A 72,089-nucleotide genomic window follows, 5' to 3' on the forward strand; every position below is an offset into this window, starting at 1 on the left:
CACTTCAAGGGTAATTTACCTTTGTACTTTCCTTTTCCTCTTGGCAACCTTCTTGCTATTAGTGCTTCAAGCTCATCTTTTTCATGTTCTTCTGATAACAATTTGTCATGTTCATGAGCATGATTGGTTCTTGTAGTAGAACTACTTCTTGTTTATTTTATTATCATTGTTGGTGCAAATGTCATGGAAGATTTGAAGGTAGCATCAATATTTGGCATACTGTTATCATAGTTTCTCGATTAAAAGGCAGTCAACTTACCGATCAGGGAGTCAAGTGTAACATTAACTATTCCCAAAGATTTGAGTTCTTGAATTGTAGAAACCCTAATAGAATATTGTGGTAGCAAGGTTCTCATGATTTTGTTGACCACATCATCTTCCTCAAGTTTTCCTCTAGCATTTATGATGAAATTTACCACATCCTTTATTCTTTTGTTGTATTGTTCTATATTCTCTCCTTCTTGCATCCTCATCTCATCAAATTTGTCTCTCCAACTATCGACCTTAGCCATTTATACATGAGGATCTCCTCCATAAATAGTCTTCAGGATATTCCACATCTCATAAGTTGTTTTCAGATCTTGAATCTCAGCATACTCGTTATCAGATAGAGTACTATCAATCACCTCCATAGTTGTGATGTTATCTTTCTTCTCTTTAATCTGATCTATAGTGAGAACCCCTGTAGATTCATTGTACTCTATGATTACATGATTCTAGTATTGATCTCCTTGGGTTCTTAGGTAGAGATTCATTCTACCACACCATAATATGTAGTTCTCCTTAGAGAACTTGGGGCCTTCCTTTCGTATCATCTTGGATATTTCCTTAAGTTGTTAAGCTCATCTGAATCTAATGACCAGGGCTCTGATACCAATTGTTAGTCCTAACCGGTGCTGAGAGGGGAGGGGTGAATCAACACTATACCAGTTTTACCAGATTTAACCTTAATCAAAAAAATTCTTCAAACTTAACACTTATTAGTATAAGAAGCATCAATAAGAAACATGCACACATAAAATCAAACACATACATGACTACCAAGATTTATCACGTGGAAACCCAAATGGGAGAAAACCACGGTGTGAGTAGAAACTCACAAAATCTACACTCTTATGGAGTACGTCTGATGAGGAGCCATCCTTGTTAGGAGATTACTAAGACACTGTTAGGTGCCACCCAATTAAGGGATTTTCTTTAAGGCCTGTTAAAGGTAGCCTTGTTAAAGGACTTAGGATCATCAATTAAGATGTCACCCGGTTAAGGGATTTTACAGTTGTAGTTATTAGAAAACAATAGAGAGAATGATCTGTTGTAATATCTACTCTTAGCTTAATCAAATCCAAATGAAGCTCTTCAGTTTGACCAACGGTTACACTTGATCTACACTCTACTAGTTCTTTGCACTCTACTAGCTCTTTACATTCTTTCTCTACTCTTCACACTATCCCAGCTCTGCACACTCTCTTCACCACTCTGCTATTCATTTAGTAGTTTTGTCCTCTTCTCACCTTGCTGGATCGCCTCTTTTCAAAATTGCACTTTGCAATTTTTACAATCAAACTTTTTTGTTTTCGCCAAAAACCTTTATACAATATTTTGCCAACACATACCGCTAATTCCTTAATGAGTTTACACCTAACACTAGGTAGATTTAAAATTCAAATCTTCCCAAATCTTCCTGCACTTTCTCTATGCTCTCTCCATCAATCTCGCCAGCAACTCATCCTTATCTGCCTCCGCAACTCATAATTTCACCAACCTCTGGGTCGTGCTCTATCTTTTTAATGCAAACTGAAAAATCCACACAAATCTCACCTTAACTGGTTGTTAACTATTGTATACTTCACTAGAAATTTATTTTGATGATATCTCACCATGACCGACTCACCTTTGGTCATAGCATCCAGCTTACCGGTCACTGCTCTGATATTCTCGGTGGATAGTATTCTTCAACCTGTATCACCGGTTCACCGGTGTAACTCTTCATCTTTTGCCGCTGGTCATTAATCATGAAGCAGACTGATCACCTGTCTATCTAGAGTGTTCTGGTCATATATAAGACTACTAAACTTCAATCTATGTCACCTCCTGTGACCGCATCATCATTTCAACTGCCAATTTTAAGAAATTGATCTCAACACTGTAGAGCCCCTCCCCGATCAAGCTCCAGTTAACTCAGTTGACCAGGGTTGACCTTACTAATAAATGCTATAATTCAATAGGATGAGCTATGTTAGACAAATAGATTGGTGAGAAAAGTAATTGAACTAGGTTACAGAACCATTTCACCTCGCGGTGTACATTTTCGATGTGTTATGGATGCTTTATTTTTATGCATTATGGATTTGGAACTTATATGATTTCATGATTTGGATAACATTGATATATATTAATGCTTCATTTCTATGCATTATAGATATAGAACTCTATATGATTCTAGAATAGGATTACTTTGCAATAATGTATGTCATTATTGGAATTGCAGGACTTTACTATGATGATAGAAATAGGATGCATGTTTATGTATGGATCAAAATTATGAGGATTATGATAATTGCTTAGGTGGATTTATTTTGATACAAGATATATTGATTTTGTATAAGATCAATTGTATGCAGAGTGTTTGACGTGTATTCTTATTCATGTGTTTAAATATTATATGAGGTTATTTGGAAGTACTAATGTGTAATTGAAATGCACAGGAAAATTATCCATGTGACCATGGAAATATTATGGAGAACCAAACCTAGACCTGTGTACATTCGTAAAGCAAAGGGTTGTCTATTTGGAGAGACAACACCCCATATGTATCGTATTTTATTTGTAATAGTGAATGATGCATGTGTGTTAAATTTTATTATTGATTTATTTAAATCCAACAAGAGACAATTTCCATGTGTAATTTTGAAATGTATTTTATTGTGTCACTTGACACATGTGTTGATTTATGTCTTGAATTTTGACTGTCTCTTGAATTTTGATTTATCTCAGATTTCAGCAACTTGGAATTTAAAACAAAAAAAAAATAAGACCTTGGTTTAAATCTGAGGGTTTTTATTAATCTGTCCTATTTTGTTTGAAAGAAAAAAATAATATAATATACATTTGCTTAAAAGAAAATTTAGCCCAAAATCTAATGAGTATCCTATATATATATATATATATATATATATATATATATATATATATATATATATATATATATATATATATATATATATATATATATATATTTTGTTTATTAAAAAAAAAAAAAATTACAAATAAATTTAAAAACAATATATATCAAAAAAAAAACCTTGGAAAGGGAGCTCGGCCCCTGCGGACTTTCCCGCAGGGCGGTCCCTCCCTCTGCAGTGGGCGGCGAAACCCCAGCGGCGGCCGCAACCGCCTCTATGGGCCGCCACCCACAGTGGGAGGCTTCGGCCCCCACTGTGGATGGCACCCCACAGCGACGGCGCTGCCAGGTTGCGGGCTGTGTCCCACAGCAGGGGCCTAGGCCGCCTCTATGGGCCTCGACCCGCAGGCTCGACAGTGGCCGCCCTGCGAGGAGCCCCCCCCATGGCCTCCCTCGTTCCTTCACATGCCTTCGCCTTATGCCATTCGGCCCTGCGTGAAACTTCGCCTTGCACAAAAGATAGAAATTAAACCCTAACCCGGAGATTTTAAAATGTAGGGCATTTTTAATAATATTTATATTTTTAGTTAGGGTTTGCATGGATAATTTATAACAATGTGGAAACATATATATATATATATATATATATATATATAGAGAGAGAGAGAGAGAGAGAGAGAGAGAGAGAGAGAGAGAGAGAGAGAGAGAGAGAGAGAGAGTTTAAAAATATGAAGGGATAGGGCAAGTTTTAGATTAAATATTTTATTAAGTGTTTTTAATCTATATATGTTTATAATAAACATATGGGTAAATTTATATAAGATGATTAAAATACTTATGAAGTTTAATCTTTAGAAATTTTATATATGTTTTTTTATAAGCATGTAGGAATTTAAATACTTGATTTTGATGTTTTAAATTTTAACTTCTTTTGGGAGTTTAACTTTTTAGAGATTATAATAATTTCTTTTGTAAGATATTCAGCCATAAGGGATTATTTTTAGTCCACCCATATTTAGGCAAGTCCAGATTTAATTTTCTAGAGCAATTTCCACTATGGGTTTATTTGGCCTTTAGTCGAGATTGATAGACACATTTTTATTATTGTTAAATTGAATAATAGGTTTTAATAATCTTTGTGCCAGGACTAATTAATTTAGTTCCTAAGTAATTAAAAGGTTATTGGAAATTATTGATTAAATGAATTAATTTATTTATTTAATGGTGGGATTATAATAAATTCCTCGGAAGAGAATATCGTGGTGGAATTACATTTTTTCAAAAATAAGTCCAAGACCTAGATCTTGCGAACTCTTTTAGCCCAGATGGAATCTTATACTAAATAAAGCAATTAACATTTTATTGTTTGACACTTCAATTATCAATTGCTTGATAACTTAATATTATTACGTTAAAATCATATTAATAACTAATTTATAGACGCAAGATTTAATCAAGTATAAAGGAGGGATGTATTATCATGGACGGAGGAAACTTTTTAGGAAATAAATGATTAATTTTGAATCAAGTAATTATATTAATGCATATTTAGTAGAAACAGATCTAATTAAGAATTATAAATTGCAAACGGTAATAAAAGGGACATTCGATATGAATTTATTATTGTCCCTATAAAATCATATTGTTCTGTTTGATTATAGGAGTCATCTAAATTTGTTATGATAGGAATATCCTAACTTTGTCATCTAGGGGTTTCATAGAAACCTAAGGCTTCTAGATAAATTTGTTATATTCATCGCTCACGTTAGAAGGGTGTTTTATTATAACTTAAGGCTCTGCATAGAGAAACCTGTTAAGTTGTCACATCTAATTAAGCATAGGTTGCATGAAATTAAGTGTTCAAAAAAAAAATTTGTTGTGTGTGTTTTTGCCCAAAAGTTTGGGCATGACATTTTGGTATCAGAGCCCTAGGTTCATACACTGGTGAACATGGGCTACATTCATAACTTAGTCGAACTAAACTATGGCTTTGAAGTATAATACCTAGGTGGAAACTTGTGAAATAATAGAGTGCAACATAAGTGGAAACTCATCTAAATCAATAGATCAACATACATCAATTCAAGGGGTTCCTAGGGCACTAAAAGCCCTGAGATTTGAAACTAATTAGTCATAATGTTTATGGCATAATAAGACCCCAAAGGCTACAAAATTTTTATAATTATAAATGTTCTCAACATTTAATAAATGAAATTTAGATCTTTAGTACTTATAAGGTTACCATTCAATTGGAACCCAAATGCAATTATTGCCCTAATCAAATCAAGTATGAGGAGTTAATTCTACAATAAAATACCTCTAATGGTAACTAAGATAATACCATCCATCGAGGTATGTTCTTGACTTGGCAAGTCAAGCAAGCTAGTTAGACATAAGATGAAGGCGTAATAAACAAGATAATTGAGATAGCGACAACTCAAGTTAATTTTTTTTTTTTTGCTATGTGAAAATTTTGGAGGTTCAAGGACCACGACCGCCATTTGGGACAACAATGAAGAAGAGTTAAGAGGTACTCTTGCGAGTAATAGAAAGAAGCATTAACCTATCCTAATGAATAGGTGCCTTAAGCGTGTGATCAGGCTACGTTGCTTATTAAGAGCATTCGTTAGACAATCCTTGTAGCAATGCAGAGAAGCTAGAGTTGGATAACCCTGAAGATAAGGACTAAAATGATGAATGACAATCTCCTTGGTAAGTGGACCCTAGCAATATTATAGATAAATTAACTAAGGAGAAAGGTTACATGAACTTCTTGGGTTAAAACACGTAATTGCAATAAACCCTAAGTTCATCCGTAGTTATATATTGGGGAAACAAGCAAAGTAAAGCCACAACTAGTTCCCTTATGGGAAGACAATCTTGGAGAAATTAGTGGCAAGGAGAGTAGAGATGATTTGGTAATCATATAAAAATCCCTATCGAAGTGCAATGGGTGTAAAAGTATTAGGATCTTACACTCTAGGAATGAGTAACTAATATTCGTTCTGAACCTAAGGAGAAAAATGCAACCCAATCATGGCTAGTCGCTAGTTACAAGACAATATGAAACACAATTTAACTACTTGACACAACCGAAGTAGGTTTGTAAATTTATGGCACTCAAGTGTGAAGGTATGCGAAAACATTAAGTATGGATGAAACAACATGCAGATGGAAATGGCTTAAGGAATGATAGTATAGCAGTATTATAATACAAAGGTTTTAATGATGATTAGTTGTCAGTATAAGATATTTTATGAGAACATGGATAAGGAGCCGAATTATGTGGTTATCAAGGGAGAACTTGGAAATTATGGGAGTCTTAAGACATTGGTAATTATTGGACACCCTTATGTTATACCGTACTTTGGGTAATAGGATGTTATAATGATAAGGTGGTGTACGTGACTTGAAGGAAATTGTAAGTTGTGATATGCCAAAAATGGGGTAGTAAGTAAATATAAATAAGTAATATGGAAAAAGATAACTTCTTTTTACCAAATTTTAATTAATAGGGTGAGTGTTGGTCACTTCTCGAGTGCACACCCCCTTGATACCATAAGTTGCATAAGGGAAGTAGGAGGGAATAAGTCAACTCTCCGCATTGTTTGAAATATGTCATGAAATGTGTGGGAAGGAATTAGTTGTCAAGCGTTATTGATTTTACTTGACAATTAGTCCACCCCAAATGGTTCTTAACCATAAGTGTTAGTAATTTGGCAACATGCCCCTTATTGCCGAAGACGAAAGGATGATTAGAGGTGAAAGTTCAAGGAGCTAGCAAAGGTGCTAAGAAAATAAATGATGTCCCTGGTAGAATTATATGATTACATTTCTTTTTCAAATCCTAAGTGTTTCTAAGTACACAAGTGACAATTTTGTGCCAAACTATCCACCGCATGTGAGTAAGACATGAAAGTGTCGATGCATGAGTTACCACGTAATATTGAACCAAGGTTTAGCATATCAAGAAAATTAATGAAAGTCCTAGAAGAATGGACAGGGGATGGTAGAGTTAGTGCAACCACATGTTAGATATAATTATGGATGTTAATAACCCTAAATAGATAACGGAGTATGTTGGAAAGTGTGGCTTGCGCTAGCAATCACGTGAAGGTTAAAATGGAACATGATCTATAAAATGATTGCAATGTCATGTGTATAAGATATTTCATAAATAATAAAGGAATATAGATAATCTAAGAATCTCAAGAGTCTAATAATCACTTCCTGACACACTCAAGATGTGTGATCTTGGGTGATGTGTTGTGGTTACTCCCTATAGCATGGCTAGTATGGTCATCTTGTTTCGAGTTTTGATTCGACAGTATTTTTTTTTTTTTGACTTTCTTTGAATAGTATTTTGCGATCTAGGGGCTAGTATTTTCTTTTTATTTATTTATTTTTATGATGAAAGGACCACTAAATTTATGTTTCTTTTTATTGGAGCTATGACACTTGCCATGTTGCTAATTTTGATATCTTTCAATTGCCAGCACTTTTTCTTCTTTGTTTGGACTTGGTGAAAGTAACTTTTATTTTGATCTTTTAAAGTGTCAAGTGGTCATTTTGATGTTATTATAGCTAGCCCTAGTGATGTGATTTGTGTAATGTCTATCATGTTTGTTGAACCACTGATAGTGTATCAAGGGAGAATACCGCAAGGAGTGAAATTAGGCACACAAAATAAACAAAGAATGTTATTACGAATATAGGGTAAAGAAAGGAATATTCTCCTACAATAAAATTATTTGCGAGTAATCTAAGAAAGGAAAATTATAACGAAAAAAATAAAATAAAAATAAATATGTGTGTGTGTGTGTGTGTGTGTGTGTGTGTGATCTAGACCTAATGAATTGCGAAAGTGATGATAATTGCAGACTGGTAAAATTTGGCATGTATATGGACATGATTGCGTGGATGAGATCAAAAAGAAATAATAATTATTAATTTTCATCGCTCCCTTAGAATGGGATGGTTATGTACCTTAATGTTTAGGTTTTGTGAATAATGTACCTATGAAACTAAAACCTTGGTGCCTAGAAATACCAAGCATTATGGACCCTAGGAGTAGAAAATTTCCCTACTTATGGGTAGATTCAAAGAACTTAAACTTGAGTATTCCTTGTTGCCTAAGGATGTTGGAAGAAATCATGCACCTAGGGTGAGTTACCAAATATGTAATTAACCCCCTTATGAGGCACCTTGATGTAAAATAAGTAGATTCATTATGGATAAATTGTGATGTCAATTCTCTTTAGTGGTGAGCATGGATGACAATTGCAGTGGGATAAACATGTTTTACACGAACCTTTAATAAGTATGACTCCTAGAAATTAATAAGTAAACTATCATATGTAACCTTGATGATGGGAGTCAATGTGTATTATTGATATAATTTAGATGGTGCATTAACGTGAGTTGTTTGAAAGATAGAATTTTGTAAACACCTACCTGAGATTGAAGGGAAATGTAAGAATTTAACCTTAGGAAGATAGTAAGCTAATTACAATAATAAGTTGGTTTTGGTAATGCATCTTTCTAGTAAGCAAGATAAGATTTAGAGTAACCTATTGAAATTGTGGGAAATGTTATGTCCCTATCTCGTAGTCTGCTCATGTGACTTCCAAGAGTAAGTTGATCTCTAGGGGAGGAGGATGTAGAGCCTCTCCCCGATGAAACTCTGGTTAACTCAGTTGACCAAGGTTGACCTTACTAATAAATGCTATAATTCAATAGGATGGGCTATGTTACACGGATAGATTGGTGAGAAAATTAATTGAACCAGGTTACGGAATCATTTCACCTCGCGGTGTACATTTTGGATGTGTTATGGATGCTTTATTTTTATGCATTATGGATTTGGAACTTATATGATTTCATTATTTGGATAACATTGATATATATTGATGCTTTATTTCTATGCATTATAGATATAGAACTCTATATGATTATAGAATAGGATTACTTTGCAATAATGTATGTCATTATTGGAATTGCAGGACTTTACTATGATGATAGAAATAGGATGCATGTTTATGTATGGATCAAAATTATGAGGATTATGATAATTGCTTAGGTGGATTTATTTTGATACAAGATATATTGATTTTGTATAAGATCAATTGTATGCAGAGTGTTTGACGTGTATTCTTATTCATGTGTTTAAATATTATATGAGGTTATTTGGAAGTACTAATGTGTAATTGAGATGCGCAGGAAAATTATCCATGTGACCATGGAAATATTATGGAGAACTAAACCTAGACCTATGTACGTTCGTAAAGCCAAGGGTTGTCTATTTGGAGAGACAACACCCCATATGTATCGTATTTTATTTGTAATAGTGAATGATGCATGTGTGTTAAATTTTATTATTGATTTATTTAAATCCAACAAGAGACAATTTCCATGTGTAATTTTGAAATGTATTTTATTGTGTCATTTGACACATGTGCTGATTTATGTCTTGAATTTTGACTTGTCTCTTGAAGGGAGTTGTTTAACTATAGCTTTTTCAAACATTTGATTTTGGTTCTAAATTTTCCTTGGGTAGAGAATCTTTGGGGTGGTCAACTTAGGTTTGACCCGAAAGTTAACTTCAGATGGGTTTAAAAGGGGTCAAATGGACTCCTAGGGGTAGTTTAAAGGTGTTTCCTAAAGCCCATAAGGTATACCTAAGGGTTAGGAGTAATTTTAGGCATGTGACAACTCGCCTGTGACCATTTAGACACCTTAAAAAGTGGGTTTTCTAAGATGTGCGAAAATTCAAAATTAGAAGGTGCCATCGAGATTAGATAACCTTCCCTTTTGCTGAGAAATCCTTTTTGATCTTTTTCTTACTTTTTCCTTTTTGAATTTTAGAAACCTGTGAGAACTCTCACTGAGGTCTTCTTAGGCAAGAATGAGAGATTCTGTGGGTAATCACCCACTCTCCATTTTTGGAGACAATGGAATTTTGAAAAGAAAAGATTTGGTATAGGAATTTGGCTAAGTGTAGAGAAACAAGGATTGTGGAATTGGGCTGCTCATCCTCAACTAGACTAGCATACCTTTGAGCAGTTTGAAGGTTGGTTTAACTTCTCTTGTATATTTTTCATGTTGCATGTTATGTTGAAAAGATTTGCTTGTAAGAAAAAGCTAGTTCTTGCATTTTTCTTTCGTGATAATAATTACGCGTTATGTCTTTTATTCTTGTATGCATTCTGTGTTTTGGGAGTAACCAATACCTCCTACTCTTGGGAGAGAGGATGGTCTTGTGGGTGGTAGAAGTTTGACAGCCCTCGAGTGAGAGGCTCTTGTTATGAGAGTGATCTCAAGGGATATTTGTGTGACCCTTGCTGCATGGCTTGTTTATGCACTTGGGGGTCATAAGGAGGGAAATAAGGCATGAATGCCTTGGGGGGGCATAAGGATGTGGGGTTATTATACTTGTGATATATCTTTGTTTACCATGAGGTGGCTTTGTGTTTTACCATACTTGCAGTCTCCTTAGGGTATTTGGTCCACTACCACCCGTGTAAAATCATCACATTGTGTGGTGCAGTGTAGCCTTGGTTGGGAATATGTTGTTGTGTTTTTTTTCTCCTGCTTGTTGTGTTTACATGTGTGTAACTTGTCTAGGGCTTGGTTCTCCAAGCTCGGGGGTGGCTTCTAGTAAGCCTAGGCTGGGAGGTGAACACTCCATGGTCATAGCCCTTTTGATTTATTTACAGGTTGTTGAAAGAAAAGAAAAAGACAAGTAGAAGATTGTTGGATTTATTATTTGTAGAAAAGATTTAGGAATGAAACATTTTATATTTTAAAGTGCAGCAATGTGAAAGGGATTGTAGTTACTTTGAAAAGAAAATGTATCTATTTTAATAGAAGTCCTCATTTAATAGAAATGAGGGACTAGTTTGGGTATTTTCTCCCTCTTGTAATAATGTCTATATTGTATTCTAAAAATGCCTTAAATAAATGCATTGTCTCTGTTAATTTATTATTGCATAAATGAAATGATTCTGTTGGGTTTTAGCTTGTATTGTTCTTAAAAAGTTTAATGAATGCATGCATGTTACTTTGAAAATAAATATTTATTTTATTTCCTATTTGCATATCTCTAAGGATAGATTCAAATGATTCTAGATAAATAAAGTTGCAGAAATTAAAATCACATATGTATTTGCAGAAATTAAAATCTAGAATTAAATGGTCTATCTAATTTAAATAATCACATATTTATATAGTTGTTGTTCATATTCATTTAATTCTATTAATTACTCATTTGCAGAAATAAAATCTAAAGTTAAATAGCCTATCTAATTTAATTAATATCCTTTTTATTTATTTTTTTATATTGAATTCTATCATTGGTTTAAAATAAATCTAAGGTTAAATAATTTATCTCAGATTTCATCAACTTGGAATTTAAAACAAAAAAAAAAAATAACACCTTGGTTTAAATCTGAGGGTTTTTAATAATCTATCCTATGTTGTTTGAAAGAAAAAAATAATATAATATACATTTGCTTAAAAGAAAATTTAGCCCTAAATATAATGAGTATCCAATATATATATATATATATATATATATATATATATATATAAAATTATATTTTGTTTTATAAAAAAAATAAAATTTACAAATAAATTTTTAAAAAAATATGAAAAAAAATCTTGGAAAGGGAGCTCGGCCTCTGTGGACTTTCCCGCAGGGCGGTCCCTCCCTCCGCAGTGGGCGGCGAACCCCCAGCGGTGGCCGCAGCCGCCTCTATGGGCCGCCACCCACAATGGGAGGCTTCGGCCCCCACTGTGGATGGCGCCCCACAACGATGACGCTGTCGGGCTGCGGGCCGCGTCCCACAATGTCGGCCTAGGCCGCCTCTGTGGGCCGCAACCCGCAGGCTCGGCAGTGGCCGCCCATGCGGGGAGCCCCCCCCATGGCCTCCGTGTTAGGCCCAATATGGAAAGCTAATGTACTGAGAGGGGAGGGGTGAATTAGTACTCCAAAACTTTTCTTTAATAATAACCTTACCGTTATGCATAAACAGAATAGTGCGGTAACATAAAATAAAGTTAAAATAAACAGATAACAATCATACATGATTCACTCCATAACACATATATTTTGGTTACGCAAAAACTCTTGGTTAGAGAGAAAAACTGCGGTAGGGATGGCACCCACAACTTCACTACTGCAATAATAAAGATTGCTCGGTTAGAGCTGCATTTAGCTATTTCTGATAGCTTACCCTGTTAGGAGTAACAAGATCTGTTAGATCTACCTTGCTAAAGGATTTTACAACATTAATCTGAATGTTGCACCTGGTTAGAGGATTTACAATTTATAGACTTGGTTAGAGTCTTTTACCCTGTTAGAGATTTCTCTTCCAACTTCACAATATTACAATAAAATCATTACAAATATCTGCAACTTTACATCTGAAATGTTATAGCAGATTCTATGTGCTCAGAATAAGATTACCTTGCTTATAGCATACCTCGGTAACCCATATTGTAACTCGGTAAACCCTTCTGTTTACTCTATTCTTCGACTATTCTCTGATAACCTTCTTGGTGACCTCTCTGTGTCTCTATAATAGTCTTCCTTTATACATACATGCACACACCTTGTTCTTAATCCATGCTATATAAATAGATCTCTTAAAATGGTGATCTAATTCATTGCTTCAATCTTACAAACAAGATTCCTCGAATGAATAACTAAACAAAATATTTCATTGGTTAGATTGACCTTGCAATCATACACAATCTTCTAGTGCAATTTCCAATGTAATAACAGTTAGATGTGCCTCGATCTTGTAATACGTTTTCATGTGCATGTCCAGGTTCAATGTATCTGGTAATACGTTTTCATGTGCATGTCCAGGTTCAATGTATCTGGTAACACATTTCACTCGGTGAATATCAACTCGGTGTGTTAACTTTACTGCTCGGTAGCCATAAAAGGATACTCGGTAAACAACTTGGTGAATACTGCGTTCTATGACTGCTTTCTTCTGTAACCGACTAGATTGTTCATACCGACTTCTTTGTGTGTACCGACTGCATGATTTGGTAATGCTAACCGACTAGAATATATAGTATGACTTTGAATATACAAACTAATGGCAATTTGATAAGTAGTAACACTCTGCCATTCCTTCACATGCCTCCGCCTTATGCCATTCGGCCCTACGCGAAACTTCGCCCTGCACAAAAGATAGAAATTAAACCCTAACCCAGGTAGGGTTAGGGTAGTATAAAAGAAAGAGGAGATTTTAAAATGTAGGGCATTTTTAATAATATATATATATTTTTAGTTAGGGTTTGCATGAATAATTTATAACAATGTGGAAACATATATATATATGTATGTATGTATGTATGTATAGAGTTTTAAAATATGAAGGGATAGGGCAAGTTTTAGATTAAATATTTTATTAAGTGTTTTTTATCTATATATGTTTATAATAAACATATGGGTAAATTTATATAAGATGATTAAAATACTTATGAAGTTTAATCTTTAGAAATTTTATATATGTTTTTTTATAAGCATATAGGAATTTAAATACTTGATTTTGATGTTTTAAATTTTAAATTCTTTTGGGAGTTTAACTTTTTAGAGATTATAATAATTTCTTTTGTAAGATATTCAGCCATAAGGGATTATTTTTAGTCCACCCATATTTAGGCAAGTCCAGATTTAATTTTCTAGAGCAATTTCCACTATGGGTTTATTTGGCCTTTAGTCGAGATTGATAGACACATTTTTATTATTGTTAAATTGAATAATAGGTTTTAATAATCTTCATGCCAGGACTAATTAATTTAGTTCCTAAGTAATTAAAAGGTTATTGGAAATTATTGATTAAATGAATTAATTTATTTATTTAATGGTGGGATTATAATAAATTCCTCGGAAGAGAATATCGTGGTGGAATTACATTTTTTTCGAAAATAAGTCCAAGACCTGGATCTTGTGAACTCTTTTAGCCCAGATGGAATCTTATACTAAATAAAGCAATTAACATTTTATTGTTTGACACTTCAATTTTCAATTGTTCAATAACTTAATATTATTACGTTAAAATCATATTAATAATTTATTTATAGACACAAGATTTAATCGAGTATAAAGGAGGGATGTATTATCATGGATGGATGAAACTTTTTAGGAGATAAATGATTAATTTTGAATCAAGTAATTATATTAATGCCTATTTAGTAGAAACAGATCTAATGAAGAATTATAAATTGCAAACGGTAATAAAAGGGACATTTGATATGAATTTATTATTGTCCCTATAAAATCATATTGTTCCGTTTGATTATAGGAGTCATCTAAATTTGTTATGATAGGAATATCCTAACTTTGTTGTTTAGGGGTTTCATAGAAACCTAAGGCTTCTAGATAAATTTGTTATATTCATCGCTCACGTTAGAAGGACATTTTATTATAACTTAAGGCTTCGCATGGAGCAGCCTGTTAAGTTGTCACATCTAATTAAGCATAGGTTGCATGAAATTAAGTGTTCAAAAAAAAAAAAATTTGTGTGTGTTTTTGCCCAAAAGTTTGGGCATCACAAACACCTATCAGGTGCTTGACTGACCGGTCATCTACTCTATTTATCCTTCAACCGATTAGTCTTCTACCAATATACTGCTTACTGCATATTAGGGAAGCACTGAATCGTCCATACTAGTTGCAGTCATGAGTAAACCATTGGTGTTTACCACACCTCCTTGCCTATGAGCTTGGCCTTATACAGTGGTAAGTTTTAGTCAACAATGACAATACAAATTGATGAATTGGTTGTGCCAACATAAAACACATGGCACACAGTCGTCAACCCTTTTCCTGAAAGACTACCCATTACAAAATCTTGCAACTTAGCGACAAGCCCTTACGATTTTATCTCCAGGTCACAAGCTCAAATTGCTAAGCCTTCATAACCTCGAGAGCAAGTGGATGAGGGCAAATGAACCACCACTCACCAATTCTCGACATCAAAATGTTAATTCCTCATCACCGCAGTGACTTGGAGATAGTGGTAACTTTAATCCTTGTTGCATACTCACCAACATAAAATTATTTATCTCTTAACCGCTAGCACTTCACTCGCAAGCTCGCAGATTGATCACATCTTCAGACATTTAACCTTGCGAGCTGGCGATAACCATAAAACTTAACCACTAACTATCTAGTCGTTAGATCGCAACCTAAAAATGATAACATTAAAAAAACATGAGAGCTAGTGACAACTGTATGAAATGAATTACTCGCCAACTCTCATGACAATAATGCATGACATCAGACCAACTCAAGACCTCGCGACCAAAGCAATTTCATTAATAATCTCCAGCTCTCTAACACCCAAAAAGCTATAGACCTCACGATGTAAACCCAAAACAACTTGTCACCAGCTCGCGACTTGATCACTTCTTCAAACATTTAACCTCACGAGTTGGCGATAACCACAAACTGTCTAGTCACTAGCTCATGACCTAAATATGCTAACATTAAACAAACATGAGAGCTAGCGACAACTGTACGAAATGAATTACTCACTAACTCTTGCAGCTATAATGCATGACATCAGACCAACTCAAGACCTCATGACCAAAGAAATTTCATTAACAATATCTAGCTCGCTAACATAAAACACTAACACCGAAAAAGCTAGAGACCTTGAGATTTAAACCCAAACCAACTTGTCGCTAGCTCATGACTTGATCACGTCTCCAGACACTTAACCTCATGAGATGACGATAGCCATAAAACTTAACCATAAACTATCTAGTCGCTAGCTCGTGACCTAAAAATGCTAACATTAAACAAACATGAAAGCTAGCAACAATTGTATGAAATGACTTACTCACTAACTCTCATGGCTATAATGCATGACATCAGACCAACTCGAAACCTCACAACCAAAGGAATTTTATTAACAATCTCCAGCTCGCTAACATAAAATGCTAAACCCAAAAAGCTAGAGATCTCATGATGTAAATCCAAACCAACTTGTCGCCAGCTCGTGGCTTGATCACCTCTTCAAACATTTAACCTCGCGAGCTGGCGATAACCATAAAACTTAACCACAAATTGTCTAGTCGCTAGCTCGCAACCTAAAAAAGCTAACATTAAACAAACATGAGAGCTAGCAACAACTGTATGAAATGAATTACTTGCTAACTCTTGCAGCTAATGCAAGACATCAGACCAACTCGAGACCTTGTGACCAAAGCAATTTTATTAATAATATTCAGCTCACTAACATAAAATGCTAACACCCAAAAAGCTAGAGACCTCATGATTCAAACCCAATCTAATACTCGCTAACTCACCACCTAAAATGTTAAACATGAAATTGGTCCATGAGTTAGAGATGAAACATAAAACATGTCTGACTGACCATTTGACCACCCTTGAAATTGACATGGACAAATAAAGAGAGGACAACTCAGATTTTCAATGCACGACAAGTAGCCAACAGATGCAAAAAAACAAACACAAAAACCTAATCACCATGAACATGACCAGAACTCGGGAAAAGACACTTCCATAAAACCAGAGGATAAACCCACGACATGAATCAAAGTTGGACATGACTTAGCCAAAAAAATTGCATTCCTAACAGGTGTGACCCTTGAAGTCAGACAAACTTTGTCTGGTCTTCCCGATATGAGCGGTATTGGGGATTTTTGAATTCGGACAATTTGAAGAAGGGAATATATCATATTTTAAGACAAATATTATGATCACAGAGGACATTTTGAGCCTTGGAGTTGGCATTTTGGAAAAATGGAAAAAATGTTGTTCTAACATCATGTTAAGCATTTAATGTAGAAAGGTTCTAACAGTTATGCAATATAAATAATTTTATAGATCTTGTGACACAAATTGTTGCATTTCATGTTAAGAATAATGTGGAACCAATTTACCAAAGATAATATATATTCAAGAATCATACTTCATACAGAACTAAATATATTCTGCTAGCTCTGAGTCAAGACTCTAAATTTCTAAAAATAGAACTAAAATATAGAGTAAGAGTCAACATGTACTTACAAATGGCTATCAGAAACTAAATTCTAATTGTTTACTAATAATTCAAATTCACAATTAAAAATATGAAATAAGTATCCGTTCTGATTGACAATTTCAAGGAATACAATATAAAAAATCATTAACAACTATAGTTTTGTTACTTGTAAATTGTAATAACTAATATGACTCAAGAAGTGGAGTATAAATACCTACAAACTGACTGCTAATTCACTTCAGTGACTCAATCTGGACTCTGACGCTTCTACAACCCAAATGGACTCAAGATCCTAAACCTGACTAGTACTAACAGGTCCATCTTCATTCTGAGTCAAGTATTCAAAAATTTCTTCATCTTCAATTTCATGTTGACTCTAAGATCCATCATTTGTCTCAGCACTAGCAGTAGCACCACCAGCTTTTGAAGTGTTCTACAATCCTTGTCTTTCACGCATGGAATTCCAGATTGCCAGTGCCTTATCACAAGGAAAATCTCTAACATTATACTGAGTTACAAACAACCTCAAGCAAGTTTCCAAATTTTTGTCTAGTTTGTTTCTGATCTTTGATTTCAAAAGCCCTAATGCACAAAAAACTCTCTCATCTTCCACCGACCCCAATATCATTGTTTGACATAAATCAACAAGTTTGAAATATTCTGGTATTTAAGTATGCAATACTCCACTCTGATCTATCCTTTTCCAAAGCCTTTTTATTGATCCAGGTTCAAATGGATTCTTGAAGTTTTCCAACTATTGTTTCATACACAATGCAAAGTGTTTACATTGTTTTTTAAGATGCTCCAAATTTAAAATTCCTTCTATTGGTTGTCAATTGCAATATGCATCTTTTGAAATTTCAATATCAATTCCTCTAGTTTTTTATGAAACACCTTTGTGGCATTTGGATTATCTCCAAATGAATGTCGAAATTGAGGATACACACAACCCATGGATTCAAGTATTTCTTCTCAAGGGAATCTTTCATGAATCTCAGTTGAAATTCCGTATGCAATAGACTTCAAATTATCACTAATAAATTTAACAATACTGTCAAAATCTTCCTTTTTAACTGGTAGTGCTCTACCTCGCTTGCCCATCTTAGATTGGTGCATTGGTATGTGAAATCCTTTTACAAAGACACATATTTAAATGTAAAAAAAAATCAGCATGATTCAAATCTGTAATTATCTACCACCTAAAAAAATTTGGGCTTCGCCCTATTAGATCTGAATATAGACCATCCAAGGCCAAGCATGTCATTTTACATAGAGTGCTATACTCATTGATATACATAGTTTTGTCTTGGGATTTCTTAACAAGATTGTTCATTGAATATAGCATTGGGAGAAGACTAGCTAAAGTTAACAGAGTCTCTATATCACTTAACTTATGTAAGAGATCAGGAGCTTTGTCTACTGTGAGGCTTTGTTCATACATTAGTCCGATTATGGATTGATATTCTGTAAGAACTTGTTCCGCTAGTCCATGCAAGGAGATCCATCTGGTCTCAACATCCTTGAGAAGCTTGTTTCATGTTGTTACCCCCTTAGCAAAAATCTAAAATTCTGCAAAATGTTTAGGACTTCAGAAGAAGTATGAGTGGAGGTCGTGGACCAGATCTTCAACTTTTGACACCGTAGGAAAAATTCTTACAATTATATATGCTAAATTCATTCGATGGACCATGTAGTGAATTCCAAGCATGTATGGTGCAATACTAGTTTGTAATCTTGCACAAAGACCACTCCTTTGACCTTGCATTACTGCAGTTCCAACCCACACCAAATTCTTGACAATTGTCAAGTCATCAATACCAACAATTTTATTCAAATCTTTCTTAACTTCCAAATATAATTTTTATTTGTTGAATTGCCCCTCATTTTACGAACACAGAGTAGATGAGCTGGGTGGACATTTTCTTTTATGGTATATTCATTCATATAGACCCAAGCAATGTTATCTACCGCAGTAACTTCATCTATGGTTAATGAAATGAATTCGGACTCTTTTACACTCTCTGTAAATTTTTCTTTTCCACCTCAACGAGACAGTTTGCCATTTCCCATCCAGCGTTTATTGACCAATGTGACATAGGATAGCGAGGAACATTCAAAAAAGATAATAAGTTACTATATTCTAGGAAAGCTTTCATAGGATGCCCTCTTGATAGAATATAAACAATAGCACTCATGTGAATAGTCTTTGCCAAGTTTGCATCTTTCATTGCATGTTCAAGCCCAACCTTGATTGTATTTCCACTATTACCAATCAATGTCATTTTTGTGGTTATTCTCTTCATATTATGTGGCATACTTAACATGAAGACATTCTTCCTTTGATTATTATCTTACTACTGGTGTTTCCTTTCCATCTATGATTTATTTTTCATAAACCTTACCAAAATGATTTTCTATGGTGTCAAGCTTTAGCTGCAACTTCTTCTCTCTTTTAGTTTTTCAACTACAAATCTTACACCTGCATTCTGTTAGTTGTTCATCATTATTTGGGACAGGCTCAATGAATGGGTACTTTTCTACCCAATCAAGCTTAAAGATCCTTGTCATTTCCCACTCCCTCCCCATTTTTACTTTTCTTTTTCTTTTCTTCCTACCAACATCATCTTCAGTGCCAGAATTTTCAACCAAGTGAATTATCTCATTGTGGGTATCCCTTACAACATCTTCTCCCATGGTGGTATTGTCATCCTTATTTGATGCATTTAACTCAATGAAAATCCCACCTTATGGTGGTGGTGAGCTACTGTGAATGGCTTATGCAACTACAGAAGTTGATGGACCAAAAAATTTGCCAATTCCAAAGTAAGACTTTATGGTAGTATCTCTAAATTTTGGGTGTTTTGATGGCCTCCCAATCCCTTTTGTTGGCATTACAGTAGGAAAGATTGTTGGCATTTCAATATCAGGAGATTGTTGATATTCAGTAAGGATATTGATAAGGTTTTTGAAGATTATTGCTATAACTGAAGAAGGATAATAACTATCTTTATAACATTATTTTGTCATTGATGTCAAGGAATTGATTATCAGATTTAGTATCATGTTGCCATATCTTGAGAAGATTGATTAGAACAGAATTAAGATATCGATAAAAGACACAGAAAGAATGTGATGAATAAAGGGAGGAATAAGTTATTCAATGGGAAACTATTACCAAGTTAGACAATGATGAGATCATGATGTTTAGATTGTTTTGATATCCTACATATGATGATTGATTGTAAGGTTAATACTATACTATGTCACCGAGCAAAGAACCCAGTTGCTAAACCCTAAGGAACCTAGTCGGTAAACCCTAAGGTTATCGATATCAGTTAATGAAGGTGGAATGTCTACCGAGTAAAGTTTAGTATTTACCGAGTTGCAAACCAAGTTATGATAGTGTGCATGGGATGGATAAAAGCATTATTTAATGAAGGACAATGATTAGCTGGAGATGTATAAATGATTGGAATGTCGTGCAGGAAGTTTGTTAAAGATCTATGGCAAAGGAAAATCGGCAGGAAGATCTACAGCGCAGATTGAACCGCAATAACCTTGTGCAAGTTTCAAGAAAGGACTGCAAGTCCCGAGGCAAGGTAAAACATTTTCAGATCAAAAGGATACATTGAACCTGGTCAAGTTTGAAGATCTGATGGCTAAGATTGATCATGGGAAATGTGATCAAGGAGATTAAGCGGTTAGCAATTGTTTATAAATAAGGAATTGTTGATAAACAATGTATGCGGGCAAGTGTATGCACATGGATGCTACATATTAATTACTGAGCACAGAAGCTTGAAGACCTATTCGAATAATAGAGTAGAGAGCCCAGTAGAGGGACAAGATAAGTCCTATGACTATATTTTTTTGAGCAAATAAGAATCTGCTTTAGCATTTTACATGTGAAGTTGCAGATAGATTTTTATTACTGTTATTTTGTAAGTGACAGAAATTCTCTTAACCGAGTGGACTTAACAATCTTATATGTAAACCCTCTAGCAAGGTAACATTCTAAATGAGTGTTTGAAATCCTTTGACAAGGTCACTTCTAACAAAGTGAAGATCCTAACAAATCTGAGGGAAATCCCTTAACCGGGTCACATCTAGCAATGTGTTTGTAATCTTTAACAGGATTTGCTTTTAACCAAGCATACTCTAGAAGAGTATATTTCTTAGTGGGTCCGAAATCCCACAGTGGTTTTTCCCTATTTGGGTTTCCATGTTAAATCTGGTGTTATGAGTGTTATGATGATTATGTGTTTATGAGTTTGCATGTTTAGCAGTTTTGGTTAAGTTGCTGAAGTATATGTTACCGAGGTTGAATCTGTTGTTTTTATGGAAGATTAAGTTTGTATGATTCACCCCCCCCCCCTCTCTCATCTTGTTAGCTATTGGCATCTATACTTACATTAAGTATCAGAACTATCACCTTCACCATCCTGAGGAGTCTTACCCTTGTCTGGCCTCCCAATCCTTTCACCACCCTAAGGAGTCTTACCCTTGTCTGGCCTCCCAATCCCTTCACCACCCTGAGAAGTATCACCCTTGTCTGACATCTCAATCCCTTCACCACCCTGAGGAGTCTCACCCTTGTCTGACATCTTGACCTCTCACTATGAATTAAAACTAATACTATTAAGTATGAAGAAATTATTACTCACCTTTACACTTTCTCAATTCTCTGAATCAGGAATCAAGACTGTCTGGGCCTGTCTTGCAGGATTGCAACTCTGGCCCTCCACTCTACAATCAACTTCAAGGTTCCAACTCAAATTGCGCAATGTGAATCGAGAGCTCCCAAATTTACTAATCAAACATGAATAAATTATAAGGAAGATTGTTTCAAACATTCAATTGTATTTATATCAATCCATGATTCCATTTTTGGTGAATTCCGTGGGCTTTTCAAAATGCATCTTAATGGCCCTCTGATTTGTATGTAGGTGTCATACTCTATATGCATTGGTAAAATGGGTCCTTGAATGCTTCTAATGTTTTAATTGTTATTGGTAAATTGGGTCTCATTATGCTTAATGTAAAATTTAACAATTGGCGAAATGGGTCGGCGTGTGCAATGAAGATTTAATTAACCATTGGCGAAATAGGTCCTAGGTATAGTGTTGTGTTACTATTTCTGGCGAATAAGGGATGTGATTTAATACCCACGTCCAAGTGATTCTAGGCAAATAAAATGGGCATCCACGTGAAATGGTACGTGGTCAATGGTGATTCTGAAATACATGGGACCATTAATGCTAAAATTCTGGGCGATTTGGCCACTGTGTTGTCAGATACTATTCACCAATTCTGAAAAAATAGAATCGTAGAATTCGCCAAAAGGCAAAGATTTGCCACTAAAAAACACTCTAAGGGGGAGTCCTATGACTAAATCTCATTCATTGGCCAAATCCAAACTTGAGCCTAAAAAAAAAAAGTAACTAATCCTTTAGGGTTTTGGGAATTTAGTGATTTGGGAACAAACAAATTATGCTATGAAAAAAACATGATATTGAAGCCCTTTTTTCCTTTCTTTAAAATTTTACTATTTATGAAATGCCTTTGATAAGCTATTTTGACTAGATTGGACAAAATTGACTAACTCTTTTGGGGACTTCTGCTAATGTTTTGCCTGCTAAAACTTAAAGACAAGTGCCTTGCATATCCATTAGGCATAGAAGTAATGAGCGATATGAAGAAAACTCAAAATTAGACTTTTAACATGTTGTTCACACCTCAAAATGCTAACAAACTAACTGAAAACTACTACTAAAACTGACTTAAAATAGTAAAGACAATGTGCTTCAGTGCTGGGGAAAATAAAACTCAACTTTGTGCAACAACACTAATCTAAAAGAAAACTTTACTTGTTGGCTTAAATCTTGACAAGATGTCTGATAGGACATCTCCTTGAAAAGACAAGCTCAAAACTCTTCTTGTTAGTATCTTGTTTACAAACTACTTCTTCAACTACAATTGCATGCTTGGAAAGAGTTATTTCATGTGCTTTAAATGGTTCAAACATGATTGCCTTCTTTACTTCACCAAGCTATTCACATATTTTTTATTTAGGAGATATTGACTTATCATTAAGTTTTGAGAAAAAATTATCTATTATACTGGAGAACATTTCTTCTTTCAATTCATCATTAGCTTCCTCATGTATAGCATGTCCCACCTCCACTTCATGACTAGTTTCTTCAAGATTTAAAAAATAGTTTAGGTCCATACCTTGGAAAATAGGCTCTTGCTTATCACTTTTCTCAATTTGGCCAATATTCTTATCCATATTATCCTTCTCATCCTTCAAAATCAAGTTGTCTTCATTTATGTTTTGATGAACCAACACCCTATCAACATTATTTGCATCCTCTCATTTCTCAAATCTTATTGATGGTTTTAGTATGACCTTATTTTCTTCATTTTCATTAATAAAAATAGGGAGCTCATTAAACAAATCAATCATTATCTCATCATTCTTCTCATCAAAACTAGGAATCTCACTTATCAAACCTGCTTGAACTTCACTCTTTACCTATTTCTTGTTTACCATCCTTTTGCTCCAATTGATCATACTTATCAATGTCTCACACTAATTCTGCCTTTTCTTTTCTTCACCACATGAAGGTTCGCTGGCTACAAGTTGCTCCTCTCTAACCTTAGAAAACTCCTTTTTTTTCTCACCTCTTTCTTATTTAATCTCTTGTTCTTTATTACTTCTTATGGCTCTCCTATCTATTGTTTCAACTCGTTTTTCTTGACGCTCTTGCAACAAGTTTAATTTATCATTTTAAACCTCATGAATAGGTGTACTAATAGCAAAAGGGTCCTTTTTTAACCTCAAAAACTTCCTTCTCTTGCTCATTAAACCATCTCTCATGAAAAACAATGGGTCCACTTGGATAAAGGTGAATAACAAGAGGACTAGAGGGTTATTTTAAAAGAGAAACTTGGGAAGTTTGAGGAGCTTATTAAAGGAAAATAGGCTCTTGACAAGGTTCTCCTTGAGAAACACTAAGCTTAGTTGGTGCATGGAATTTTTTTTTGAAAGAATGAGACTTTTAAAGCTATGAACTTCAAATTTAGCACACTTATTTGGGGATTCAGAAGGTTTTGTTGGCTTTAAGGTAGGAAATTTTTACCTAGGAGCCTCCTCTTCAACAAATAATAGATTTGGAAAAGAAATTGATTGAGATTCTAACTTTTGTACTTGATAAATTAACCACTTCATATTCTCCTCCTTTGTCACCACTTCTCTTGCAATAGCCCCCTCATATTGCTTCCTTTTCCTCTCCAACTCTTGTTAATGGAAGTGAGCCTGGTAAGCCAACTCATCCTACTATAGGTCAAGCTATTGCTACCTTTTGATGTTATCAAGTTTCTTATTGAAACCTAGAAATATCATTTTGATGTCACTAAGCTCCATGTTGTCCATTTTTTTAGGTTGACCAATAAAGTAATCATGCTAGTTTGGCATAATAAGGGCTTCTTGGGGGTTGTTTTGAGCACATACTTGTTGCCAAGAAGGTTGAGAAAGGGTGGGTGGGTGGTAAGTGTATGAAGCTTGTTGGATTGTTGTTGTTGTTGTGATAAGGTTATTTTGGTTGAAACTAGGTGTATAGTTGGCTTGAAATGGTTGATAAGGACTTTAGTAGGCATCATTCTCATAAAATGGTGAATGATAAGCTATATTTTCCTAAAACCTTTACATGTTTATTCATTTATAAGGTTACAAAATTAGTAAAAATGAGATTAGTTTTGAAACATACCAGTACTTGCCTATTTTAAACTAGTAGATAGCATTTACATAGTTGCCAGATGTGTGAAAAATTTGCCTCCAAAGACATAAATTATTGATGTATACACCAAATATTAGCAATGCATGGAGATTTTTTAAACTAAAATAGTTCATAAACTCCCATTGGGTGTGCCAAAAATTGATGTCAATAGAATGTGCACCCTTGTTGAACTAGGTTCAACCATCCATTGAAACATGGGAATAATCTCGAGAGTGTATAATAGTTGAGATCAAACCTCGAGTTAAAGAGTTGGTTCTCTTGGGACAATCACCAAAAACTACTACTTGCTAGGAAAAGGGAAGAAAGAAATGCTTAAAATAATTCTTACACTTCGCTAGTGCACCAAATTGACTTTCTAGAACCTATACTCGCTGACTAATACACACAATTGCTCAATTAATCAATTGTAACACAACACAACTCAAAATTCATTCATACACATGCATAAGTGTTTCACGCAGAGGTGAAAATACTCACAACTTGAGAAAAAAATGAAATTTCACAACTAGTAGATGTTTATATCCATCACATAGTCATTGACCTAACTAGAAAATATGGTTTTTTATCTTGCCTAAAGGTGCTAAAAGAGACAACATTTAAAGGAAATATGAAATTTCACAAGTAAATTCATCTATCTTTAATTTGCACACAATAAGACAAGCTTTGAGAAGGTAAACAACAATGATATTTATTGAGAAAAGATGTTTTTACAGCTGTTTACAAGCCTAAAAATGGAGCGACATTGCTATTCTTTTTTGGAAAGAGCTTGAAAAAACTAGAGTCTTTAAAAGAAGAAGAGAATGAACTCCCTGAAAATAAAGAAGAGAGTTGTGCTTTATAGAAGAGTAGTATTTTATTACAACCTTTTGGAGCATTAAATGAAAAGAAGAAAGAGCCTTGCTACATTACTTGCTTTCTTGGTCATCCAAGCTCTTCATGGATAATTTTCAGCCTTCAAATGTGAACCAAAAGGTAATCTTTATGAAGAAAAAGATTAATCTTTGACTTTTCTTTGGATAAGGCCTTCAATTTTGCCCCTAGATGCTTGGAAATGCCTTAGAAAAGCTCTCAAATTGCCTCCTATATTCCCTCAACTATTCGAAGAATTCTTCAATCTCCTCTTAGAGACTCTCTTCTACTTGGAAAAGTCAACAACTTCTCCTAGATACCCTCCTCCTTGGTCATAGGACATGTGATTTTAAATTCCTTGTGTTGGCATTATAACAGACAAGGGGAGATTGTTGGCATTTCAATAAGGATATTGAGAAGGTTGTTGATGATTATGGATATAACTGATCAAGGATGTTTATTGTCTTAATATTATTATTTTGTCATTGATGTCAAGAAATTGATTTTCTAATTTAGTATGATGTTGCCATATCTTAAGAAGTATGATTTGATGAGTATAAAGATGTCATTAAAAGACACAAAAAGAATGCGATGAATAAGGAGAGAAATAAGTTATTCAATGGGCAACTATTACCGAGTTAGACAATGATGAGATCATGATGTTTAGATTGTTTTGATAGCATACATATATTGTTGATTGTAAGGTTAATACTATACTATGTTACCGAGCAAAGAACCTAGTCGGTAAACCCTAAGGTTATTGCTATCAGTTAATGAAGGCAGAATGTCTACTGAGTGAAGTTTAGTATTTACCATGTTGCAACCGAGTAGTAACAGAATGCATTAAATGATTACATGCATTATTTAATGAAGGAAGCTGATGAGCTGGTTATGATTAAATGATTGGTATGTCGTGCATTAAGTTTGTTAAAGAATCTAGGGCAAAGGAAAATCGGCAGGAAGATCTACAGCGCAGATTGAACCGCAATACCCTAGCACAAGTTCCAAGAAATGTATGCAAGTTCCAAGGCGGGGTAAAACATTTTCAGATCGAAGGATACATTGAACCTAGTCAAGATTGAAGATCTGATGGCTATGATTGATCATGGGAAATGTGATCAAGGAGATTAAGTGGTTAGCAATTGTTTATAAATAAGGAATTGTTGATAAACAATGTATGTGGGCAAGTGTATGCACAGGGAAGCTACATAGTGATTATCGAGCACTGAAGCTTGAAGACCTATTTGAATAATAGAGTATAGAGCCCAACAGATGGACAAGATAAAGTTCTATGTCTAGATTGTATTGAGCAAATAAGAATCTGCTTTAGCATTTTTAGATGTGAAGTTGCAGATAGATTTTTTTATTACTGTTATTTTGTGAAGTGATAGATAATCTCTTAACTGAGTGGACTTAACAGTCTTATTTGTAAAACCCTCTAGCAAGGTGACATTCTGATTGAGTGTTTGAAATCCTTTAACAAGGTCACTTCTAACAAGGTGAAGATCCTAACAGATATGAGGAAATCCCTTAACCGGGTCACATCTAGCAATGTGTTTGTAATCTTTAACAGGATTTGCTTTTAAGCGAGCATACTCTAGAAGAGTATATTTCTTAGTGGGTCCAAAATCCCACAGTGGTTTTTCCCTATTTGGGTTTCCACGTTAAATCTGGTGTTATGAGTGTTATGATGTTTATATGCTTTTGAGTTTGCATGTTTAGCAGTTTTGGTTATATTACTGAAGTATATGTTATCAAGGTTGAATCTGTTATTTTTATGGAAGATTAAGTTTGTATGATTCACCCCCCCCCCCCCCCCCCTCATCTTGTTAGCTATTGGATCTGTACTTACATTAAGTATCAGAACTATCACCTTGAAGATTGAAATAGTCCAAGGTTGGATGGGTTTTAAATTAGGCATTTAAGACCCCTAGAAATTCTCAAATGTGCTTCATGAATGCTTTAAACTCCTTACATAGTAAATTTCCCCTCTCTTAGGCAATGTGAACTTTGAACAAGTCACAATTTTGAAACTTTAATTGATTATTTACCATGGACAAAACACAATATTGAAGCCCTAATTTCTTTGTTTAAAATTTTACTATTTATGAAATTCCTTTGATAAGCTATTTTGACTGAACTGTACAAAATTGACTAATAGGAAGATTGCATGGATGATCTATTGGGAAAACAAAAAATAAGAAAGGGGCATATCATTGTGTTAACCAAATTTTTTGAAAGACTTGAGAAATACAAACTATATCTCAATCCTAAGAAATGTGTCTTTGGGGTTAATTTTGGTAAACTTATAGGTTTCATTGTATCAAGGTGTGGTATTGAATTTGATCCCACTAAGGTAAAATCTATGATGGAAATTCCACCTTCTAGGAATCTCAAATAGCTTCGTAGTCTTCAAGGAAAACTTTAGTCCATTTACAGGTTCATTTCCCAACTCACAGATAAGTATCAACCCTTTTCTCACTTGCTTCTCAAGGATATAAAAATTCAATGGGATTGTCTATGTTAGAAATCATTTGATAAACTCAAGGAATATCTTGCTTCTCCACCAATGTTAATGCCCCTTATCCTAGATCAACAACTCCTCTTATATATATTAGCTCCAATGGTTCCATTGGGGGTACTTCTTGCACAGGTTGATGACCAAGGAAAAGAAAAAGCTACATATTCCATCAGTCGTACTCTCATGGGTTATGAGATTAACTACACACCTATTGAATGGGAATGCCTTGGAATTGCCTTTAGTACCCAAAAACAACACCACTACATGCTTAATCATAATACCAAGCTCATTGCAAAAATTGACCTACTAAAATATCTTCTTTCCAAAGCCACTCTCACAGGAAGAAAATCTAAATGGGCAATGATACTGAGTGAGTTTGACATTGAATATGTGTATCACAAAGTCATTAAAGGACAATTTATCATGAATTATCTAGTTGATACACCTTTAAAAGAATACCACCTTTTGGTTATAAAATTCCCTAATGATGTTATCATGACTATCACACAATCTAGTCATTAGCAATTATACTTTGATGGCTTCTACACACAACATGGATCGAGGGCAGGTATTTTGTTTGTTTCCCCTCAAGGAGATTATATTCATATGCCATACAAGATATCTTTCCATTGTACCAATAATATTGTTTAATATGAAGCCCTCATCATGGGACTTTGCATTACCATCAAATGGATAATAATTTATTTATTGGTCTATGGGAATTCATGGTTGGTTATCAAACAAGTCAATGAAGAGTACCATAGTAAGTATGATAAGTGGCTTCCCTATCATCATATTGCTAAAGACTTTAAGCAGTAGTTCACCTCTATTTAGTTTGAGCAGATCCCCACGGCAAACAATTAGATTGTCAATGCTATACCTACTATCGGATCTCTCCTGTAGATGCCTAAAATTTGTCATAAGTTTGAATTTTTGTTGGAACATCTTCTTATTCTAGCATATGATGTCCCTAACTATGAAATGGTATGGGAAATTGTTGGTCCTAACTCGCCATGGTACCATGACATTTACACCTACCTTCACAAAAATATCATCCCCCTTAACCTCACTAAAACACAATAACAAACCTTCATTCATCGCTCATCCTGTTACGCTATTATTTGTGATACCCTATATTGGAGTCACTTTGATGGAACCCTCTTACAATGTTTAGACAAGAGGATTAACAAGCACTTCATGAGGTACTCATAGGTATCTATGGAGAAAATTTAAGTGGTTTGATATTGGCCAAGAATCGCCTTCGGATAGGATATTACTAGCCTACAATGGAACATGAGGCTTATCACTTTGTGAAGATATTTTTTCCCTACCAATATCATGGAGATTCAATCAATGCACCCTTGCAAGAATTACAGCCTACTATTACCCCTTGGGCCTTCTCAAAATGGGGGCTTAATCCCATTGGCAAAATCCATCCCATCTCTGCTAGTGGCCATAAATTCATTATCATTGCTACTGGATATATTACTAAATGGGTTGAAGTCACTCCACTCACTTATACTATTAGAAAAAAAAATAGAATAGTTTATTCAAAATTACCCTATATATCATTATGGTATCCTACAAGCCATTGTTATAGATAATGGATGACCTTTTAAACTTAAGATGTGAAATAACTTTTCCAAAAATTCAACATCCCGCATCGCCTTTCCACTCCCTATTATTCACAAGGTAACAGTCAAGATGAGGCTTCAAATAAAACCCTTATTAAAATTCTCAAAAAGATAGTCAATGAAGTTGGCCATGATTGGCACTTGAAAATCAATCCCCCCCTATGGGCCTACCACACTAGCATCTGTATACCCACTAGTGCTGCCCCATACTCCATTCTCTTTAGTTTTGAAGTTGTCATGCAAATTGAGATTGAGATTCCCTCATTGAGGGTTTCATTAAAAAACATCCTCCCTGATGAGGAATATAGGGTTGCACAACTTCAAGAGCTTCAATTACTAGATGAGAGATGCTCAATACCTTGAATCACCTCTGTGCATATCAAAACTGCCTTCGCCTCCAATATAATAAGAAAGTCAAAACCTATGAATTTGAGATTGGTGATCTGATGCTTAAAGAAAATTAGAGAAATCTTCAAGATTGAGAAAATAAAAGGAGGTTTGATCCCAATTGCTTAGGACCCTAAATTATCACTACTACATATGGATCCAAGGTCTATTAGCTAGCGATAACTGATGGTCATGAACCCTTGAACATCATCCACCTCAAGAGGTTTTACGCTTGAATTCTTGGGGTATCTCAGTTTCAGAGTATATCAAAATATCAATATATATATATATGTTTGTGTGTGTGTGTGTGTTTTAAAAATAGTACAGAGAAATAAGTTCACCCATTAGTGAAAACCACTATGTGGTGTTATGGGAAAGTACAATGGTGAAAACCCGTTTACAAGCATAAGGCGTAGTTCACTGGAATCCACCATCTATTTTGGATACCTCTCACCCCCCTTCCCCACCTTCTATCCACCCTTTTATACAATTTTCATTTCTTTCCCACCTTCCATTCATATTGTAAGTCCTTTGTATCAGCTTAATGACATTCATTTCACACATCACTCCCCATGCTAGATTTCTTTGCCTCCACCCCATGCATTCATTCCACAAAACTATTTTCCATCGTAACTCCATCTCCCACCTACCTCTATGAGATGATGAGCTATTCCAAATCATAAATAAGAATCCATCGCATCACATTGAGCTTTATCCCTATCACACTAAGCTTCCCACCAACTAGGCTTACTTGACTTGCACATACACAAAACACCCATCAGTGATGTGTTCTCCAAAATCAGATTTGAGTTATCCTTTCTTTTGTTCTTTAACCAACATGACAATCACCTAACCATTAAACTTTTAATCATCACTGACCATCAGGATGTATCCTTCTCATGACTGGTAGTTTAATCCAATCCTTGTCCTACATCTTGGCAAGAAATGTATGTTGGCCAAAGAAGTTATTTGCATGTGTTGATATTTTGTTTTGATCTATTGTCCCGTGACTATACCTGCTTAGGACCACTAATATATTTCTATATCTTGGTGTGCCTTGATGGGTGTATATTGGGACATGGTTTGTGTTGCATGGAGAGTTTGTTAGGTTTCTTACGTATGGTCCAACAAGTCTATTTATAAATGTGAATATGTAGGTATGGCATTGTTGGCTTTCCCTTGCATATACCCATATGGTTCCTATAATGGGCCTGTCTGCACAAAGATGTCACCATACTCTCTTGACTCATATATACCATCTTAGTTATAGTGAACATGCATGCATAAGATAACTTTTTTCTTGAGTCTAGTCCATGCACAAGGACATCACTGCATCCTAGATTTTATAACCAATAGTGTTGTTATCCCTTTGCAATATCAAATATAGGATTTCTCTCCACATAAATGCACAATAATTCACTCATCTTTCCCACCCATAAGGCTTCCATCTAGCCTATTCCATCATCCCTATATTTTTTTTTCTCATCTTTGTTTACCTTGCAGCTCCAATTTATCTCCTTCCTCCCTCCCATTTCTTCTTAGTCCTATGTACTATGGTTTGCTCACATAAACATTTTGATCATTCACATACACATATTCACCTCACATTGCATTAATAATTAAATCTAGGTCATCATAAGATTGCATTAGAACTTGTTACTCCCCCCCCCCCCTTCTAATGATCCATATTATATTAATTTGCCTCCTTTATTTGCCTATCAATCTGCTCCACCCATATAGATTGCACTTCATATAGAATGAAATATATAGAAGAATCAGGTCCCTTTTGGGGTAGTGGTGCCTTTGGCATTTGAGTTAGACCCCAACCTTATCACTTGGAACATTCACTATGAAAGACATTACCTTTCTCTAAGTAGGGTTTATACCATTCTCTTAGACATTAGGTTTCTTGCATCCATATTCGCATCATGTCATTTCATCTATCTAGAGCCAAACAAGTTATCCTTCCATAACAAACTGTAATTTCTAATCACACTATTCCTCCTAGGTTCTCATTTTAGCAGTCATTTTCATGTAGGATTCCTTTTTATATAAATTATAGATTCCCCTCTTTTGTGTGGGTCCTTTGAGCTCCCGAATTTCATAAGTACAAAATGTTTGGGACTGGTGTGTGAAGTCCTATGAACTACTATTACACTCTGCATTTTATATGGCAATGGGACCATTTTCTTTACTCATTTTATACATTTTATCCCATCTAGCATGTAAGTGGGTTTTAAGAGTTTGTTTCTCTTAGGTCATGTGTCCCTAGGATTCATTTACAATTATTCAATTTTAGGCATATCATACATTTCATATATTTCCAACATACATTCATATTAGATGCATTTTCCATAATATATTATTACATATTTTGTACATTATTGCATTTCATTAACATCTAGAAATTAACTCATGCATCACATGCATATCCATATAATCCATTTAAACAAGTATATCATCATGCATAAATCCAAACACATTAGTATATCATCCACTTGCATCACAAAATGTGTTAGCATCATCATGCATATCATATAAATCCATCTCATAAGAATAATTGCATGCACCATAATAGATTTATCATGCATATTATACATCCATACATCATGTGTCACCACATATCAATCTCATATAGATCATCACATACAATATCACACATGAAAGTTGCATTGTCAACATCCATATGGCATACACAAATGCCAGTCCCATCATAAGCATAACACACCATAATAGATCATAACATCATCAACAACATCATAATAAAAAATCCATCCTAAAGTTCATCATAATGTCCATATACACCATGCATATATCCCCATAGGGTCAAAATAGTTGTATCCATTAGCACCTCTATCTGAAACTCTTACCATCTAATGGTGCAAGGCCTACTCCTCCTGGGATTAGTCTTGGTACTAGTCATGATAACCTCATCATCATGGATCGACCCAATGCCTTTGACCTCATCTACCTCAACTGTGTCCTCTCAGCAAACAAAGGATCCTATTGACCTATTGGTACTACATCCTCATAAAGACTCCTATAATACCTAGTCTCTTGCATAGCCCTCTCCACTGCTCTTTGTACATCCATAACATCTGTCATAATCTGTCCCAGACCTTGTGGTATTAATTCTTGTCGAACCAAGTCCATCTCTCCCCTTAGTTGAGTGATGTCTACCTATGCTCGAGCTAGTTGGTCCTGTAGACTATCTCTCTCCTCCCATAGCTCCTCCATTTTCTCCACCATCACTCCCCCTCCAAACTCCTATAGGGACTCCTGAACAACATCCTTCTCTATCTGATAGGCATCTCTCTCCTAGATAGCTATGTCTAGTGCAGCCTGTAGACTATCCCACTCGCCCAGTAGAGTTTCTTCCCGAGATATCTCCCTCTCCATCTCATCCTGTAGGCTCATTGATTGATCCATCTCCATGTCTAGATCCATATGTAGGCTATTGGCTTGTGCTCTTTCCTCGTCTTGTGACTCCAACAATCCTAGCAACTCCTACATTCACAACTCAATTCTATCAGTTTTTGCTAACTATGGTCCATTATTATGCTAGAGCTAGTCAATGCATCCTCTTTTCCCTTTTCTCTATTTTCCCACTTTTTAGCCTAGCCTATTTTCCCCCATTTGATAAAGACATCGTTTCCTAGGCACCTATGCCAAATAGTACAGATATCAAAATAGTAGCAAAGTTGTCATTTCACAAGCACCTATGTTGAACAATGTCGATGCCATTTTATAGTGCTCTTCACAGCCCTATCTACACTAATTCCTAGACAAAGACATCAATACATCAATCAAAATATGTGCATGTGGTGTCCATTGTTGCACCTTTGTAGGCACCATTCCCACAGTGCAAACTTCAGGCATTGGGTGCAAACACTATACCGATGATCAATGTCTGCACCCTAATTTCTTTTCCCCCTTTCCTAGTAATAAAAACACCTACATAAGAAATTAATGAGAGGATTTGGGTACATGTTGACTCCCTATACTCCAATGGTCACTGAATCTCTTCACCCACTCCTCACACTATGTGTTTTGTGGAATGTTCACCATCTTGATCATTCCTTCACTCTGGGCTCCTTCTGATCGCTACAATTGAGAGTGCACAAAGGGCCTACCATGCCCCCCCCCCCCCCCCGTTAGCCTATATGTAACCTTTCCTTCCACCTTCTAACATTCACAAATTGCACAAATCTTCTACTTTCCCTCTGTTCCTTTGCCAATTCCTTTTTACAACCTTTTTCTCTTCTTTTTGAGAATTTGCCCTGAAAATTCATTTTTTTTTATTCAATTTCTTGAGGCGGCATCATCCTTCGATATTTCTCTCCCTTCCCTCGCTAGAGAATCCTTTTTTTGAAACGATGTTGTTTCACAACACCATGTCAACACCTTTCTACAACCTTTTTCTCTTCTTTTTAAGAATTTGCTCTGAAAAATCACATTTTTTTTATCTAATTTTCTGAGGGGGCATCATCCTTCCATATTTCTCTCTCTTCCTTCGCTAGGGCATCCTTTTTTTGACATGATGTTTTTTCTGTTAGGATAACCGTTGAACAACTGAGGGGGGGGCGAATCAATTGTTAACAGTTTATAACTTTTAATCCACTTAAAAACCTTTAAATAGATCAAGTATTGATAAAGCACATACAGATGTCGGTAGGAACATATACCGGTAAACAATACAACTTAACAATTAAACAGATAATCAATGCAAAGAAACCATACTAGATAACACCATGATTTGTATGTGGAAAACCCAAAAAGGGAAAAACCACAGTGGGAAGCCTACCCACAGTCAGATGATACTTCTGCAAAAAGTATGTGATACAATGAGTGGCCTGCACATGCAGGAAGGCACACTTCCTAGAGCATACTGCTCATTAAAAAAGAGTCACACTAACTACAACGAGGCTACAACCATCTCAAGATAAATGAAATACAATCTAATAGAGTGAAATGCCAGAAATAACATCTACCATGCCTGATTACAGTCTCGGTTAAGCTCAATATCAGAGGCCTTTGACCTCTTCCTTAATCCCAATTTGATCACATATGATATTGCATTCCAAGACCATGAACACTTATTCCATTCCCATGCCACACATGCCATGATCTACAATGAGATCTTACATCATTTTATACAAACCCTAAGGCCTAAACCAATTAGGTTGGCCACCTAAAAGATATTACAATAAGATCATTACATAAATCCATATTACAATGATATGTCATGTTGTCTTAAGACCAAAACAACAATAACAAATCCATAGATCATCTTGAAACATCCCAGTAACATGTAGAGTACACGTTAACATGATACCTATCCATAACCTAGATAGGTACCAGACCTATTTCGATCCACCGCACTAAAAAAATGTCTTCAAGTAGTTCAAAAATGATCAAAGAACATCTTAAACATCCTGAAATCCATGTAGAAGTTCCACCAACACCAATTATGCATCATGTCAAGATTCTTCAGTGAAAGCTCTGTCGGTAGAGCCTTAAATCAATGCCGGTAAGGGTTTACCAAAGTGTATGATAGCATTCGATTACCAAGTAAATACCAACTGACCAAAACATCAGGAGCATGTACCACATGTAACCAAACATATTCCATAGATCCAAACATGTCGGAAGTGTCCAATAGATAGTCTCTTCTATCGGTAACACTTGATCTTCTACCGGTAACCAAAACCTGTTTGTTCATAACCAACCATAACAGCTAGTGTTTAGATCAATGAAAAAACATCAATGCAACACATAATCAATTCATCCAATAATGCCAACAATCTCCCCCTTTGGCATTGATGGCAACACTAAATGTGAAAAACATCTAAGTACCAAGAAATGCCAAACAAGTCTCCCCTGTGCAAGACAACCAATAATCTCCTGAATATCAATAACTCTTCCCCTGTGAATGATATCTTTGTAAAGTTCTGCATTTATTTTTTCACATCACTATCTCTCCCCCTTTGACATCAATGCCAGAAATCTGACAAAAATATCAAAGCAAGAAAACCTCTGTATCACAAAGATGAGTACTCCCCTAAGTAGTAGCACCACTCATCAGTGCCGAAATGAATAATATCTCGGATAATGGATGTCAGACTGATGATAAACTTCATCAATCAAGTCTCTACCAGAGGGACAAAAACCCCTAACATGTCTCTCAAATACTCAAATGATTCCTTAGATAGTGGTTTAGTGAATATATTTGCAATATGTTCTTTAGTGTTCACATAAACCAATTTTACTTCCTTTGCTTCTACCTTGTCCTTCAGAAAGTTATACTTTATTGATATACACTTAGTTTTAGAGTGAAATACCAGATTCTTAAAAATGTCAATAGCTGTAGAGTTATCACAATAGATAACTACCAGTTCACTAAAATTTACCCTAATATCCTTCAACATTTTCTTCATCCACAAGACTTGAGTGCAATTAGTTATTGCTACAACATACTCAACTTTTGCAATAGATAAAGAAATGCATGACTATTTTTTGCTGATCCATGAAACCAGTTTCTTTCCAAGAAAGAAAGCTCCACCAAAAGTGCTCTTCATGTCATCAATATCTCCTGCCTATTCTGAGTCAGTATATGAACATAAAGTGAAATCATCATTTTTAGAATACCATAAACCATATTTTGTTGTTCCTTGCAAATACCAGAATATCCTATTTATTGCACATTCATGATTTTCTTTAGGATTACTTTGATATCTTGAAACAATACTTATTGCATTCATAATACTTGGTCTAGTCCGAGTTAGATATAACAGACCACCAATCATAGACTTATACCTTGTCGGATTTACCGGTGTAGAAATATCCTTGATAGATAATTTCTCACTTGTCACCATAGGAGTACTTACTGGTTTGGAATTATTCATACCAAACTTCTTCAACAATTCCCTCGGATACTTAGTTTGACAAATAAAAATGCCTTTGTCAGTTTGAGTAATCTGCAAACCTAAGAAAAATCTCATCTCACCAATCATGGACATTTCAAATTCATTCTTCATATTGTTAGCAAATTCTGTGCACAAATTATCTTCTCCTCCAAAAATGATATCATCAAAAAATAATTCAATAATCAGAATATCATTATCAGTGATCTTATAATATAAATTACTATCACCATTGCCTTTAGTAAAACCAAGCTTCAAAACATATTTATCCAATCTTGCATACCAAGCTCTAGGAGCCTGTTTCAATCCATATAAAGATTTTTTTAATCTGCAAACCATATCTTTGTCATATGTCAGTGAAAATCTATTTCTTCAAGTTCACCATTCAAAAATGCACATTTAACATTCATTTGATAAACCTTATAGTTCTTATAAGCTGCATAGGTAAGAAATAGTCTAACAGCTTCAATTCTAGCTACAGGTGCAAATGTCTCACCATAATCAATTCCTTCCATTTGAGAATATCCTTTACAAACCAATCTAGGCTTGTTTCTTACAACTTGACCATGCTCATTCAATTTATTCCTAAAAACCCATTTAGTTCCAATAACATTCTTATTTTTAGGTCGGGGAACTAAAGACCAAGTCTCATTCTTCTCTATCTGATCTAATTCATCTTGCATAGCCTTTAACCAATGTTTATCCTTACAAGATTCAATAACATTTGTTGGTTCAATTTGTTTTGATTAAGTAAAAGTAGGTTTTTGAAATGAACCCGAACCTTTTACAAAGGAGGATATAACATAAGAACTAGAAAAATCCGTGCCTGATCACTTCAAAAACTAAAATAGATCCCAACTGAACAAAAAGGGATCACAACCCACATTACATAACATTACATAAAAAAACCAGGAAAAGACAACATTCGGAAAGCAGAACAACAACAAAAAGACAGAAAATGAGACCACTATCACGACAGAGACAAAGACAACTATATACTTTTCATGATATCCTCAGCATGGACAACCATCTGCTTCATGTTATCCACCGATGTCTTTAACTCCTCCAGCTCATGACCTTTGATGTCACCCTTGATCCTAGTATTGGCTCTGGTCCTCTTCTCATGACCTTTTTTGTCTGGTTGTTCATTGTCAACATCCTTCTCAGTTTTGTTCTCAAATCTATTGATCAAGATGTTCATGTTATCCACCAAAGCTTTGAGGATCTGGAAGTTTTGTTCTGCAATCTTCTTAACAGTGATTTCCATCTTATCAATTCTGCTACCCAGATTGTTCATAGAAGTTTCCATCCCTTTCACCTCCTTGTTTTCTTCCATCTCTTTAACCTTTTCAATGGCAATAATTTTACCCACCATGCTTTCAATGGCTTCTGCGTTATTAATTGCAACTGCCAATTCTTTAACATTTTCCAACAAGGGTTTCTCGCCAACCATTGCTCTTTTAACAGTCATCATATCTTTCTTCAAGCTACCTATTTTCTTCACCATTGTAACGGTCTCACAAAAGCCCTTTATAGTTGCACTTTCATCAGCACAATCACTTAGCTAACCACTTTTGTCCTCTTGCTCCTCTTTCTGCATACCTTGGGTGTTCAAACACTCAATATTGCCCGTGCCTAGGTTCTCCTCCCCCTCCTTATCCTATCCCTCATCTTTTTTATTCTCCTCTGCCTCTTCTTCAGAATCAATCAGGATTTGGCTAATATATTTTTTGCTTTCCTTGCTGGTCTTCTCCCTCTGCATTTGCTTTCCAGTAACTTTCCCTTTCTTTTTTTTAATAAATTTCCCTTCAAAGGATTTAGCCTCAAACTTTGAAATATCTGAATCCACCACAATCCTTTTCCTCTTAGCCTTGTTCCTACCTTTTTTGCTAGTCTCCTCTGAATCGCCCTTAGTCTCTGATTCAAAGTTAAAGCCACTGGCTTCACTCTCTGTGTCCTCATCTTTTGCATATTTTCCTTTAATAGGTTTTTCAATGCTCCTCCCTTTAAGCACTTTATAGACAAGAGCCATAAGACACTGGTGAAGGGCATGGTCACCTTTAGGATCTTTCTGAATCTCCTTGATAGTATGGTCCATGGAGCAAGCTAGGTAATATGGCAGGCTCACCTTTTCCCCATGGCGGAAATTATTGGCATATGTGCAAAGTTGGATGACATGATGATATTGTATGTTGTCATTGATGTCAATATGCTGAAGTATGAATCAGTATATTGAAGTAAGCAATCTGGCAAGTGAACCGGTATGATGGTACAAGTGGAGCGGTATGATGAAGTGTGAACTGGTATGATGGAATGAACTGGTATATGCAGAAAGTGAACTGGTATGTTGGAATATGAATCGATATATGCAAAGTTTGTATCGGGGTTTCATTTGATATGACTACCAGTTGGTAGTCTCAGTTTCAGGGTTTCCGATTGATGTATTTCAAGTCTGTGTGATTTGACCGACGACATTCTATGATGAGTTAGCATTGAAATGAAGATCACATTGTGTTGCCACGACAGCCTTGTGCGCGTGAAGGTTTTCCTTGAGGATCTTGCATGAAGAAGATTGATTCTATCTACCTCAGGAATGTGCAAAATCTCAGTAGACAGTGGAGAGTGTGTGATGGGTTATCAGCTTCCAGAAGCGACAAATAATGAATGATGAAGAATGTCTTGAGATTTGTTCAAGATTGTTTCACCCTATGTAATGTGATTGAATGGTTAGGATTGGACTGGCTATATTGTTAACCTAGATGCTTGGGGTTTTAGGTTTTGGCTACCGACCTAATTGTTGTCTATAAGGTCAATGATGATTCTCATTTGAAGTTGTTGGCAAATGTTATGTGTGTATCCAAGTGAAGAGATACTTGATTCTTGCCAAACTAATGCAGTGAGTAGAGATCTGTAGAGTGTGATTGCAGATGTAAAGGAACTAAAGTGGATCTGCCTTGGTATTAAGTGTTATTATCATATCAATGTATTACCTGTTGACTTCTAACCATTTCAGCAGTAGGAAAATCCCTTTACTGAGTAGCTTTAACAGGATTTTTGTAAATCCTTTAACAGGGTGACTCAAAATCATTGAGTTCTTTAAATCCTCTGACAAGGTAACCTTTAACAGGGTTTTAACCTCTAACCGGGTATTTAGCCATCCCTTAACTGGGTGATCCCTAGCAAGATCGGTTCCTAGTAGAACCTGTTGTAAAGTCCTTAACCAGACTAGGCTCCTAATAGAGTGGACATCAGAAGAGTTCAAGAACAACTTGTGGGTATTCATCCCCACCATGGTTTTTCCCAGTTGGGTTTCCACGTGAAAAATCAATGTGTTATGTGTGATTCTTTTTCATGTGATGTTTAGTGTTTTCTGTTAAGCGGTAAAGCATGTTGATCCAGTGGTCATTATATTTCTGATGTATTACTTGTTTATTCATATGGGTGAAGTGGAAATGAGATATTAGGTTTTGTGAAGATCTAAGTGTTATCAGTTTATGTCTTTCATAGTCTCACTGTGTTTTACCAGTAGTGTCCTAATTTAGATCGGTGATGTTGTTTACCAATTAGTGCAGTCTTTGCAGTTTAAGTTGTTAAAGAAGTTTTTATCTATACTGATTCACCCCCCCCTCTCAGTATCTATTGAGTATTTATTGTTAATCATTATTCATCAGAAATGGTTGAGCAAAACAAAATGGTGACCATAGGCTCTAGTAAACCTACCATCCAAAGTAATATAGGTGATAGTAGCGAATAAAACAAACCTCCATGGCCTGCATATCCATTTTGGGGAATGATAAGAATTGTTGACTTTCACCATCTTCTTCCTCTCATCATCTGTGATAGGGAATTTGTCCATGGATTTATCAGAAATGTTGCGGTCCCTATAAAATTCCATGCCCTTAGTTATCATCCCCGTAGCTTCAACAATAATCTCCTCATCTATAGTCATCATCTGGGACCCAACCAGGATTTTTCCATTCTTCCAGTTCTTAATAAAATGTTTGGTAAGTGCGGGATCTTTCCCACTAAGCCTCTCCATAAACACACTCAAACCCCCCTCCTGAAGGATATCCCACACTTCCCTGTTCTTCCTCCAATCTAAGCAAGAGGTAGGTTTGAACCTTTTTTTATTTCCTCCCATTTTTCCTTCGCTATCCCTGAACTTCCTTCTCTCGGCTCCAAATCTTCTTCTTTGGTTTCTATGGATGCCCTGAAAAAAAGCCCAAAATTTGTGCCAAACAATAATGAAAAGACACTTGAATAAATACTCATTGCCTCTGTAATAACCTTGCTTCGAAATAAGAGGAGGCGGCATTTAGAAATTATAGTTGATGGTGTCACGTACCCTCGTCTAGATACGGTCTAGATCGAGCAGAGATTCCACTTCACATGTGAGCTCACTCTCACCATAAGTAGTAATAATGTCTTCCATTTGGCAAACTAGGTTGGCAACCCAGTCTGTGCATGATTTTGCTTCCCTATACATATGTGTGAAAACACACATTTCAAATTCCTCACTAATTTTCTTTGCCGCTTTGATAGCATTTCTTATTGACCAAGAAGGAGGGAACTTCTTATTCAAACAATTGATTATATTTAATGAATCTCCTTCGCACCATACTCTTGTGCAATTGGCTTCCTTAGCCAGGACCATCCCATATTATGCAGTCATAGCCTCAGCTACATGATTTGTTTGATTTCCTATGGGTATACATTTTATAATTTTGCATTTTCCCCATTTGTCTCTAAGGACCACCCCACATCCTGCTATCCCGGGATTACCCTTTGATGCACTATCAAAGTTTATTTTCATCCATCTGTTGGGCAGGCTTACCCATATCACTCCCTCTCTAGGATCATTCTGAAAGTGTTCACAACCTTTTAATCTCCACTTCTTGAAGATAGATTGATCATCCTTGTCTTGAGGATCAGCAATACCACCTATTATATTCATATTTTCCACTATATTTCTTTTAATTTTCTCAAACACAATTTGAACCTTAGACACCTTCTCTTTGAAGACTCTTTCATTTCTCTCTTTCCATATACCCCAACACATGTGAGGTAAAGATAATTTCCAGAACAAAGTAGTAAATTTGTTCCTTGAAGGATGATACCAAGATTTAAAAACCTCTTGAACTAACTCTGGGAAACTCCAGCTAATTTTGAAATGATCCAGACATCTTCCCCAGACATCAGCAAAAAAAGGGCACTAAAAGAGTAGATGGTTGATGGTATCCTCACTCTGCATGCAAAGAAAACAAACACTAGGCATGCACATACCTCTTTTTTTGAGGTTCTCAATAGTTAGAATTTTATCTTGAAGAGCTGTCCAGAAAAAAATATTAATCTTAGGGGTAAGGCCTTTCACCCAGGCCGTAGCCCAGCAAGGACTCTCCATTTTAGAATACTTATGATAGTAAAGAGAAGCCATAGTGAATTTACCATTTGTTGTGAGTTTCCAAATTAATTGATCTTCCTCTTCCACCACAACCATAGAGTTCATAATTTTGTTTAGACTTCCCAAGGACTAATCTACCTGAGACAAATCCTTCCACTATCCATCTTGCCAATAATCGCCCACCATTGATCCATATATTTCCTTGCACTGGTTTTGAAATCTTCTCCACTCTGGACTTTCAGTCAAAGGAGACTCAAGCAGCCAGGAGTCTTCCCAAAATTTGATAAGGTTCCCTTTCCCCATCTTCCATTTTGCACCTCTGACAATTAAATCTCTTGTTCTAGAGACATTTTTCCAAATATTGGAGCCAATTGGGATATCTTACGCTTTGAGGAAACTTTGAAGTGTGGGACATTGACTTTTATACTTGTTATCCCAAATCTGTTTCCATTCTCCCTGGTTTTTATACCCTCTCCAAATCTGCTTGGCCATAAGGTATTCATCCATGTCTCTTATTCTTCAAAGACCTAGAACTCCCTTTCTTATTGGCTTACAAACCTTGTCCCACGCAATCAGATTCATTCTCTTCTTATCCTCAACCCCTGTCCACAAAAAATTTCTTTGGATCTTTTCAATAGCCTCTGCATACTTGGCAGGAATTCTGAAAAGGCTCATGGCATAAAGAGGGATACTTTGAAGTGTTGATTTCAACAATTGAACCATACCAGCTTGGCTAAGAAGAGAGCCCTTCCAACCAGCTAACTTCTTATGGAACTTATCCACCAAAGTTCCCCATAAAGTGTCAGGAGGATCATGGCATAAGGGAAGCCCCAAGTAAGACGCAGGAAGACTCCCCAATTGACATCCCAAGATATTACTTATTTTGATCTTTCTTCTCTCTGGAGTGTTGATGAAATAAACAAATCTTGGAGACCAATTAATAAGTTGCCCAGTAGCAGAACCATAACTATCCAGAGCTTTCTTTAAACTTCTAGAGTCCTGCATTGTAGCCTTCCCCATAATATAGTCATCCATAAACTGTTGGTGGGAACATACTTGATCCGCTGAAGATGGTTTCAAACCACAAAACTCCCCCTTCTCGACCAACTTCCCTATACCTCTCCCCAAACATTCTGCCATGATAATAGAAATAACCGGAGAAAGAGGATCTCCCTGCCTGAGTCCCCTTAAGGACTTGAAGAAAGGGGAGGGAGAGCCATTAATTAAAATAGAAAAAGAAGCCGAAGAAACTAATTGCCTTATAAGACTAATACTTCTAGAACAAAAACTAAAAGCTGAGAGAAATTCCATCATTAAATCCCAATCCACTCTATCGTAGGCTTTAGATAAGTCTAACTTCAAAAGAAAGCCTTCCTTTTTAGAATTAGACAAAGAATGAATGTTTTCATGGACTGAGATTATCGAATCCAAGATTTGTCTACCAGGGACAAAACCACTTTGCTAAGGAGAAATGATAGAAGGGAGTAGCTTCAGGATTCTCAAGGTTAGAACCTTGGAGATGATCTTGTAAAGAGAGTTGCAAAGACTTATAGGTCTGAAAAGGTCCATGGAATCAGCTCCCACCTTTTTGGGAATAAGAGCAATAAAAGTGCCATTTATCTCTTTCAAAATTATTCTAGCACCAAAAAACTCTTTCATAGCTCTGGACACATCATCTCCAATAATATGCCAATACATTTGAAAAAAGAACATGAGGAAACCATCTGGGCCTGGCACCTTATTGCCTTCAAAGGAATTGATAGCTTTCAGAATCTCATCATTGGAAGGGATAGCAATCAGGTGAGAGTTCTGATCAGCCTCCAAGATTGTAGGGATAAAATCCATAAGGTTCTTTTGGGCCTGCATATCCAAATTTTGATCCTTAGCAAGAAGATTCGAGAAGAACTACTTTGCAGCCCTTCTCATAGATTCTTCCTCTTCAACTCTTCTACCATTCACTTTAATCTATGATATTCTTTTGATGGCCTTATGTTTTAGTGTGGAAATATGGAAGTATTTAGTGTTTTTGTCCCCTTCCTTCAACCATACATTTCTTGACCTTTGTCTCCAGAAAGTTTCTTCTTTTGCTATTATGTCATGATATTTCATGAGGATTACATCTTCAACATCTCTTGAAGTATGAGTATATCCATTATTCTGAATCTCATCCTGAATATCTTTTAGCTCTAAGAGAATAGTAGCTTTTGAGGCAAATATATTCCCAAAGCATTCCTTATTCCACCTCTTGACATTTTTTTAACAAACTTCAACTTTTTGACCACTTTGTACATGGTGTTCTTTTCAATACTGACCTACCACCATTCCTTGATCTTTATTTCCATATCCGGGTGTTTAGTCCACATTCTCTCAAATCTAATAAGGGAAATTTATCCTTCTATTCTTAGCCTTTGTTGTAAAGGATATAGGATAGTGATATGATCCTACCCTTATATGAGCAGATAAAGAACAGAAGTAAAGATGAAACCAATCTAGGGAGATAAGAGCTCTATCAAGTCTGTCTTGAATTAAATCCTTGCTGCTCCTTCTATTAGTCCAGGTAAATTTAACTCCTTGCAATTCCAGGTCATGGAGAGCATTCTTATTGATAAAGTCCATTAAGTCCACTCTACTATCCAGATTAGTTTGGCTCCCTCCCTTTTTCTCATTTTCCTTTAAAGGGGTGTTGAAGTCCCCCATAATCACCCAACTATCTTCAGCAAACCTACTTCTTAATAAAGTAAGTTTATTCCAAAAATCACTTCTACCAGTCTTAGTGTTAGGCGCATACACATTAGTTAAGACCCGTGAAGTGCTATCTTTCATATGCTTAAATCTGATACAGGCCAAGTTGTTGTCCTTAATCAACACTTCTCCTTCAACATTGTTTTTGTTCCAGAAAGTAGCAATACCTCTCGAGGCACCTTCTGAACTGCCACCACTAACTCCTCCATTATTGAACATCTTCAGACCTTCTACCTTATCTTTAGACATCTTGGTTTCTTGAATCAAAAAAATATCCGGATTTTTGTCTCTAATCATAGTTTTTATTAAATCATGTTTGTGAGGATTATTCAGTCCTCAAATATTCCAAGAGATGATCTTCATGGTTTTTTAGAGTTACCTACCTCAAAGATGGTTCTTTGAGTCCCATCTGCAATATTTTTGCTTGTTTCCATTGTCCTCTTCTTTGCATTTGAATATCTTCCTAGAGAGGTGTTAGGGTTTCTGTAGGTCTCGAGGACAACTAAGAGGGGGGGTGAATCAGTTGTCCAATAAATTCAAACCAAAATCTTATTAACCAACTTAATGCTTAATACCAGTAAGACAGTTAAATGTGTCGGTAAACAGTGTTAACAGGAAATGTTGTACCGGTAAGAATTAATGCATGAAACATAAGCACAAAGTCAACCACAACACATGACACAAATATTTGTATGTGGAAACCCTGTAAGGGGAAAAACCATGATGGGAAACCTTACCCACAATCAAATGATACTACTGTAGATAGTAACTGCACAAAGAGGGGTCTGCACATGCAGAAAGGCCAACAGCCTAGAGCTCACTGCTCAAACACAAATGGGAGTCACACTTACTACAGTTGGATGGTTAAATCCAATGAGAATGTACTGCACAAAATAGCATCTTCATATGCTAGATTCAGTACCGGTGTAATGCTAATATGCTTCTACAAAAACCTAACTTCACCTTCAAATGATGTCTTCGTGTATATCTTTGCTTGATCTCACATATATCCTTCCTTAAATCTTTTTCACATTCCACATTTGATCTTACAAATAAGATCTTACATTTATACTATACCCTAAGACCAATTTTAGTAGGTCGGCTCTACAAGATATTACAATAAAACATTTTACAAATAATACAATATCTGATGCAATAACCGATTGAACATGTTGGCTTAATGCTTTTATAATAATAATAAATCATCTCCATAGCGTGCCATCCTGATCTGGAAAAGATAAACCTGCCAGGGTAACCCTAGATAACCTGGACCTATTTGTCGGTAAAAGCAAATATGCAAATAAGAATATACCAATGATATTACTTCAAGGAAAAGTGTCCACATGATGTCTTCGACATTACCAAGTGTCTTCCATGTCATTGCAGGTACTGATGAACATTATATCCTGCCGGTTAACCATATACCGGTGATTGTTTGAACAGTTTACTGATTGCCGGTGAATGTTGTTGGATCTCCAAAGTAGGTGTATTTAGTAGGTGTTGACATCAATGACAAAACCATACCAAAATACCAATAGTTTCAAGTAGATCCAAAGCAAATATGAACTAACAATTATATGCAAATTTAAATACAAAAGATAAAGAAATAAATCAGGACACAAATAACACAGAGATTTAACATGGTTCACCCAAACTGGGTTACGTCCACCATACATAGTCGTCCAATCTTTCTTATTATCTAGCAAAAATAGTACATCAACCTTACAATGCCTTAAGCATCCCAGCCGCTTATAACATGCATTTTTAGGGCAACAAACAAAGTCGGCCTTTTTAGGGTTTTATTAAAATGTCGGTTTTCATCAACAAAAATGGCAAAAAAATTTCTCGGGGGCTCCCACCCCCGAACCCCCGCTTTTCTCGGGGGTTGCCGCCCTCGAACCCCGGCCCGGCCCCGGACCCCGGTGAGGATACGTGCTGAGTGTAGAGTACTTTGCTGATCAATCACCACATTTCAACAATCTCCCACTTGGAGACTGATCAAGCTCCACACCGAAAAATCTCCCACTTGGAGACTGATACTACACGACACCACTGTACATGCAGCATCTGCTGGATAAAACACTAGGACTTGACTGATATAAATTCCACAATTATCAATCAAGAAGACCAACAGAAACTGATGAAGAAATCAGCTTCTCCTGTGGAACTATCTTCGTGAACATATTGGCACGATTCTCACTTGTATGAATCTTCTCAAGCCGTAACTGACCCTCCTCCAAAACAGTCCAGATGAAGTGGTACCTAAGTCGAATGTGCTTTGTCCTTGAATGAAAAGCAGAGTTCTTCGCAAGATGAATGGCACTCTGGCTATTAGTATACAATGGGCTATCCTCTTGTGTCTAACCCAATTCCTCCAGAAAACATTGCAACCAAATCATCTCCTTGCTGGCTTCTGTAGTAGCAACATACTCAACTTTAGTGGTTGAAAGTGCAACAACCTTTTGCAGCCTAGAAATCCAACTGACTGCAGTTCCCCCTATAATAAAAACATACCCTGTAGTACTCCTCCATGAATCAATATCACCCGCCAAATCAGAGTCAACAAATCCACTCAGAGCAGCATTAGATCCTTTGAAACATAATGCCTTCATAGTAGTTCCTTTCAAATACCAAAGAATCCATTTCACAGCATTCCAATGTTCCATACCCGAATTACTCATAAACCTACTCACAACTCCCACTGCATGTGCAATATCTGGCCTTGTGCATACCATTGCATACATCAGACTACCAACAGCTGATGAATATGGGATGTTATATTAACCTCTTCCTATGCCTTTGGGTACATCCCCTTAGTCAATTTGAAATGACTAGCCAAATGTGTACTAACTGCTTTTGCATCCTGCATGTTAAATCTTTTCAACACCCTCTTTATATACTCACTTTGGGACAAATTCAAGGTTCTATTTTTCCTGTCCCGTGTAATCCTCATACCGAGAATTTGCTTAGCTGCACCCAAATCCTTCATAGCAAATGACCTGGCTAATTTCTGTTTAAGATCATTTATATGTTGCATGTTAGACCTAGCAACAAGCATGTCATCAACATAAAGCAACAGGATAATATAGCTACCATTATCAAATCTCTTAAAATATACACAATGATCAGAATGACATCTATGATAACTGTGTTCAACCATGAAACTATCAAATTTTAAATACCATTGTCGGGGTGCTTGCTTTAGGCCATACAGACTTTTCTTCAACCTGCACACCAAGTTCTCCTTACCTTTGACCTCATATCCCTGTGGTTGCAACATGTAAATTTCCTCCTCCAAATATCCATGGAGAAAAGTTGTTTTGACATCTTATTGTTCAAGATGTAATCATCTGCAGCCACAAGACTAAGTACAGTTCTAATTGAAGTCATTTTTACAACTGGAGAAAATATTTCATCATAATCTATACCCTTTTTCTATGCAAAACCTCTTACCACAAGTCTGGCCTTATATCTTTTTTGACCTCCTTCCTCCTCCTTCAATCGATAAACCCATTTGTTAGGCAAGGCTCTTTTTTCTGTAGCTAAAGGGACTAAGTCCCAAGTCTTATTTTTCATCAAGGAGTCCATCTCCTCTTTCATGCCTAGCTCCCACTATTGTTTGGCATCTACCTGCATTGCTTCTTCATATTCTTCTGGTTCACCAGAATCCGTTAATAAAATAGAATACAAAGAAGGAGAAAATCTTTCAGGGGGGTCTACTTGTCCTCGTAAAATGTCTAACACTTGCAGGAGTTTGTGGGACAATCTGTTGTTGTTGAGCATTAGGTACTTGTGGCATTTCATTTTCAGGAATCTCATCCAACACCACATATTCTTGTTTGGCCTGTTCATGCTTCTTTTCCTGCATCTGTTCTTTATACATAACCTTCTCATTGAATCTAACATCTCTACTTCTAATTATTTTCTTATTTTCAAAATCCCATAACCGGTAGCCATATTCATCTATCCCATATCCAATGAAGGTACATTTCTGAGATTTAGCATCAAGCTTGGTTCTGTTTTCTTTATCAACATGGACAAAAGCTTCACAACCAAAAGTTTTTAGAAAAGAATAATTTACCTTTTTACTAGTCCATGCCTCCTCTGGAATACCACCATCCAAAGGGGTTGAAGGTCCTCTATTTATCAAATAGATAGCAGTATGTACAGCATCTGCCCAAAAATGTAAGGGCAATCCAGCATCCAATCTCATGCTCCTCGCTTGTTCCATGATAGTCCTATTCATTCTCTCTGACACACCATTTTCCTGTGGAGTTCCTCGAATTGTCTTCTGCTTTCAAATCCCATTTAAGGAGTAGTAATCTTCAAATGCTTTGCTGCAATACTCACCTCCATTATCCGATCTGAGACACTTCAACTTTTTTCCTATCTCGTTCTCAACCAAAGCTTTCCATTTCTTAAAAGTTTCAAAAACATCTGATTTTTGTTTTAGGAAATATACCCATGTTTTTCTGGTTGAGTCATCAATAAAAATAACATAATAACAAGAGCCACCAAGAGATGATACCTGATTCGGTCCTTATACATCTGAATGTACAAGCTCTAACTTCTCACTCTTCTTCTCTTTCCCAACCTTGAGAAATCTGACTCTTTTCTGTTTACCATAAACACAGTTTTCACAGAACTCTAAATCAATCTTCTTTAGTCCTGGCAATAGATTTTTGGAGTGAAGGGTTTTCATCCCTTTCTCACTCATGTGCCCAAGCCTATGGTGCCACATTATCGAATCTATTCTTGCAACATTTATTGTTGTTGTCCCTGCAGTAACTTTATCTGTAGCAACTAGGGTAGAGTAAGTGTTACCTGTACACAGATATAATGTGCCTACCTTCGCACCTTTAGCTGTTACTAATGATCCTTTAGCGACCTTCCACATACTGTCTGAGAGGGTAACTATGCAACCTTCACTACCTTGTTGCCCTGCAGAAATTAAATTTCTTCTTAAATTATGAACATGTCTTACCTCCTGCAGAAACCAGTCATTTCCATTCTGCAACTTGATCTTTATCTTTCCTTTTCCAACAATTTGACAGGGCTCATCATCACCCAAATATACCTGACCAAAATCACCTTGAACATAATCTAGAAAATATTTTCTATGGGGTGTAGCATGAAATGAAGCCCCAGAATCTATTACCCAGGAATCATTAACATTATCCAAACATAAGATTAAAGCATCTTGTAAAGTATTACTTGCAATATTAGCTTCCTTACTATCATTTTCATTTTTGTCTCCTTCTTTGTTTTTTCGAGACCAACAGACTTTCTTTAGATGACCAGGCTTTCCGCAGTACTAGCAATATTTCTTTCCTCTAGATTGAGAGCATCCTTTCTTTGACTTCCCTCGTGACTTCTCATTCCCAGGGCCTTTTCCTCTTTCCTTTGATCTTCCTCTGTTCTCCACATTCAAAACACTACCCGATGATGTTAGAGTCTCACCTGTACTTTTCCTTCGCATTTCCTCACTTAGGATAACACCAACAATATCATCAAATACCAAAGTATTTTTACCAGAGACAGAGTTACTTACAGCCATAACCAAGCTATTCCAACTTTCTAGCAAAGAACATAAAATCAAGAGAGCCCTAACCTCTTGTGCAAAAGTAATTTTTACCAAAGACAATTGACTGGTAATTGTATTAAATTCATTTAAGTGCTCTGCTACAGATCCTCCCTCACTCATTTTCAAATTAAACAGATGCTTCATAAGAAATACCTTATTCGAAGCCGAGGGTTTCTCATACAACTTAGCCAATGTCGCCATCAAATCTACAGTCATTTTTGCTTCTGTTATATTGAATGCTACAGACGGTGCAAGGCACAATCGAATGGATCCCAGTGCCTTTCTATCTAAAATGTCCCACTCTTCATCTGACATTGTGGTCGCTTTCTTTGCCTTTCCTTCCAATGGCCGCCACAAATCCTTTTGATACAAGTAATCCTCCATCTGCATTTTCCATAACTGATAATTCTGGCCGTTAAACTTTTCGACCTTCAATTTGGAATCCTCCATTTCTCCGACTCAAATCTGAAAGTTCTGCCAATTTACAGAAAACCTCGCTCTGATACCAATTGTTAGGGTTTCAAGTAGATCCGAAGCAAATATGAACTAACAATTATATGCAGATTTAAATATAAAAGATAAATAAATAAAACAGGACACAAATAACACAAAGATTTAACGTGGTTCACCCAAAATGGGTTACGTCCACCATACACAGTCGTCTAATCTTTCTTATTATCCAGCAAAAACAGTACATCAACCTTACAATGCCTTAAGCATCCCAGCCGCTTATAACATGCATTTTTAGGGAAACAAACAAAGTCGGCCTTTTTAGGGTTTTATTACAATGTCGGTTTTCATCAACAAAAACGGCAAAAAAAAATTCTCAAGGGCTCCCGCCCCCGAACCCCTACCCGGGGCCTAGCCCGGCGAGGATACGTGCTGAGTGTACAGTACTTTGTTGATCAGTCGCCACATTTCAACAAGAGGTATGTTGTGCTCCTATATCCCCAAGCCTGCTTATGGTATTTCTAGTTGATGTGTTGTTATTGATATTGTTGTTATTCTTTTTTTTTGCTTGATCTTTCTTTTATCCTCTGTTGTTTCTTCTTCCTCCTGTTTAGATTCACTCTTTCCCAATGCCTTTTTGATGTCTTCCTCATCTCCCCATTTTGGCTCTTTATCCTTTGGAAAAGTCAGCTTTACCTTAGCTGGAAAGGCTAATGAGATCTCCGACATCCCTTGATCTAGAATGTTATCGGGTTGAGCATCTTGGATCCAGTCTATTTCTTTTTCTAATTCAGTCGAATTAGAAACTAAGTTGAAATTTTCTCCTTCCTCTTTATTGTCTTTGGATTGATTATCTTCATTATTCTCATCATTATCTGAGTTTTGCTCAATCTTATCCTCTTTTGTTTCCTCATTTTGGCTACTAACTTGTGATTTTATTTCTCCATAATATAAATCCTTGCCATTCTGCTCCTTCTCTTGATGAGCTATTTTTTTTGTTGTCTTCTTTCTTCGATTCATTTCCCAGCTCTTTGATGATCTCTTCCTCTATCCTACCAACCTGGGACTATTTTTCCTAATCTTGGTTATTAGATTCTGGAGCTTTCAAAGAGTTGTTTACTTTTTTCCACACTTTAGGTTGGGATTCAGGTTTGACCTCATTACTAAGACATTTTTTAGCCCAATGCCCAACTTTCTTACAATGAAAGCAAGCAAAAGGGATTATTTCATAAACAATATTTTGCTTCCATTTCCCAAGTTTAGATTCTATCTCTATCTCTATCTCCTCTAGCATGTTCATTTCAGGCCCAACTCCTACACATATCCTAGCATAAATAAGCCTTCTTCTGGATGTCGTGACTGGATCGATAGAAATAAGCTCCCTGAAGGCATTGGTTATTCCTGCAAGCACATCTTCCTCCCAATATTCCATTGGGAGTTAGCTTTATCCAGATAGGAACTTGGATCAAAAAACAAATTTCTCTGCCCACATTAGGGTACCACTTTTGGATGTACATGATATATTTTCCTATCACCCATGAACCAATGCAAAGGATGTTTCTGTGATCCTCCTCACAAGAGAAAGAGAAGGACAGACATCCTTTGTTCATAGCAACCACATGTACACGACCTTTCAAGCTCCACTTCCTCTTAACAAACCCACGAACTACCTCGATATTCGGTCTCGTCCCATAAAATTTACCAGTCAAAGTATTTTCCATTCTAGCAATATTATGGTCTATGATTTGGTCTAGAACAGAAATGGTGAACTTTCCCTGAGACACATTCGAAGTATTTTTGACTAGGGGCAAGGATGACTTACCTTTAGGTTTGACCCCAAACAGAGAGGACCACTTGTCAGTGTATCCATTCAATCTAGGTCCATCCTTAAGATCCTCTGAGCTCAGCGGTATCTCAAGATCCTTCCCAGAAGAATCTTTCCTTCCATAGTATCCTTTGAACTGCTTGTCGTCTCCTGACCTAGAGCCACTTCCAGTTTGCTGCCTCCCAAATTTGAATTTTGAACTTGTCCATTCCCACTGCCTCCTACTATCTGCTCCTCACGTTGTCTTGGACCTCCCCCTAGGTCCCCTAAATCCAAAGGAGCATCGAGATATTTACCACCTAAGCTCCCCCCTTCCACAGGACTCTCTGAATCTCCTACAACATACTATCCCAATGCTGAACCAGAACTCCCACCCATAAAATTTGAATTTTGGGCCCGACAGCTCCCCTTCTCCTCCCCGCTCCCCATTTTTTGGTTCAATTTGTTAAATAAGACATACCTCTTCATTTGTCAGTTTTCTTCTTTTAATAACTCCCTTGTTCCTATCTCCAATAATTTGATATTCAGAATGATTTAATATTACATACCTTGGTGTCTTCTAAACTTCAGGTTCACTGCTCTAATCATCAGTCACAGTTGAATTTTATGATTATTCTGGTGTAACTGTCTCAATTTCCTATACCGGTTGAGGCAATATCAGTTCAGTTATGAACATTTCCACTATCGATTCCCTGTCATATGATATCGAATGATTTCTGTACTGCTCATCCACTTTCACATTAGCACTTTCCACAAGTTTCTGCAATCTTTTGTTATAACATCTATATGCTTTGCTTTGAATTGAATAACCAAGAAATATTCATTCATCACATCTAGGATCAAACTTTCCAATTGAATCATCCCTTTTGATATAGCATTTACTTCCAAAAATTCTAAAATACTTAACAGTAAGGTGTATGTCCAAACCATAATTCATAAAGGTTCTTACCGATTTCACCTTTGATGTGAACTCTGTTGAATGTGTAGACTATTGTACTCATTGCTTCTCTCCAATAGATATGAGGAAATTTGGCTTCCATCATCATAGATCTTGTTGCATCGAAAATGGTTGTGTTCATTCTTTCCACTACTCCATTCAGCTGAGGAGTCCAAGGTGCAGATAACTGTGTCCTGATTCCATTTGTTTCACAATAATTGTTAAATTCATGAGAAGTGAACTCACTACCATGATCTGATCTTAAACATTTGATTTTCAATCTAGTTTCTGTTTCAACCTTTTCTATAGAGATCTTGAAATTCTCAAAAGCTTTGGACTTCTCCCTTAGAAAAGTCACCCACATCATTCTAGAATAGTCATCAATATTCAACATGAAATACCTATCACCTTGAAAGCTTCTAGTCCTTGCTAGACTACATAAGTCAGTGTGAATCAAATTAAGTACATCATTAGATTTATCATGTAAGCTCTTAAAATAATTTCTAACTTGATTTCCTAATTGGCATTCCTTACATACCAGATTATGAGGCTTCATAATCTTAAGTATATCTCTAACTACCTTAGATGAACTGATGTTAACAATACAATCAAAATTAACATGACACAACCTCTTATGCCATAACCAACTATCATCAATATGGGTAATCAAACATGTCTTATTACCAGTGTTCAAGTGAAAGATATTACCTCCAGTCTGAATACCGGTTGCAATCTCCAGACCAGTCTTGTTAATGATTTTGCATTTTCTATCTTTAAACTAAAGTTGGAAACCCTTATCCACCAATTGACCAGCACTCAAAAGATTATGCTCTAAACCTTCTACATAATAGACATTATCAATATTATTCTTACCATTCAAAGAAATAGTACCTCCATCTCTGATCATACATGCTTTGTCATCTCCAAATTTGACTTGACCACCATTGTATTCTTGCAGGGACAAAAATTTCCCTTTACCTCCAGTCATATGATGTGAGCATCCACTATCAATTACACATTCATCCTTATCTTCAAATTTTTCTTCCAGGGCCTTTTCTTTGTTTTTGATAGGCGGTTCTGGTTCATCTTCCTTTAAAGCATAGAAAACCCATTCCTTTCCATTGCTGGATCCACTAGCAGAGTCTTATGTCAGTTCATCCCCAGAGTCATCAGTTACTCCTTCCTCATCCACTATGTAGCATTGTTTACTTTTCTTGAATCTATATCTATTCTGGTTAGGCTTAAATGATTTCTTAACTCTTTCCTTAAACCTTTCATTCCTTTCAGGACATCTAGATGCAAACTGACCAATCTTATTATATGAAAAACATTTAAAAGGTGTTTATCCTTCATACTTACTTCTTGTCGGACCTTTAGGTACTCTTCTAGAAAATAAGGCTTCAAGTTGCTCAAATTCTTCATCTTCTTTCCTCATGTCTTCCAATTCTTTTTCATATAAAACTTTCTAATCACTTTTGTCGGTAGATGATGATGATGATGATGCATGGAAAGTAGGTTCAGACTTTACAACTCTAGAAGATCCAAATTCTTCAAGCTCAAAAACATATAATTTCCCTATCAGAATTTCTTTGTTAACTAAAGAGTTAACCATTGTTCTCAACTCATTAATTGCAGTTGCTTTCATCTTGTAAGCCAGTGGAAGGGCTCTCAAGACTTTGGAAACTATTTCATCTTCACTCAGAAAACCTCCACAACATTGAATTCCCATAACAATTTCATTTACTCTTTCCATAAACACATCAATTATTTCATTATCTTCCATCTTCAAGTTTTCATATCTTACCCGGTAAACATCAAGTTTAGCAATTTTGATAGTAAAATCACCTTCATTCAGACATTGCAATTTATCCCACATAACCTTTGTCGATGACTTATCAGTTAATCCCGTTATCTATTGATCAGTAAGTGCACACAAGAGGGCTTCTCTAGCTCTACAATCATTCTCAATATTCATATCCAAGTCTGCAAGAGCAAGATTGCCAGATGTCAGATCATAAGGTGTATATCCTTTGTCAGTGATCTCCCAAATATATTTTCCAAGACATCTAAGATGAGTCTCCATTCAAATTTACCATATCCCATAATTTGTTCCATCAAGCTTAGGGATTTCTCTTCTAAAAATAGTTGTCGATGGATTAGAAGTGTTAGCTTCCATAGGATTTACCTCAAGCGGTTAAGCTTCTGCAAAAGAGGACCAAAGCTATGATACCAATTGCTAGGATAACTAGTGAACAACTAAGAGGGGGAGGTGAATGAGTTGTTAATAGATTATAACTTTTAATCCACTTAATAACCTCTAAACAGATCAAGTACTGGTAAAGCACATACTGATATCGGTAAACAATACAACTTAACAATTAAATAGATAATCAATGCAAAGAAACCATACCAAACAACACCATGATTTGTACATGGAAAACCCAGAAAGGGAAAAACCATGGTGGGAAGACTACCCACAATTAGATGATACTTCTATAGAAAGTATGTGATACACTGAGGGGCACATGTAGGAAGGCACACTTCCTAGAGCATATTTCTCATTACAAAAGAGTCTCACTGACTACAAAGAGGCTACAACCATCTCAAGATAAATGGACTACAATCCAATAGAGTGAACTGCCAAAAATAGCATCTACCATGCCTGATTACAATCTCGGTTAAGCTCAATACCGAAGGCATTTGAACTCTTCCTTAATCCCAATTAGATCACCTATGATCGACCAAAAATATTCACATATGATATTGCATTCCAAGACCACGAACACTTATTCCATTCCCATGCCACACATGCCATAATCTACAATGAGATCTTACATCATTTTATACAAACCCTAAGGCCTAAACCAATTAGGTTGGCCACCTAAAAGATATTACAATAAGATCATTACATAAATCCATATTACAATGATATGCCATGTCGGATTAAGACTAAAACAACAATAAAAAATCCATAGATCATCCTCAAACATCCTGGTAACATGTAGAGTACATGTTAACATGATACCAGTCAATAACCTAGATAGGTACTAGACCTATTCTGGGTCCACCACACCAAAGAAATGTCTTCAAGGAGTTAAAGCATGATCAAAGAACATCTTCAACATCCTAAAATCCATGTAGAAGCTACACCAATACCAATTATGCATCCTGTCAAGATTCCTCAGTGAAAGCTCTGCCGGTAGAGCCTTAAACCAATGTCGGTAAGGGTCTATAAGAGTGTATGATAGCATTCTATTACCAAGTCAATACCAACTGACCAAAACATGCTCCAGGAGCACGTACCACATGTAACCAAACATATTCCATAAATCCAAACATGCCGGAAGTGTCCAATAGATAGTCTCTTCTGCCGGTAACACTTGATCTTCTACCTGTAACCAAAACCTGTTCGTCGATAACCAACCATAACAGCTAGTGTTGACATCAATGGCAAAACATCAATGCAACACAATCAATTCATCCAATAATGCCAACAGTTTCACAACACCATGTCAAAGAGGGGCAAAATGTAGACACCCGAAATTAATTAAATAAAATTATCTTTTGTAACATGGTTAATTTTATTAATTATGTTAACCCCTCTTATCCTTCCAAAATAATTAATTAAATTATATTTAATTAATTATGCCCCCATTTAATATAATTTATCTATGAATAAATTATATTCTCCTTTTCTTCCCAAAGGTTTGATTTATTTTAATAAATCAAATCTCACTTTAGAGCATAAGCCAAATATTCTTATAATCCAAATTAGTTAATTAATTCATAGTTAATTAACTAATATCCTTGATTCATACAAACCCTCCCATTAAATTCATTAATTAATTCTTAATAAATTAATGGTTTGGGCTAACTAATCCTCATTAATATTTCTCTTCCAATTTTAAATTCTTCACACCTACCCAAGTCCACATGTGACTTCCCTCTTAAATGACTTGCATGCACAAGTCATTTTCAAGCCTCCACATCAATATTTGACCATGGGTGCTCACACATTTGTGTGAATTCTCTTCCCAATAAAGCTACCCTACACTTTCCCTTTTCATCCATTTTTCATATCCTCCATCCTACCCCTCTTCCATTTTGCCTCTTTTGCTTCCACTTATCATTCTCATGTTCTTCCCAAGATGTTCTCACACACGTGTGAGCACACATTTCCCTCTTCCCCATTCCAAGTGTTTTTCCCAATACCTCCACCCTTGTGACACATATCACAAGGCTAAGCCTTCAATCCAACTAACATCTTCTCCTTGAATCCTAACCCTCCATCAACTTTTGATCTCAACCGTCCATTTTTCCTTCCAAAAATCTATATATTGGAGCCTTCTCCTTCACATCCATAACACAATTTCATGCTACACTTATTTTGCTAGAATTACTAATTATTGTGCAACAAAGGAGAGAAATCTGCATCCAAAATATCAAAGAGAAAATCAAGTGGAGTAGGGTGCCTCTACTTCTAGCTCAATCAATGGAGTAGTAATGGTATGCCTTTACTTTGTATTTCATTATAATATTTAACTGCTATTTAGGCTTAGCTTTTAGTTTCTTTCAAATTGCATTACTATAATGTGTTTTCAACTTACAAGGACAAAATACTATAGGTAAGATCTTATAGTACATACTGATATAAATATTTATATATTTACAAAAATAAAAGCATGGGATTTTTATAAACCTATATAAGTATATAAACATATCCCAAATGGATTTGGGATATGATTATGTTTTTGTATAAGTATCTTATATGTGTATGTGAACATAAGAGAATAAAATGAACATGTTATCTTGAAACAAGACTATGTTGGAATCATATAAAAAATTTGCATGTTAGTTTGTCAGGTATGATAGAGAGGATTAGTAACTAAGCTCAACTAATTTCAAAATTCTTAATAATTTAATAGGTGTCAAACATCAGTATTTTTATTTTTATTTTATAAAAATCCTACATGAAACTGTGAAAATGGCGAATTGGTTAATTGTATAAATGTTACTACGAATTATTATGTGGAATCATTTTTTTATATCTAGTTTGAGAAAGAAGTGTGTGAACATATCGATCATGCAAGTTTTGTGTAAATGTATAATAAGAAAGAAGTGTGTGAAAATAGCGATTATGCAAGTTTTGTGCAAATGTATATTTAAAACTTTGGCCAAAGTAATAAAAAATCATGGCTTTCATTGTCAATTCCACGTTTCTAAAGCTACAAATTACTAAGATATGTCGTGCATAGCTAGAAGGAATCTAGAGTTGTATGATAGATTATTTGTATTTGCACACAACACTATTTTTGGAATGGCCTAATGAGCTTAAAGTTTCCTTGGATTTGTTACTCTCATGAAACGTAGGGCCACTTCTAGTAGGAAGGTCTCTGGGGAACCACTAGTATGTGGTTGGAGCAAAAACACTTGGGTTTTACTCTCCCTCTTGTAATTGATTGTCAAATACTTGGATTATCAAAGACAAATAGTATAATTATACTTGTCACTATATATTATAATTGTACTCTTTGTCTAATTGAGATAAATTTTGTAATTAAAATTATACACTATTGGGATGAGTTATTTGTAAAGAAAATTTATTTATTATATTGAAAGAATCTACCAATTTCTTATATGCAAATGATGTGAAATGTTGATAGATGAAATTATATTTTAATGCTTAGGATTGCTTTATAAATATTAGAATGCAATATTGCATTCTATTTTGTAAATGCAAATTGTGCATTTTATTTATTTAATTATTAAATTGTTAAAAAAATAATATGGTTTTTAAAAGTTTATTAGAACTAGCTAGGTTCATTTCATGAGGTATTAAAGCATGGTTCAAACACTAAGGCCTATGAGCCTACTATGAAAAATTTGTTACTAAGGTAACTCCTTATGCGCCTCAAATGTATAAATGAGCAACTCAAAGGCTTGGAGAAAGAAAAGAAAAGCAAATAAATCTAAGAAAACTATATATGAAACCAAAACTAATAAAGTCATGAGTTACACAAGAGAAGCTTGGCTCTTTGAGTCTAAGACCCTTATTGATGTTCTTAAGTGTGTCAAGATAGAGAGGAAGAAAACATTTGAATGGTCAAAAGTTATTATAGTTAAACCTAAAAAACTATCAACAATTTGAGGCATGCCTATTAGATGTGGTCGCAATGTGCCAAAGCGAGGTAAAAAGGAGATTGAGGGGTACCTGGTGTACATCCACCCTCTAAGTTTATTTTGTTAATTTATAATGGTAAGAATGTACTAGAAAAAAAGTGTCTCAAGTATCAAATAAAGATATGTAATCTCGAGGAAAGATTTATTTAAATAAGGATGTATAATCAAATATGATGAAATTAACGCCTCATTTTTGTGTTCAAACTTTGTATTTGACACTTATGCAATTCTCTTGCATAAAGAGTTTTAACTAATACAAATATATATAGTTGGAATAAAAATTTGAATATTCTCAATCTTCTTGGGTTAAGGAAACTAATATAATATTGTAATGACCATCTAGTAGTAAATATAGTATTAACAAGGGTAACCCATGGTGGAAGTCAAGATGGCTAGGGTCAATAACTTAAAATCCAAATGCTAAATTAGATCAAATTTTAATTATTTTGAATAAAACTAAATAAATATTTGCAGCCCTTGAGTAGGAAGTGAGAGGGGAGGGTGGTCCCAAGGAAGAAGAAACAAGTTGGCAGAAAATGGAGAAAACAACGATCAAGAGTATAATGATCAAAATGGTCAAGGAGAAACTAATCAAAATCCTAAAATCCAAGTATAAATGAGGGCTTATATGACTAATTAGTTTGATAGAGATACAAAAAATCCTACTCCACCCAACTTTGTGTTCAACATTATGTTGCAATTGATGTCAAAGGTGCAATCAATGTGGTTATTGATGTTAAGGAATCTGGAAGGTTGTTGTAAGTTTAAATACTTCTAACATGACATGCTAGTCACTTATTGAAGTCAGTAATACAATTATACATTAATATCATTATGTTCCCCTTAAATTCAAGTGTTTGGAAGGTACAATAATATTAATTATTGTCAAGTCATGATAGAGTGTTAGTGGTCCAGATGAAAAAATTCAAGGCATGATGGATACATCATCTATATTATGTCACTAATATCATCATTTTTATGTTTTAGTTATTAGCAGAGATATGAAAGTATCTATGTTATATTCTTGAGGTTTGTTTCTTAGATATTGTGTCTGAATTGGAAGCTTCTTTTATATTACAATGATGTTTTGTGGCTTGTAGTTTGGAATATAAGTAACGATTTACATGAAGACAAATCTATTCAAGTTTCAAAGGTGGATTTCAAGAAGGAAAGTTAAGGTCGACATTATCCTCACTAGGACACGTTTTCAGCATGTTCTATTGTTTTGGATGTATGCACTAGAAGTATTGCACTATACACAAACTAGATGAAGCATGTGGATATTCATTGGGGATAATAGAGTGTGTGTTGGATAATGCATATCATATTCCCACTCCTAGAGTAATGTGTGTTCTTTAGGACATTATCAACTACATTTTTTATTGAGATACTTGCATGTGGTTGACATGTGAATATTAATAAATGTGTTCTAGGCCAACTAAGATGGTAATTATCATTGAGGTGCATATATATTACAAATCAGATTCATTCAAATGTGTGGTGTGTGTGTTGTTGATGATGATGCATAAGTAAAATTAATAACTAGGAAAATTTGTGCAAACTATTTATTCAATATGCAAGCTCAATTGAAGGTTTCATACATAGTGTGAATATGTTCTAAAGAAAATTAAATCTAGAATATGTTGAGGGTTTAGTCTTAAAGGTTTTAATAGAATATCTTGTGTATATATTAATGTATCTAAGATTGGTATCTCATATGTTGAGTTGGTGCTTACATCTTGGATTAAGTGATTGGTGCCTCCTGTAGGTTAGTGCTTGCAAATGTAATTGGGTTTTGGAGTCTTTGGTAGGTTGGTACCTATTAAATATTTTTATTTGTTTAATATATTTTGTGAGAATGATTTTTTGCAATAGATCCAAGGAGATATTCTCATCATGGTTTTCACCTCCCTAGTTTCCACATAAATTTAGTATTCTTTATGTGAATGTGTGTCCATGTTCATTATTTGATTAGTTTCCTAAAGGTTAAGAAAAGATTAGTAAATTATATTAACGACAAATTGGGATTGAAGATAGTTTAGATGCTTGGATAAGTTATTAATGATAATTAATGTTGAACTAATTTGGGATTGGCATATTCTAATTCACCCCCACTCTTAGTATAATCATGCAACAATTGGTATTAGATCTTAATTTTTTTGGAAGAATCTTAAAGGCTTGAGGTAGATCCATGATGGCATACTTATTTTCTCAAGAAGTTCTTTCTTCAAAAAAGACACCATTGTTTGATGGATCCAAATATTCATTTTGTAGTGTAAGGATTGAGGTCTATTTGATAGAGCTAAGATTTGATGTTTGGAAAGAAATTGTGGATGGATATGAATTCCCTAATAATCCCTCACAAGATTAGGGGAGAAAGAAAGATTGTGAGAATAATGTCAAGGCAAAAAATGCTCTCTTATGTGATTTATCTAAATCTGGTTTTGAAAAAATAATGATTATAGGACCATGTAGTAATTATGGGATAAATTCACAATATATATGAAGGAGATGACAAGGTCAAGTAGGCAAAGCTTCAAACCTACCGAGGTTTGAGACTCTAAAATTGATGAAAGAAGAAAACATTACTACCTTCCTTCTCTAAGTTGATGAAATAGTCAATACCATCAAAGGACTTGGTGAAGAGATGAAAGATGCACTGACTATGAAAAAGGTACTTAGATTATTCCCCCAAGGTTTTTGTAGTTAAAGAAGATAAAGATTTGAATACTCTAACTATGGATGAGTTACATGGAATATTGACTGCATATGAGATGAGGATTGATAATGATAAATCTTCAAGGAAAGAGGCAATTTTCAAAATTTTCAAGAAAGAAGAAGATCTAGACTCTAATGATGAATTAGAAGTAAAATATGAAAACTTTTTTAGAAAATTGCAGAGAGTTTCTAGAAATTACAAAGGCAAGTTACCTTTTGCATGTCTTAATTATGGTAAAGTAGGTCATTACATGGCTAGGTGTCCATTCAAAGATTATATTAATGAAGAACTAAGGAATTGGAAGAAGTTCATGCCCAAAAAGAACTTTCAAAAGAATCAAAAAAAATTCTTCACTAATAAAGAAATTTATTCATTTGATGAAGATGATCAATGTATCTTTGTGAATGAAGGTGGAAAGGCTCTATTCATATCTATGGAAACTATAAAAGTTGATGCATGAGGTGTTAAATCTATAAATGAAGATGTAATATGGATCTTGTGGAAGACTATATTGTGTCGAGAAAGAAATTTAAAGATTGAAAAAAAAATTATGGAAGAAGTAAAAGATAAAGACAAGATATTTCAAAATATTGAGAAAGCAAAAAAGCTAGTGATTAATCTAATAATATAGGTGGAAGAAGAATAGAGGATAGAAGAAGTTATGATGAAACATTACAAACAAGAGATAAGGACTATGAAAGACTTGAGGTGGAATTTAAAACCTTGAGAAAGGATCTGGAACAAGTAAAAAACCAACTAAAATTGAAGTTTGGAAAAAGCATACAGATCTTAGATGAAATTATAAGTTACCAAAGGTAGCCACATATCAAGATTGGTATCGAATTTAATGAGACACAAAATAATAAGATTATAGAGAAATCCATGAGCATAGTTGTAGAGGTTCCAAGAGAGAATGGGTCTATAAGTTCAAGATCTCAACAAACCCATGCAACCAAAGATAGCAAGAAGGAAGACGATATTTCCACTCAAGTTCATAGGCAAAAAAGTAGATCCAAATAGAGAACCTTAAGAGGACAAACATATAATAGCAAGTTCAATTATTATTTTTTCGGTTATTGTTTCAATTGCAATCAATTTGGTTCATAAGGCATAATTTGTAGAAGGGTTCCTGCAAGAAGGAATAATTTTGTAAGAAGAAATATTTTTGCACCTTTATTTGATTTTAATATTGTCTATCACAAGTGCAACAATTTTTGGGCATACTATAAGAAATTGTAGGAGTAATTTTTTAAGTCCTCCTAAGCCAAATATAAAATAAAATAACTCAACAAATCAAAAGATTAAAATAAAGAAGGTTTGGAAAAGGAAGCCAGAAGGACAAAGATCCGAAAGATCTATGGTTGCATAGACTACACTTCATGCTCAGAAGGAGAATAAATTATGAATAATTGATAGTGGATTTTTAAGAGACATGACCAAAGACAAAAGAAAATTCATGTACTTTAAAAAGTCTTGATGGTGGAATAATTAAAACCTATAATATCCTCTATGTAGAAGGTATAAAATGTAATATTCTAAGTATGGGTAAAATGTGTGGTAAAGGTTACAATATTCCATTCAATACAAATGGATATAAGATTTATTGAACACACCATAGGACTAAGAGGTGGGGTGAATCAGTCCAAACCTTAGACTGGTTTAACTTCAAGCCCATAATATTTAAAACACAATTACCATGAATAAAAAAAGTAGAACATGAAACCACAACACAATACACAATAAAACACCAAATTTATGTGAAAAACCCAATGAAGGAAAAAACATAGTGAGAATCACACTCATAATATGAATAATTGAGTACAATGTTTAAGGCTCAAGAGCAAGGTAGCTCACTACACCTAATTTGGATTTACAGGATAAGGTCCACAACCTTAGGGCAATATACAATGGACTTGCATTACTGAAGCTTGTTTCTCCAAGGCAAGATATAGAGGACTTGCATTACTAAATCTTACTGCTCTAGGGAAACATGTAGATCAGCACAAGCTACCAAAAGGACTCACTGTCTTCCAACAACCATAACAAAATCATAAATTCAAAAGAATAAGATATCCTAATCATGAAACTATCCTTGAATTTATGTGTCAAGTGAATAATATCATGGGAAACACAACACACTCATTCATTGTCTCAAAAATCTATCACACTAAAAGATATGATCAACAAAACTCATCACAAACTTATATTTGCACTTATGCTTCTCCATATATGCTTGTACATCATTCAATTCACACATTTGCACATATATATTTACTAATTTATTCATTGAAACCCTCAACTAAGTCAGCCACAAATAAAATAAACACGAATTACACAAAGTTTAGCTACCAAGAGAAACTCTGCTAAATGTGGTCCACCCCAAGAAATAAAGGTGACCCAAATACATCACACCATTTCTTCCTAAGTCAATTCCAATTAACCAAACTCACCAACATATCCTCCAAAGTCAGTATCAATTGTAATGAGTAGATAAACAATAAATCACGTTAACTAGTCAACCCAAAAAGTTTATCCATACAAATAACTCAATGTGGGTGTTCACGTGCCAAAGTAGGACCCATAAAATACAACAGATAATGTCAAACAACGGATCAAGATATCTTCACTTCTGAAGCAAACCAACAAATAAATTATGAACTGAAACATTGCACAAGCAATATGAACATGTCCTCCAAGTTGCAACACATAAAATAACACCGTGGAGAAATGTGGAGCATTCTCTAGACTAGTCCTGATAGACATCCTCATTGTCAACAAATTGCAATAAACAACTTGAACACTTGAACAATTGAGGATTTGAAAACATAATAGTGCAACATCCACAGAGCATAGACATAAAATCTATAAATGCAAGCTATCATCTTTATAAATTGAAGGAATATGGAGCATTCTCCCACAAGGACATTAAATACTCTTTCTTGCATATTATAACTTATAATTTTTTCATCTTCCAAAAATACCACATACTCACTCAATGTCACCACTAGACATAAAAACAACATATGAACACTCATTTTCAGACCATACATATCAATCAACAAACAATTACACAATATTGAACACAAATACAATCAGAGTTTACTTTAGTGGCGAATATTCACCAATGGCAAATGTTTCACATCTTCAACCTGGAAAATGGTGAATATTTTATACCGACCGAGGGGGTGAACATTATCTGATGAAAAATTTGCTAAGTGGCAAACACTCATGGATTTGAACAATCCTGATAACTTTTTACATATCAGTGCAAATGGGGAGATATGTGCTAGTGTATGTGGAGTTGAGATACCAATGTACTTCTTTGCCATGGTCGAGCTCGAGGAACCAAGAAAGCACCCCAAGAAGCAATTAGCAAGAGTTACAAGGGAATATTTTAGCAAGATTGTTGAGTCTATAACTACTTCTGTGAAGAAAATTGACTATGATCTTTCCTCATAGATTAGAATGAGATTCCCTCTTGAGAAACTACTTGAAGCTATGTCTATTGTGTTTCCTCAATATTGGAACATCAACAGTGCAATTGATTTTCGAGCTAAGCTATTAACTTTGATAAATCAATTTTGCAAATCCATAGAGTTCAATGAAGTAACTATAAATAGAATTTTAAATGAAACTCTTCTTAGACAAAAATCATCCCATTTTGCATACACTATGAGGGAACAATAGGACAGAATGGAGAACCCCCATGAAGAGGGATCAATAACCAAGGCTTTGGACAGATCTAGGTAAGAATGAAGTGTTGTATGATTTAATATCAGAATATTTCATGTTTGTTGATTTATGTCTTACCATGATATTGGGCTTGGTGGAGGATGGGAGATTTTTCAATGATTTGGGGTTCCTAAAATCAAAGCTAAGAAACAATCTAGACAAGAATTTGGAAAATTGCTTGAGGCTCTATACATCTAGGTATGATGTCCACACTTTTCCTTATGAGAGGGCACTAAAAATCTGGAGGTTGAAATGTGAAAGAAGAGGTTTGGAAAAAACTTTAAACTAAAGTGCCAATGGGACAATTGACTCATGTACTTGACCTACTAGTAGCATTGAGATGTAGTTCAATGGAAGTACGCAGACTCAGAGTAAAGAAAACACAGACAAGAATCAAGGATCTTCTGATTTTAATGAGAAGGAATGGCAACTGTAAGAGATTTAGGACTACTAGTTTGTAGGTATTTATTAATATTAATATTGTATCTCATCATTCATATTACAAAAACATACTTTTGTGGTTGATAGCTTGATGATATTTTATATGTTTCAACTTTTTGCAATTAAAATTTAATATTGAATTGCAATTGTATTTTTCAACTTTCTATTTTCAGATAGAAAATAGCAGAATAAAAGAGCATAATGTGTATTGATAGAGAGATGTTTATTTAGACATGTTGATATTTCCACTAATTCTTTCAAAATATAGCCATAAGATACAATTCATTCAATAAACAACTATGTGTGATTCTCTATGCAAAAGTCAATACCAAATTTTGGAACCCTTTGCAAATGACCTTGAATTCCCTTTTATAGAAACAAGGGAGTAACAACAGCTTTAGGTCAGTTTGCAACATGTGAAGACTCAACATCAAAATCAATTACCAAGGCACTGAATCTATTGTCTCATCAGCATCAAAAACTCAATACAATCTTACAAGGCTGAAAGTATCTATGACCATCATAGGTCGGATTAGCAATTTAGCAACTCCTACATGTCTCCTAAGTCATGTTCAAAAAATAGAGTTCAAACTTAAAACTTAAATCAAGCCAAGACAAATTAAAAATACAAAATAGCAATGCACAAAACCTAGAAATCAGAAATAGAGAAATGTAGAAAAGTTAAAACTCGAGAGAAATTGAGAATACAAATTTACAAGGTTGAAGGTGTGCATCATAGGCTAGATTAGTAATAGTGAGTGTTGCATTTTTCCTGTTCATAAAATAGAGTTATTTAAAGTGATGCCAAAAGAAGAAAACCTTGATATTAAGAGTAAAAGGAGAAAACTATGCAATACATACTATGATTCATGAGATCTTTGCGCCAGTTTTTGTAGGGTGCTCCAATCTCCGTCTGATGGAAGTCCAATTTCTTTTAAATTATAGTAATTCAACTGCAACTTCATCAACAATCCATATTTGGAAGAGTGACTTGACTCCATTGTTTCACTCAATACCTCTTTCAAAGTTGTCAATGGTTTGATGAAATCCAGAAAGCCGTGAGGAGTTGTGTCCTTAGGAAGCAAGTCTAAATCAGACTTCATTTTGTCCTCCATCATTTTTTTGAAAGCTTCTTTTCCAATGAATTTATTTGATGTGTCAACACTCTTCGGCAAACCAAGATTTAACAAATTGGTTGTCTTGTGTTGCGACTTGAATAACTTTTTCCCGTCTTTATCCAAAATTTCTTGTGCTTCCCTTAGTTACTAGCATTTTTGAATGATAGATGATGCCTTAAGTGAGGAATCAATGCGAGTCTTAATTCCCTTGGATGCCAAATATCTATTACTGTTACTGTAGACTTCTTGCAAAATTTGTTTTGCAATATTCTCTTTTGAATTAACATTTTTGTTCTCAATGTGCTCTTTGAGCTTCCCAAAAAATACTCTTAGACTTTCATTCAATTCCAACCATTCACACAACTTGTCACTCCTCTGCATTATTTGCCCCCAAATGTTTTCTTTTATATACTTCACTATATTTTTCATATTGTCCTTCAATATGTCTTTTGAAGTTTTAATTTTATTATTTTGATTCTGCAGCTCTTCTTTCATTTGTGCACATTTTTTTCTTTCTTCCTCTACTTTTTCTTCCAAATGTTTTTCTTTTCCATATCATGTTGTAATTGGTTTTGTAAATTTTTTATTTGGGCAGCACCAAACTCCACGCTTTTATTTAATTTTCCTAAACTGTCTCTTTCATCATTAAAGTTTTTAATGCTTTCATCCAATTTTTTCCTCAATTCTGCCTCCATCTATTCTTGTACTATGATTGCTGAGGTAGAGACCAAATTTTTTTTCCTTTTCTGTATTTCATTGCACTTGTTATCTGCTTCTTTCCTCTCTTATTTTTCATTTATGAGGTCAACCTGTAACTTTTCTATTTGTTTCTCCGCCTTATTTTTCTCTTTCCATCTTTAGTAGTGAAGTATAGATCACTTTGTTGGTCTTTTTTGACACACTAATTTTGTCCACATTTTGAACTTTGGAAAAATCCATTTGGAGGGTGCTAACATGAAATTCAAAGGGATCTATTTGACTCTATGGTGGATTTTTTATCTTTTTGGGGAGGCATAACAACCATGAAATCCATCATATCTTTGTTTGGGTCATATGTGGGAAATACCCTGTTCGATGCAGGTTGTTTTTTAAAGCTACAATAAGGGCACCCGTCTTCAATGTTTTCTTTTTTTCTTTATTCATATTTGTTGTTTATGCAAATTTATTAAAGAAATCATTGTAATGAAAATCTGGATTTGTTGAAGCAATTGAATGTTTGAAAGGTGAAATAGCACTTTCACTGATATATGAGGCTCCACCAATGCCCATGGTTCTAACTAATGCATTTTGAGGAGTACCAAAAGTCATTCCTAATTTTGTCCCACCTTCACTTGCAAGTGTAGTTTGTTATGAAGGTGGTTTTTTACTCACCATTGTTGTCATAACCTTTTTCTTCTTCACATTGCCTTGATCACTAGGATTCTATATAGTATCTACTACTATTGTCCTCTTGCAAGGGATATCTTGTTGTTGCACTTGTTCAGGACAACTAGTATTAGTACCCATATCATCCCCACTAGTGGCAGTGGCACTTGATTGATTACTAATAGGAATACTATCCCAATATTCCCCACTAGTGGCAGTGGTACTTGATTCACCACCTATAGGAATACCATGTTGTGGTAGTGGTTGTGATTGAATCTAAGTGTCTGCACAAGTTGGATTTGAAGGTCTAACAAATTTAAGTGGAGATGCAGGGTAATGAGTAGTACCTTTCTGTGACGAATCTAATAAATCAAGTCCAATGACTTGCTTCTCAAGATGTTTTGATTTTGAATTTGATGGAAGTGGTACCTCAAGTGGAAATCAATGGCCTTCTCCTCTGGGACCTAGACCACCTCCTTCAAAACCCATTTTTTCCACAATGTTTGCCCCTTTGCTATATTTTTCTTTCATGGAAGCATCGACTTCACTCAAATTTGTAGAGACTATAGTAGTTGTTGGTGTGACCTCAACCTCATACTCATTTTCATCATCACTTATGTCATATCCTTCGGTGGGATGCTCCATATTCCACAATTTGCTAAACTCAATATCCTCATCATTTTCATCAAATTCTACATTGGTCTTTGGTTCACCGAGATTCTTCCTCATAGTCCAAAAATTATTTATTTTGGTTTGAGTCCAATGTCTATCTTTACATTCTTGCAGTACTTTTTTGGGAATAGCTATGTTAGATGGATTAGTAGCTTTTTGGTAGAAATTGTAGGACCTCGTATTTTCATTTTCATTTTGGATGCCCTTCTCTGTTGTTTTCTATGTGTAAAATGCCATAATTTGTGATGACAATTCTTTTGTTGAAATTTTATTGCTAGCGGAAATTTTCTCCATCTCTTTTTTTACCTCATCATAGAAGTCCATGTTTCTAAGCTTTTCTAGCAATGGTTTACTTTCATGTTGACATAACCTTTCAGAGTTCCCATTTTTCTTAAGCCTTGTTTGAATGACGTTGAGTGGATCATACTACCAGTGACCCTCAACACCAAAGCTAAAAATTGTCAGAAAAATATGTGCCACTTTGAATGCTTTTCTATCAAATGTGAACCCTCCACATGAGAAAGGAAAGGAAGGAAATAGGCTCTTCTTTTTCTAACCATGAAAGAGTACATCTGTGCTCTCCAACTATCATACATATTCCAATGCAAAAACCCTCTTTGACACATGTATTAGAAGTTTGTGGGGCTCTACTGTTGATCTGTAAAACCTTATCACGGTGTATTCTTCCATGAAGAATCAGTCAACCAATTGTATTTGACTTCCGAGTTGAATGCAATCTCTACAAGAAATAGACAATCTAGGAATTGGAGTGGTTGTAATTTCATTATACATTGGTGTCAAAAAGAAGTCTACAAAATGGTTGTAGTTCTTTCTGTTATCATTCATCCTTATCTTAGGTGTCCATTCATATATTAGACACTTTGTTTTGTTCTAAGTCTTCTCATCAATCTTATAGACCTCAATGTGAAGCTTGTTGGTCTCGAATATTGCATGATACTTTCATAGAAGAAGATATCATAAGTAGGATGTGAACCTAAATATCTTACAAGAACCTGTTTTAATCATTAGTAATTGTGTTTGCATGGATTGAACAATGTGCTCAACAAAATTAAATATTAATGGTTATGTTACACAATGGATATTAAAAATCATTTCAAGAAGGCTGACACCCACTTCCCTATCATTTTCCAATCCCAGGAAAAATGTTAGCAAGGAAATAGTATCCTAAACCATGGCACAAAAAAATTATAATCATAAGGAGGCTTACGATTCTAATCCAATCGAGTACCAGGCACTGTTAAACCTTTGATAAATGAATCTTTATAATTTGCATTGATTCTATCATATTGCTCTGACATCTTGCCTAGGTCAATGTGGATGTTTGAGTTTTGTACTTCAAACCCTAAGTTCAACAAACGAGAAAATTCTCCCTCGGTTAGGGACAAAATTTCCTCTTGAGTATTTTTTATTGGCAATTGCTTTTCTATCTTCATCATAATTTTGGGCACAGACCATGACAATTTCTGGGCAAGGGAATACTTCAAGTACCACCATGCTGAGAAGTCCAGCATACCATGATGCAATTTTATTTGTCCTTGCATTTAAAATTTTGTTAAAGATAGTATATTTTGCCATGTCTGGATCTCTTGCCTTATTAGACAGTGCATATCTAATTTCTATGAATTTATTTTTACCATG

The sequence above is a fragment of the Cryptomeria japonica genome, chromosome 3 (genome assembly GCF_030272615.1).
Source record: "Cryptomeria japonica chromosome 3, Sugi_1.0, whole genome shotgun sequence".
In the NCBI taxonomy this organism is placed as follows: domain Eukaryota; kingdom Viridiplantae; phylum Streptophyta; class Pinopsida; order Cupressales; family Cupressaceae; genus Cryptomeria; species Cryptomeria japonica.